This window comes from Panthera uncia, chromosome D2 (assembly GCF_023721935.1).
Source record: "Panthera uncia isolate 11264 chromosome D2, Puncia_PCG_1.0, whole genome shotgun sequence".
In the NCBI taxonomy this organism is placed as follows: domain Eukaryota; kingdom Metazoa; phylum Chordata; class Mammalia; order Carnivora; family Felidae; genus Panthera; species Panthera uncia.
The window spans coordinates 2,292,587-2,364,675 of record NC_064818.1 but is presented as its reverse complement, the minus strand read 5'-3'; positions in this window follow the sequence as shown (position 1 = coordinate 2,364,675).

Below are 72,089 nucleotides of genomic sequence, written 5' to 3'. Positions count from 1 at the left end.
ATAAACAAATGGAAAGACATTCCATATTTATTCACTGGAAAAATAAATACTGTTAAAATGTCACACTACTCAACATAATCTACAGATTTAATGTAATCTCTATTAAACAAAGCAAAGCTGGAGGCACCATGATTCGGGACTTCAAGTTATATTAGAAATCTGTAATCGAAACAATATGGTAGTGGCACAAAGTAGACACACAGATTAATGGAGCAGAATAGAAAACCCAGAAATGGACCCACAACTGTATGGTCGATTAATCTTCAACAAATATGAGAGAACATCCGAAAGTTAAAAGACGGTCTCTTCAACAAATAGTGCTGGGAAAACTAGACAGCAACATGCAAGAGAAAGAAACTGGACCACTTTCTTGCACCCTACACAAAAATAAATTGAAAATGGGTTAAACACCTGAAAATAAGACCTGAAACCATAGAAATCCTAGAATAGAACACATGCAGTAACTTTTTTGATATCAACCATAGCAACTTTTTCTGGATATATCTCCTGAGGCAAGGAAAGCAAAAGCCAAAACAAACCCAAAAACCAAGAAACAAAACATAAAATCAAACAACAAAAATTAACTATTGGGAATCCATCAAAATAGAAAGGTTATGCACAGTGAAGGAAACAATCAACGAAAAGTAACCTACAGAAAGGAAGAAGATATTGCAAACAACTATCAAATAATGGGATACTATCCAAAATATATAAAGAACTTATAAAACTCAATACCCAAAAACCAAACAAACCAATTAAAAATGGGAAGATATGACCAGACATTTCTCCAAAGACATACACATGGACAATAGACACATGAAAAGATGCTCAACATCACTCTCCATCAGGGAAATGCAAATCAAAATCACAGAATATCACCTCACACCTGTCAGAATGGCTAAAATTAACAGGATGCCACAGGTGTTGGTGAGGATAAGAAGAAAAGGGAAATCTGTACTGTTGGTGGAAATTCAAATTGGTACAGCCACTCTGGAAAACAGTATGGAGATTCCTCAAAAAGTTAAAAATAGAACTACCCTACAATCCAATAATTGCACCACTGCGTATTTACCCCAAAATACAAAAACACTAATTCCACGTGATACACGCACCCCTACGTTTATAGCAGCATTATTTACAACAGCCAAATTATGGAAAGAGCCCAGATGCCCATCGACTGATGAATGGATAAAGATGTGGTATACAGATACAATGGATTACTACTCCACCATCAAAAATAATGAAATCTTGCCATTTATAGTAACATGGACAGAGCTGGAGAGTATAATGCCAACCAAATAAGTCAGAGGAAGACTTAGTTCACTCGTATGTGGAATTTGGGAAATAAAACAAGGGGGAAAAAAGAGATCAAGAAACAGACTCTTAATTACAGAGAACAAACTGATGGTCACCAGAGGGGAGGTGAGTGGGGGGATGGGTGATGGGGATGAAGGAGGGCACTGGTTGTGATGAGCACCGTGTGATGCGTGGAAGTGTTGAATCACTCTATTGTACACCTGAAACTAATATTACACTGTATGTTAACTGGAACTAAAATCTGAAAATCCATCCATCCATCCCTCACTTTCCTGTGATAACTTTTGAACACTAGGGAAGTTTAAAGCTTTATTAGGTAGTACATTTTCTAGATAGGCTTTTAATGATGAAACCGGTTGGACAATGCAATGTTTAGGTTACATGTCCTCATAAATTTTGCTTTCTAATTAACTTATTTGCAAAGAACACAAAAAGTTCTACAATTTGAGACTTTGAGTTATTCCTTTTTAACAATGTGCAAACTGTTTTGGAGGGGTTAAATGGTTTGGCCAAGATCACTCATCCTGTTAGGATAACCAGTAAGTTGCCATTGTTTTTGTTCAGTGCTATGATGCTCTCAACTCCCAACAGATCTTTCTAAAATTTGACAGTGAATAATTCTCTATATTCATAAATATGCCTCCCTACATATCACATATCACATCACATATAAATACTCACTATTAGACCATCCTAAGGGGAGCCAAATTGGGTAAGGAGACAAATCATGCCTTAATTACTTTCTGCAAAATGCTTATTTCAAAGAATAAAAGTAGGAAGACTTTTGAAGACTAAATGCACTATGTGTATATTTAAGGAATACTGTCAATATCCTGGAACTTTCACAGCAATGGAACATAATGAAAATTTATATAGAGTATTTAATATCCCAATGATATTCAAGATATACGATGTTAAATTGGAATTCTGAACTGTCTTCTTAATTGAAACAAAAATGCTTAATAATTTAGCTTTATGATACCATTTTGAATATTTAAGAGATCATAAAAATTCAAGTCTTTCCATGATTTAAAATGAAATATGAAACCCTCAGTATGTCAAACTTATAAATTACATAAAAAATGATCAACTTGATTTGTCCTAAGATTTAACTTATAAATGTTACAAGTCATGATGCATTGACATTTCCTGAAGGACCATATCCAACACTGAGAAAATTAAATGCTAATTTGTTAAGAAAATGAAGTAATTTTTTCTGAAATAATAGGTATAGTTTAACGTTGAAATTACTGACCTTGAAATCAGCACATGATACACTTTAACAAGAACTTGAAAGTCTCATTTATTAACTGAAGATTACATTTCTAGATAACTGTGAATAAGAAAGATTTACTGTTATTTCTCTTTTAACTTCCTGACTCTGTTCATTCAGTCATCATCACCAATCTGTACTTAGTACATGAAACGGTGGGAAATTTATACACTCATGACTGACTCCAAATATTCTAGGAATCTCATCACTTATTTTTATGTACTCAACTACTGTGCACCCTTCATACCCACCAACCAAGTCCTTTTCCTTTAAAAGAAACCGACTTAAATTAAATCATATATGCATGTTAGAAGATAAATTCCAATTATTATTTTTAAATTTTTATTTAGAGTCTTATAACTTCTAGATATTGTGAAATGCCTAAAAGTGAACATTTTAGATACTACTGATCCTTTTTCCAAGCTTAAATAAAGCCAAGTGACATATCAATGAATAGAATAGACCTAAAATAATTTTGAAAGATGTATAGTGCATATTATACTGTTCTGCAAAATATTTTTTACAATGCTTTTTATTTATTTTTTTGTATTATTTTTTTTTTTTTTAGAGAGAGAGACAGAGCATGAGCAGGGGAGGAGCAGAGAGAGAGGGAGACACAGAATCCGAAGCAGGCTCCAGGCTCCGAGCTGTCAGCACAGAGCCCGACGCGGGGCTCGAACTCACGGACCGTGAGATCATGACCTGAGCCGAAGTCGGACGCTCAACCGACTGAGCCACCCAGGCGCCCCCCAATGCTTTTTACACATCTCTGATGAAAGTGCTACACTCTCTTGCATTTTTTTAACATTTCCCTCAAATTTTTAATTACTATTTTTTAACTTTTATTTTTAAGAGCGAGAGAGAGACAGGGACAGAGCACAGGCAGAGGATGGGCAGAGAGATAGGGAGACATAGAATCCGAAGCAGGCTCCAGGCTCTGAGCTGTCAGCACAGAGCCCAACGCGGCGCTTGAACCCACGAACCCTGAGATCATGGGCTAGCCAAAGACAGAAGCTTAACTGACTGAGCTACTCAGGTGCCCCATTTTCTTACTATTTTTTTACTTTTTAAATTTTCTAACGATTATAGGCTCACAAAAAGTTGTAAACAATACTACAGACTGCTCCATGTTATCCACTACGGAGCCTCCCCCAACAGTTATACCTTCAAAACTACAGTGCAGTGTGGAGGTTCCTCAGAAAATTAAAAACAGACCTACCCTATGACCCAGCAATGGCACTGCTAGGAATTTACCCAAGGGATACAGGAGTACTGATGCATAGGGGCACTTGCACCCCAATGTTTATAGCAGCACTCTCAACAATAGCCAAATTATGGAAAGAGCCTAAATGTCCATCAACTGATGAGTGGCTAAAGAAATTGTGGTTTATATACACAATGGAGTACTACGTGGCAATGAGAAAGAATGAAATATGGCCCTTTGTAGCAACGTGGATGGAACTAGAGAGTGTGATGCTAAGTGAAATAAGCCATACAGAGAAAGACAGATCCCATATGGTTTCACTCTTATGTGGATCCTGAGAAACTTAACAGAAACCCATGGAGGAGGGGAAGGGAAAAAAAAAAAAAGAGGTTAGAGTGGGAGAGAGCCAAAGCATAAGAGACTCTTAAAAACTGAGAACAAACTGAGGGTTGATGGGGGGTGGGAGGGAGGGGAGGGTGGGTGATGGGTATTGAGGAGGGCACCTTTTGGGATGAGCACTGGGTGTTGTATGGAAACCAATTTGACAATAAATTTCATATATTAAAAAAAAAAACTACAGTGCATTCTGAAAACCTAGAAATCGACACAGTACAAACAGAATTTTCATCTAAAAGCTCTGATATATGGCTCATCAAAAACTATCACTGTTTTAAACATTTCTTATCCTTGTACGTTTATGTATTTTTCTTATTAACCCACAAATACTGATTTCATTATAATTAAAGTATTTTAAACTACTTTTTAAGTTGCTATCCTTTTAAATGTGTGGTGTTAAATTTCTGATCTTCCCCTTCCTGTTATTTCGTCCATCATTGCCACCTTCTGTTTTATTCCCCTTGTCCCAAGCTCAATTTCATTCTCGCCTTATGCAGTTTTCTATTCTGTACATCATCAGCAAGAAACTAGTCCTTATAAGAAACCCTGCAAGTTTGCTAAGTTAGAACAAAACTCAAATATATTTAGGCCTTCTAAAATGTGATCAGTGTTTGCTGTATGTACAAGAACGCAGTTGTAAGAGACAACGTGGTCTATATTCCCCACTGGTTTAATGTGTAATAATAACATATAAACCACATGTGCAAGTGAACAGTGATGTGGCAGAGAGGTCGTATGAAGTTCTGGTCAACCTGATTACTAGAGTGTTATTTCTCATTGTCCTACAATAGGCATGATTTCACTTTCATGTGTCAGTTTACGTGGGCTGTCCCCAAGCAGAGCTGACGTCAAAATGATCTTCCTACCTGCTACTGTGTAAGGTCAAAGCTTTTTGGCAACGATGGACCCTATCCATCAGTTTGTATGTATATAAATACCTAACGTGACTATAAGGTTCTACGGCTCTGTTTTTGAACTTACAGAACTCTGAACGTATTACATAAGAATTTTGATTTCTAAATAAGAAAACACCATTTTCCAACATTATTTTGGTCGTAAGGATAGAATATGTGTCTGCTTTCCCTCTTGCTTAAGCCACTTGAGAACTGCTCATCTTACTAGGTACGTACACAGCAAGTATTATATGTTAGGATGAATTAAGTTTCAAAATTCTTAGTTAAGACAGAATAGAACTTTTTAAAGACTGCTTTAAAATTCTATTCCATCTCCCATTCGTACTAGACTTTTTAAAAGGCAGATTATTGTCAATGCCTAGAATACAGTATCAGTTTCGATTATTTCACTGGTTTAATTCGTTGTTTGACAAACCTCTGTTAATCTCTCAGTTCCACCCGGCATGGAGACTTGTGTAATCATGACAGAGAACCAGAGTCCCCTGATGTGTAAAAGTTAAGTACCAAGAAGCTATGCAAAATGAGACGTCGTCAGTGCAGAAATCCCCCCATGGCAAGTAAACACCTGGAGTCATTGTTCAGGATGGAGAGAACCAGACATCTATGAAAGATGTTCAGCTCCTGCTGGGCGTGGGGGAGAAAGGACTTCTCTGATCAGTAGATACTGTGGACTGAATGTGTGTCTCCTCCCAAAATGGAGATCTTGAAATCCCAGCCCCCAATGTAATGGTATTAAGAGGTATGTCCTTTGGAAGTAGTAAGTCACTTAGTTTGGAGCCTTGGTGGAGGAGATCAACGCCCTTGTACCAGAGGCATGTGATCTTGTTCTCTCCCCACTCCCCCTCCATCACGCTAGAATATAATGAGAAGACAGTCACCTATGCACGAGGAGAAGGACCTTCACCAGGCACCTGACCATGCTGCCACCCTGGTCTTAGATATTCAGGCTCCAGAACTGTGAGAAGTGTTTGTTGTTTAAGCCACTCGGTCTGTGGTTATTTGTTATAGCCTGAACTAAGACAGTGAGTCACGCTGGACTCCACTGACACTTCTCCAAGTTGTCCTATGGCTCTCTCCTATAGAATTTCAATTGTAACACTGAACATCCTACTGCTTAGCCCAAGAAAGTTCCAAATTACCTTGAATCCCCTTTGTCCGTTTTAGGTCATCCGGACATACCCAAGAAGTCACAGTTGCCAGAAAAAGAGGTCTAGCTATAGACAAATATCCTCACTCTCTAGGTATAAAAACCCAGACCTCAAGTAAGTATTTGGTATATATGACTAAGAACAGTCCTAGACCACATAGGACATGTTTGCTCTTACTCTTGAATAAATCCCCAATAGTTAAATAGACGCCTGTGATAGTGAAAACTATACTCCCAACACTTAGATATTTATGGAAGCGATTTACACCTACTATTCCTGGTTAGAAATTCAGCACTAAATTCTCTTGAGTTTTCCCCCCACCCCCAGGAATTCCTCCTCCTACTCAACCCTGAAATATGTGGCAAATTCTTCTTTCTCAGACGTTCAACGTAGTTAACTCCACTCTCAATGGAACAAACCAAAATGCATAGATCTGTTATTCCATTTTGGCTTATTTCCATTGAAATGATCTCTATATAACCACCAAAAAGATGGCTCTGAAAGCACAAATCTATAAGAGACTCAGTAGAGTATGAAAGATACACTTACAGGATTACACCATCTCTGTTTAGAGAGATTTAGAGATAAATTATAGAGATGAATCAAAAGCATCCACCTGACACTGATAAAACATAGGTCCCTTTGTCCTTTATGTGATTCCTAATTAAATATATCACTTCAACACATCATTTGCCTCATAAACACTCAGGCCACCTCAAGAGCAGAGGTCTCATTCAGACAGTTTGCTGAGCAAGTGGCCAGCCTCAACCTCTCAGTGAAAGATCATGTACACACAGCGCATCAGAATCAGTGATTCTTAAGTGAGAAAAGGGGGTTCGGAGTCTGTTCATGAGAAGTCTAATTATCTATGCAGAAAGACAGACACAAAGAGATAAACTAATAAAACAGATGAAAAGATAACACTAAAATGTTTTTTAATGATGCCATCTGTTTATCTCTCTTAAATGCGTTTTGAGTTTCTCAGAATATTTTTCTCTGAAATTAAAAAAAAATACATATGAGATGCCATGGTTTTATCTAGTTTGCTTATGAACAGTGGAAAGCTCAAATGCCAAATCTAAAAGTAGGAAGGGTGTTTTGTACATTCAAATGGTCAATTAAATCCATTTTCATATACACTATTCAAGGTAAAAGACAAATATAAAGTACTTTTACACCGTACACACCCTATATAAAATACACAGTAAAAACTAAATAAAAATAAAAAATAATCCACCACCATCCAGGAGTAACACAATGAGCAAAGAGACAGAAGATGCTTTTCCTTATCCTCAGGGGCGTAGATTTTCTCATGGAAGGACAGGAGAGTTTCCCCAATGTCACCTGTTAGTTCTGGGACTGCTCACAATTTACTGGGGCAACTGACAGTGAGGACTGTGTCGGGCACTGTGCTATGTATTGTACACAAATGCCAAATCTGATCCTATTAGCTAGGCGGTGTGTGTGTGTGTGTGTGTGTGTGAGTGAGTGAGTGAGTGAGAGAGAGAGAGAGAGAGAGAGAGAGAGAGAGAGAGAGATTAGCCAACCCCAGAGAAGGTAAACCCCATGCCCAGGTCATGGAGCTAAGAAAGGCTGAGCTGAGGTTGGGATACAGGAATTTCTCACTTCTAGATCCAATCTCCTAAACTCTCAGCAGTGTTGTCTCATGAAGCTTCGACAATTTTTAGATTTTGCTTTAAAAAAAATTAATGTTTTTATTTATTTTTGAGAGAGAGACAGAGCATGAGCGAGGGAGAGGGGAAGGAGAGGGAGGAGAGGAGACACAGAATCTGAAGCAGGCTCCAGGCTCTGAGCTGTCAGCACAGAGCCTGATGCAGGGTGCTCAAACCCATGAACTGTGAGATAATGACCTGAGCTGAAGTCAGATGCTTCATCTACTAAGCCACCCAAGCTCCCCTAGATTTTGCTTTTATAAATGAAAAGTTAGAGAAGATTCTAGAAGGGAGGAAATCTTGCACATAGAGAATTAAAGAATTTTATGGAGAAGGGGGAATCTAGACTTCATGTAGAATAGCCCCAGACATTGAAAAGAGCCTTAGAAAGCAAAGCATTAGGCAAATCTCCTCATCAGTCTTTTAGGAAGAAAGACGACCGGAGTCAATGTCACACATAAAGTAAGAAAAGACCCACATTCAGAGCGTTTAAGGCCAGGTAGGACATCATAAAGGAGATAACATTATACATGGTGAGCATCAGGTAATGGCGAGTTCACAACTTAGAACCTGTTGCAGGAGAGAAGAGCTAGGAAGAGGACATAGGGAAGATCATCTAGAACTGGGGGCAGGGTATATGCGCAACTTGGGCAGATAACTTTTGGGGGGAGTCAGAATGGAGAGGTTAGAAATAAAGTTTGCTTATAGATCTGTTTTGAAACCACTTCCATTCGTGGCAGAAAATAAACCAACTGAGCTGGTCCAAGAAAACAGGGCAACATTGCCTTAAAGGGAAGTTTATTTCCCTGGATGGTCGATCACTTAACAGCTATGTTCATAATGAGTATAATACAGTGTATTTTCATATTCAATTGAACTCTGCACAGCTTCCCCCAAACACACAACAAACGAACAAGAGCAGAACCCCAGGATTTTATTTAATTCAATATTGCATAAATATTAAATGCAGTCAGGGAATTGTAAATGGCAAAAGGAGACTCTGCTGAATGTAAATTGTGATGAAAATACCATGGGGAAATTGTGGTCCCAATTTGCAACTTAGGAAGATAATTTATGCAAATAACAATACCAGACTCTTCGAAAACCTCCATTTAATGGTTATCTACAAGATTTTGTTGCTACAGAGGTTTTGCCGTTCAATTTCTTTACTTAGGACGGTTCACGTAGATGTAGCTCCTGACCTGAGCCCTCATCCCATCTAAAGGAAAAGTACACATCCATGCAGTAGGACCAGGTGCTTTTAAAGCCATACGCTGTCCTGTGACCAACACAAGGCTGGTACTCAGTGAATGTTAAAAGGGATAATTAACTGACAATAATCATCAACATTCGGGCTTTAAGAGGCTCCCTCCAACAGGGGCTGGGTGAGTTCTGAATGTCTCATTCATTTCCAAATTCAAAACAGCTTTCACTCAAATCACTGAACATTGGGTTTGAAGCACCCTCTAGAATGGATTCCTTTGTTCAAAAGAAATCATCCATACCTTACTATCTCTCCCAATGCTGAATGTTAATATTTCTTCTCACTTAGCCTGTCCTTTCATTCTACAAAATGATTTACATTCAGGTTAAAAGTGCTGCTTAAAATCCTGTGTAGTCTTGGATATATGCATGGGCTTGAAATATATTCAATTATATTAATGTCAATTAAAGGTCTACAAAATAGGAATATTCTGATACCTTGTCCTTGACTCTCCTTAGAGACATTTCAGCCAAATTGCTATGGACCAAAATGCAATATTCTGCAGAAAGTCAGAGAGCCAGACCTACATGAAGTAATGCTACCTCTTACCCCCCGGTCAGAGGCCTTCTGAACAGTCCACTGCATGCCATTATAATTTCTCTCTTTATTCCCTGCCACTGAACCTCTTTCACTCAAGCTTATCCTTTGACACGTTTCTGGGAGAGTGAATGAGATGCCATCCTTTTCAGCACTAAGAAAATTAAGTTTGGGGCACTGGCTGTCTTGGTTGAGCGTCTGACTTGATTTTGGCTCACGTCATGATCTCACGGTTGGGGAGACAGAGCCCCATGATGGCTGACATCATGGCACTGACATCACAGAGCCCACTTGGGATTCCCTCTCCCTCCGCCCCTCCCCTGCTTGCAATTTCTCTTTCTCTCAGAAATAAACCTTAAAAAATGTTTAATAAAAAGAAAGTTAAGCTTGTATATTAACACACATGGGCCTGTAAAAATAGAAACAGGAGAAAACAATTCCCATTCCTCAGTGGACAAAGTTTCTCAAATTGTGTTCTCCATACTATTGGGACAGTGATTAAACATGCAGGTTCCTAAATCCCACCTCAGACCTATGGAATCTGCACTGCTGGGAGAGAAGACAAGAAAATTGCAAGTTTCTAAGTTTTCTGGGTTCTTCTTTGGGCAACAAGTGGGGAAAAAAAAAAGGTCTGCCACCGTCCACCTGTGTGTTCTGTCCTCTCACATCCTGATAGTCTTGTTAACAATGAGATCAGCGTGTTAAATATCTTGATCTTCCAGTGGAATTCACGGTCCTGAGAAGCATAATGTCAGGGTAAGGAAATTCATTAATTTCTAATGGGAACATGATTTTATAAAATCTGGAATGTGCAGACACATGGGTGTTTACATAAGCCAGGCCACCACCTCAGTGGGAGAGTCTAACAGAAATACGATCATTTTGGAAGGTATGGTAAATCAGATCTCTGCTCTGGACCAAAGTCCATCTTCATGGAGACTTTACTTTTGTCCTATTGTTGTTTTCTTAAATAAATGATACAAACTTGCTTTGTGTCTGCCACTCCGCGGGTTCCCCTTGCTCTGAAGTGTTCCACGCTTTGAAAATGGACCGGTTTGGGCAGGTTGATCATGCAAGAGATGAAAATCGAAATAGTTTTGCATGAGTTAAAGCATCAAGCTGGCTGCCAAAAAATCAATCCGTCTTTAGAGTGTAGCATAATGTGTAAAACATAAAGGTAGAAATTATTGCTTTAGTTCTCCTTTCTAGAAGAAAATGAGAGTTTAGAGATAAACTCTACTTACGAGTCCCCTCTAGAAGCATACACCATAATGTTTTCCAACTTAAGATCCGCAAAATAATGCAACAGGGAACCACGAATACAGATTTGGATGTTATGAAAATATAAAAGCAAAATAAATTAAAAACAACTGAAATGCAGCTAAAAACCCAAAGCATCTTTATTACTGTGTTACTTTATTAATTGCAGTTGAACTACTCAAATCACATTTGAAGGTTCTGTGCATATTTCCAGATTCTGATTCTCATCTCAAACTACAGAAGTTCAGTCTTCCTCAAACTGATTAAAATTCAAAACAGCATGGCACCTGGGGGGCTCAGTTGGTTAAGCCCCTGACTCTTGGTTTCAGCTCAGGTCATGATCTCATGATTCGTGAGGTCAGCCCTGCATAGGGGTTCTATGCTGACAGGGCGGAGCCTGCCTGGGATTCTCTCTCTCTCTTTGGCCCTCCCCTGTGTGCTCTTTCAAAATAAATAATTAAAAAAAAAAAAAAAAAAAACAGACTCTCATCCTCTGCTTCTGCCCCTCCCCTGCAAGCATATGCTGGCACAATCATGCACTCTAAAATTAATAATAATAAAAATCCAGTACCAAGAGTTCCAGTCCTTTTCAGCTGCTGTAACAAAATACCATAGATCAGTAGTTTAACAACGGACATTTATTTCTCACGGTTCTAAAGGCTAAGAAGTTCATGATCAAGGTATCCACAAATAGTGGGTCCCAGTAGAGCCTGCTTCCCTGGTTTGCCAAGGACCATTTTCTCATTGTACCCTCACAAGGCAGAGACCAAGCCCAAAGTCTCTTCCCTTAAAGACAGAATCCCATTCACAGAGGCTCCGCCCTCATGACCCAGTCACCGCCTATCACCTCCCACAGGCCTCACTTCCTAACACCATCACCTCAGGAGTTAGCATATCAACATACAGATTTTGTAGGACACAAACATTTTAGTCCCCAATACTAGGTGATTCCTAGATCAGAATTCCTCTTATTTGTGTATAACAAATTATTTTGTTTTAAAACTCTTTCAATGCTGGCAATGTTGCTCAAAGAGACAGGCAGGCTCTGGTAATAACTTCGTGAATCTGAGTGTTCAAAAACTTTGTCCAGCATCTCAGGACAAATTTCATAAGGGACGGCACCCCAGCAGTATGACAGGATCCGATGCCTATTCTGGCTATAATCCTTTTCTCTGGTGCTCCATGATGGATAGCACTGAGGAATTTGGGAAAATCAGTTTCCACATCTCAAAAATAGATATACATTTTTTCATCAGAGCAGATTTCTACTGAGTCTTCAAAAAAAATTAAACCGGAAAATATTCTATGCTGGCAGCCATGCTCAGAAGGCCGACCTTGGGCAGATGTGAGTTGGCAATCCGTGCTCTGAAATATCAGCTCCTGGCACCATGATAATGCCAATGTCCTACACAGATCAGCATCTGGAAAATCAATAAGGAAATCCAAAGTGTGCATCGATGGCCAGGAAGTAAGGGTTCTACCGACATCTCACCGTTCCAGCAGAAAGTGATCCCCAATGCTTTTCTCAATTAACTGATAAGAGTCAGGACCAGGGAACATTTTAGAAGTCGCACAGCAGATATCTGCCCGTGGATAAATATCACAGTAGGTGAAACGTTATTTGCAGGTTGCTTCCTTTACACGTCTGAATTCTAGACATGCTCCCACGGTGCTCCTAATGATATCTAATCAGACATACAAGGATATATTAAGTATCCCTACTCTGGGAATAAAGACAACATGAAAATAAGTAAGAGTTATCTGCATTGAGCAACATGTATGAGAGGGAGTCTGAATTATTATAATTTTCTCTGCTAATTTTCCAGTGCCCAAGTGAAGAAGACAGGCTCCAATTACAGAAGAATAATGGGTAACAAGAAAGCACTCAAATTCAAATTAAAAGGCTCTCAGTTATAAGAATTCTTGGATTTATTACCTAAATAGAAATACGGTCCAGTTTAGGAAACTTTTGTTTCTCATCTGCTTTCAGTACAAAAAGCAAATATTATTGCATCCAAGCAGGGGAGGTGGGGAGCCACTGAATCTAGTCAGAGGTACGTGCTCCTGGATATCAGAAATTACGATGGTTACACAGCGTTTTGCAATAATCATTTCTCACAGATGACCTTGCTGAGAGTCCAATAAATCATCAGGGTTGTGAAGACTTAGCAATTCTTGTTCGTTTGGTTTTTAGACTAATGTTATATTTTCCTTGTAAAATATTAACCACAAATAGGAATGTAATGAAAAACAAACCACATTCCCTTTGTCAACACTTTCGACCCTATTTTTCTCCCCAGAGTAAATCACATTGTTTGTTTGACATGCAAGTCTCTGGTCCTCTTTCTATTTGCTGATTAACACGCACGAGGGAAAGTCCAGCTGTAAATATACACACACTTCCATCTTCAAAAGATTGCCATGTGCCACACACACAGGTATGTGTTTTACACACACGAAGTCCTGTTTTCAAGCTATTATTCGTTCTATCATTTATCAGCTGATACTCTCTCCTTAACTGACATGAACAAACTCAAAGATGCATTATCTCATTCTTTGCAATCTCCTGATGCAATCTTTAGCGCAGATTTGCAGTACTTTATTTATACACCCATATTTGGGGGCGCCTGGGTGGCTCAGACTCTTGGTTTCAGCTCAGGTCACGATCTCACAATTTGCAAGATGGAGCCCCACATCAGGCTCTGCATGGACAGCCCAGAACCTGCATGGGATTCTCTCTCTCTCTCTCTCAGAACAAACATTTCAAAAAAAAATCAAATACTCATATTTGTCAGCCTATTGGTAGTGCCTATTTTCATTACAGTGAAATAACACTGGTGTAGAAATCCTGCGTATGTATGTTTAAGAAAAACTAAAACTTTTAATTTTTTTCTTAATGTTTATTTTTGAGAGAGAGAGAGAGACAGACAGACAGACAGACAGACATAGCATGAGCAAGGGAGGGGAAGAGAGAGAATGGGACACAGAAACAGAAGCAGGCTCCAGGCTCCAAGCTGTCAGCACAGAGCCCAACATGGGATTCGAACCCAAGCACAGCAGACCATGAGATCATGACCTGAGCTGAAGTCAGACGCTCAACAGACTGAGCCACCCAGGTACGCCAAAGGAAAACGAATTCTTCAAAGTGAATTCACAGAAGAACATGGCCTGGGGAAAGAGGGTATGTTCATTTTCAATTTGAAAGACAGCCAAATTTATGTCCCAAAACCTCTGCCAGTTCAGGGGCACTTGGGTGGCTCAGTCGGTTAAGCATCTGACCTCAGCTCAGGTCATCATCTCAAACTCCCTGAGTTGGAGCCCCACATCGGTCTCCATGCTGACAGCTCAGAGTTTGGAGCCTGCTTTGGATTCTGTGTCTCCCTCTCTCTCCCTCCCTGTCTCAGAAATAAATAAACATTAAAAAAAAAAAAAACTTCCAGTTTATACTCTTCAAAGAGTATACAAGAGAGTGCAAGCCAGAATATTATGTAAGGATTGGTTTTTCACTTTTGTCAAACTGATGAGAAAGTAAGAACAGTGTGCTTCTTTATATGTTTATGGCCATTATAATTCTACTTATTTTTAAGTTTTATTCTTTTCTTATTAAAATGGAATCTTTTTTTCTTATTAGTTTTTCCTTACACTCAGCAATGATGCACATTTATATTTATATAAAAATATACGTATATTCATATTTTCTTGCATTGTATCTCTATGTGCATATATCCCTACATACGCAATGGTTTAATTTGTCACTTGCATTTAAATGTATTCTTATCACAGAGATTTATTTTTTTAATGTTTTAATCAAATTTGTCTATTTTTTTAAAGGTTTTTTTTTTTTAATGTTTATTTATTTTTGAGACAGAGAGAGACAGAGCATGAACAGGGGAGGGGCAGAGAGAGAGGGAGACACAGAACCGGAAGCAGGCTCCAGGCTCTGAGCCATCAGCCCAGAGCCCGACACGGGGCTCGAACTCACCGACCGTGAGATCATGACCTGAGCCGAAGTCGGACGCTTAACCGACTGAGCCACCCAGGCGCCCCTCAAATTTGTCTATTTTTTAAAAAGCATTTGGGTTTTGTTTCTATCTCATAAATATACCCTCAATCAAGTATTATAAACATACTTGTTTATGTTTTCTGCTGAAACTTGTGTTACGTTTATCTATTTAATCAATTTGTAATGTGTTTTTGAAGCATGGCGTGAAATAAAAGCTAACATACATGAGATTATAAATGGAAAGGTAACTAATGGACATGGATAGAGAGACTTAGTATAAAATGTCAGTTCTTTCCAAAATAATCTGTATATGTAATGTAGTTCCATTCAAAATGCCAACAGTACTATGCAAAAGAATAAAGCTGGACCACTTTCTTACACCAAACACAGAAATAAATTCAAAATGGATTAAAGATCTAAATGTGAGACCCGAAACCATAAAAATCCTCGAAGAGAACACAGGCAGTAATTTCTTTGACACTGGCTGTAGCAACATTTTTTCTCAATGTCTCCTGAAGCAAGGGAAACCAAAGCAAAAATAAACTATTGAGACGTCATCAAAATAAAAAGCTTCTGCACAGCAAAGGAAACAATCAACAAAACTAAAAGGCAACCCTACTGAACAGGAGAATATATTTGCAAATGATATCTTGAAAACGGGTAATCATTGGAAATATATAAGGAATTTCTAAAACCCAACACCCAGAAAATAATCTGATTAAAAATGGGCAGAGAACCCCAATAAGGCTTTTTCAAAAGAAGACATCCAGATGGCCAGCAGACCCATGAAAAGATGGTCAACATCACTCATCATCAGGGGAAATACCAATCAAAAACACAAGACGATACCACCTCATGTCTGTCAGAAGGGCTAAGATCAATGGCACAAGAAACAACAAGTGTCGGAGAGGACGCAGAGGATAAAGAACTCTCCTGCACAGTAGGTGGGAATGCAAACCGGTGCAGCCAGTGTGGAAAAGAGTATGGAGCTTAGGCAAGAAATTAAAAATCAAATTACCATATGAACCAGTAATTCCACTATACATCTGAGGAAGTGAAATCTTAAGGAAAGACAATATAAACGAGAATAACTATCAGGAATGCATAAGCCAACAAGTAATGAATGTAAAATTCAAATCACTAAGGAGGAGACTTAACCCAAGGTCGATAGAGTATCATTACCACAATTTTCACGGACACTTGAATGGTAACAATACAAAGAAGTGCATACAATGCACAGGAAAATGGAAAAGTAAATGAGGTACATGTTTGTAATTTCGTTATATACGGTAGTGAAAGTGGATATACTACTACTGTTATACGTGGTACTGTTACATGTGATTTTAAAATATTTTCCTGACAAGATGAAAATACCAGGAAGGCAACATATAGGACAATACACATTTTATCAAGTTCAGAGTCGGCAAAAGTAAGCAAGATTTTGTTTCTTCAAACATATACATGTGAGGTTTTTTGTTTGTTTGTTTGCTTTTGTTTTTTGTTTTTAGGAGAGCAGTTACCTTCAGGAGGGGTAGGAGAAAAATACAGGGTAAAAATACCCAGGGAACTGTAAATTATTGGTAATGGTCCAGTTTTTTGGGCTGGGCTGTGATTTCATGGGGTTCACTATATTATTTTAAATCACTGAATAGAAATGAAATAAAATAGTGGCGGCCCATGTATGATCAATGATAACAGTGCTTCATAAGTCACATATTATGACTGATCTTATTTTGTTCCCCTGAAGTCCTAAAAAATAATCTATTTATGTGGCTACTTTTCTAAAAGAAAAACAAAACACAACCTCAATATCTACTGAATATTCCATCTATAATAATTTCCATATAAATGCAGAATTCTGATTGCTGCATTATTGATGTGCTGCTCACAAATTTTTGACATAGTGGTAATACTATGGCTAATATTCCCATGTTAAATTTAAATAGAACACATATTGTCTTTGACAATACTCACGGAGATATATATGTATTATATACATAAATGCAAGCCAATTAAAGACACAGAAATCATGGTCTTAACATATCACATTTTTTCTTATTTGATCATAATTTAAAAGAAGCACTGATTTTAGACAGAAATTCTGGTTTATATTTGCTTTTTCTATTTAATGCTTGAAACAAAAGATTCTGGGCATGATCTTAACAAATCTTCTTCCTACTTGCATCAATTAACCTCAAGAATCCACAGGTGCAAAGAAATGCAAATAGTTTGTTATGATATCTCTAGAGTGTAAAAAATGAATATGGATTTTAAAGAAGTTATTTTTCTTATTCTCCTTAGATCAAGCATAATAATCTTTTAAAAAGAGAAATCAGACACTCATAAAGAAATAAATGTAATATCAGAAGGACCTGAGAAAGTTAAGTAAATTCTTACAGGCAATATTCTACCCCATGACCTGTTTGTTGTTACGCATATCAGAAATATCATCAAATTATCAGTGTTACAAATATATACTACTCACTAGGCAATATTTATTTTTCATAGGTTTGAAATTACTTTTCTTTTATTGAGATAAATGTTATCGAGATAACAATATTCACATGCATTTTTAAGAAATAATATAGAGACGTCCTGTGTAGTTTTCTCCAATGACAGAAACTGGCAAAAATTATAGTCCTCTATCATAATCAGGATAGTAAAATGGCCACACTCCACAGATCATATTCAGACTTCCCAGTTTTATTTGAAAAATTAATGTAATTAATTACAGGTGAAGCTAAGGTTAATCTTTCAACACGTTTTTGCCAAAGCACAGGAAAGACCACTACCAGTTCTTAAAACTTTTACCCAGCAATGATCCGATACATTTCTGCTCATATACACTGAGTAAATCAACAAAAAAGGGGAACAGGAAGTTCTTAAAACAGTAATTTTGAAAACAAGTATCATTCGCAAGCAATTAGACTTTTAAAACAAATATTCAGGCTTATTGGTCCTATGTTTTCACTGTTTTTGAAATCATCCAAATGATATTTGTTCCACAAAGAAAGTACAAATACTTGGTAGCATTTCCTCTCCTTGTATCGGTAAGACCGTTACAGAGTGTTTCAGTGAGATATCCTACGCAGTCAGACATGGTCGAAGGTGTAATTCGCATGGCCAGCGTGTTACACCCCACACAAAAAGGAGTGTGGACATTAGCACATCTGGACATGCTTTGGATCAATAAATCAACAACCGCTCTCTCTCTTTGGCCTAGATTTCATTCTACCTTTGAAGAAATAGAGGTTGGTAAAAAAGGAATATTCACCTACTTCTTTCTTTCTCAAACTACTTAATTCTTATTTACATTGATTTTGCAAAGTTACAAAATATTGGAATAGAACTTATATACTTCCACAACTTTTCTACTTTCATTAAAAAGCCAATCAAAAATATTTTTGTAGCTAAAACCAATTTAAAAATATGATAATTCAGAAAAGTTGACATTAATTAGCTATTAAAAGCAACATGGAGGAGTCTAAAACATCACCGGTGTGATAGTAAAACCAAGGACCAAGGGAGATAAAGCTCTAAGAATCTATGGCAAGTTAGCCTTAAATTTTGAAGGAAAAACCTTCAACTATATCTTCAGAAACAGTAAAAGCCATGAAGAAAGAATAAGAATAATTTAAAGTCAAAGGAATACATATACACACACACATTCAGATACACACTATATAAATAGACTACTGAAATTCAGACACTAAAAAATCTCGAAAGTATCGTTAAAACTAGTTAAAATGAATCTATTGAGAAATCACAATTTTCTATACACTGAAGTCAGGAAACCTAATAATAATTTATAATGATTTTCAACAAGTTATTGATAATTTTCAATGATTTCCATAGTTTTCAATCAGTAAATAATTACAACTAACATTCAGTGAAATAGGGAAGAAATTTATTGGAACACAAATTAATGTTTGCCAATTCATGCTTAGAACAGAAAGTGTAAGAGAGGGTATGATGGCATTTTATTTAACAAGGCAAAAACATTTCAGTATAAATATTGGGGACCATGATAGCTGTTTGATTTTTAACTATTAAAGTTTCAATTACTTGTAGACTCACAGGCTGCCTCTAAATGGCTTATAAACAATTCAATGGAAAGAGAAACAGAGACAGAGTTGGGGGGAGGAGACGGAGGGAGGGAGAGAGTGTCATTAAAATTCACCCAAATCAATTATTTGGTAAAAATGTACTTTTTTTTTTCAAACAGCTGAACTGGATAACACCTATCCCATCTTGTCATTTTCTTAGCTTTGTATTTTGACCCTCATGTCTCCTAAAATTTCACTACCTAAGTCTTGCAATTCATTTTTGTCTATAATTTCATTTGCATCAAATTACTAATTGTTACAGAAATTGAGTTTCATCGAGAATGAAGCTTTACCAGTAAAGTCTGAGATAATAAGGTGTTGTGCATTGCCCGTGAACCAGAACAAGGTATTTCTCTTGGGTAGGAGAGTTTGCAGCTAAATTCAGAAACATGTAAAGCTTTTCTTATAAAGTATATGCCTCACTCAGCAATGCACATTAAACTGAACCACTAAAGTATGCTGATTGATCAATAAAGTTTGTGGCTCCATTTGTAAAATGTGCAAAAATTAAGCCATTTCACTATTTGGTTCGCTGAGTTAAGTACATAAGATGGTTCAAACAGTATATTATGCATTTGAAGTCAAGCAAATTGCACATCGCAATATAGTCAGCCATGAAAACGTGCTATTTTCAGTGATTAGCTAAGAATATTACGTTTGAAATAAAATTTGTAATTTGGACAGAAAATTACACCAAATACTAATTTCTCTGAATTTCTTTTATCTGTCTTCATTAAAAAAAAAAGAAACTTAATATTGAACCATTGATTTACTACATGACTCTCCTTTGAGAGCAGCATGCTTGTTACTGAGTGCATGCATGAAAATGTAGCTCTTACATTTTTACAATTTATATGATAGAAATGCATGAACTTAAAAGAAATAGGGATGTTTTGCTGACTGAAATTAACCTTTTCCAATCTACTTATACATGGTCCAGGACTAGCAGTTATTTCCATACCAAAAAATGTGCACTCCAGACTGTGTTCTTCCAGGAAGGATCAACTCTTTCCACTGATTTTATATGTGGTAATGGTTACAAAATGAATGTTGCCTTTAAGTGAGGGTTTTGGAAGATGCTATTTTCAAGGGACTGTGGTGCAGAGAGTTCTGGGCTCCAATTCTAGCAGCATCTGGAAGGCTGGGTCCCTAGCTGCATTTGGAAACGTTTGTAATAAGGGCAAGGTGTCTTGTCCAGTAGCAAGCTGTTTGTGAATGCAATGGGGAGTTACGGATTTCAGGCAAAGAGGATTCAGGTCAATTAAACAGAGGTTTATAATCCTCTGCTACTTGGTCAACTACTACCATAGGAGCAAAGTATAGAAGAATAACTCTTTTCTCAAAGGGTTTTTTGGAAAAACTCACTACATGCAGGAAAAAAATAAAATATGAGGAAATAATTATATGTCATAACATAGGACAAAGACAACCACTTCTGTGATTTTTCGTAAATGGAGAAAGCTCTGATGTTTATGGGATTTGAACTATTGATAGGCTTGTGCAGAAGATCTTAACCTTGCTATGTCAACAATACTGAATAATTAAAATTTCAAATTCAAATTGTTTTAGAAACCGTGTGGTCCATCCCACATCTCATGCCATGGGGACGGACCACAGAAATGTAGCTGGACAGCTCAAAGCATCCCAATTCATAGCATTGCCTGCAATATGCTGGCGAAAATCAGCGGTCGTGCTTGGAGAGGTAAAATATAACTGGATTTTGAGATAACTTTGGGGATAGAATGGTTTGGATTTAATCAGTTTGTAGTCAGTGGGAACTGGCTGTTAGTAGGAAGAATGGCGATATGATAATTGCCGTATTTTAGAAAATTGGATTTGTTTGTCAACAGAGTCTGAGGAAGAAAGAGATCACCAGTTGCAGTTGACGAACTTATGGAAAACCGGAACTAGATTAGTGTTAGAAGGGAGAAGATGGCTGAGTTTAAATGCAAACAGACCAGGGACAGGACCAGATGGCAAATCAGGGGCAGAAGACAGAGATACTAACAGGAGTCTCAGCAGACAATTCTGAAAGTTTCCATGTTTGAGACGTGTACAGGCAGTAAAGAAATGTTTTGAGAAATGCAGGATTGGGTTATTAGGAAACAGAAGGAGGTGGTACCTTAGCGGTATCTGCGAAGAGCGCATAAGGCTTTGTCGGTACGTGGGAGAGCCAGGGGTAGAAGACAGAATTTGCCACTAGGGCTGGCCAGTTCGAGAATGAGCACAGGAAGGAAACAGGAACAGAAATAAAACCGAAAGACGTCCGGCACAGAGGAGAAGCAGAGCCGGAATGATGAGATAGCATGAGCACCAAGAAAAATTATTTTTGAAATAATTTGGAACTTTACCAAAATTTCAAACCCAGAGTAGAAGATTTGGAAAAATTACGACATAGGACTTGGTGGGAAAAGTCACTGTCACTGTATCACTTCATGTCAATGGAATTTAAGCATTTTACAGTCCCTACCCTTATATAAAATTTACTGCATATAAATGTATGCGTGTGTGTAAGAGAGTCAGGAGGGACGTAAGATAAGGAAAAGAAGATGCCAAATAGGTAACTCGATCAGTAACATTTGCCATAAAAAGAATGCGAGTGTCAGACTAAGTCAGTAAGGCCAAACAGAGAATTCTGCTTAATGACTGGAAACCCTGAGCGTATTCTAAAAGGAGGGGAATGAGCCATTAATAAAATTATGTGACACACAGGGACTGAATGCCCGTTCTGTGCCCTGAGTGCTCATGGTAGGAGGACTGTGTTGGTGAGCAGGACAGGCATGGCCACCACCCTCGTGGGGCTTACGTTGCAGGGAGAATAGCAGTAAATATTAGGCAAATAAATCCTATAAGTCCATGCAGAAATCATGTTAGGTAGACGCTACACACAGGAATGCCTGCAGCTGGGTCCCCAGTGCTTGAAGAGGAAGGATAGATACGATGCGGAAGGACTATGATAAGTAGCTTACACATGGGACACTGGGGCACAACACTCGACCCCCAGCCTCCCACACCTTGGGTGACTCATCCAGAGCCACAATGCAGTACATCTTCCCACAGGGGATCCAAGGAACCAGACCCGCGCTCACACAACGCACTGTCCCCCACCAGTTACGGTAAGAACGTGGAGAAGACCTATTAACGGAGGGAATGGTATTTCTGATTATATAATCATAAAGAGTATCTTGGAGGAAATGGCATTTGAACAGAAATTTGAGTGAGAAGGATTCATTATGTTTCCAGTGGAGCAAATAGCAAATAAAAGTGCTTCATCAGAAACTACAATTATTTTAGCAAACCTGGGATATGGTGTAGAGGGCAAAAGTGTTATGAAATGAGGTCCAAGTGTGTAGGTACAGTCTGTATGACATGGGGTCATGTGAAATTTTCTAAGAAATGTTAGTAGAAAAGTGGGAGCAGCCATTGTTTGGTTTTATGCATAGTAATGATAGAATCTGTTTCTTTTGTTTGCTTTATTTTGTTTGGAAAAGCTCACCTTTGATACTTTACAGACAATTGTTTATACGAGTAGGAATAGGGAAGTAGGGAAAACTATCGGAGTACTCTGTGTGAAAGATGCTGGTGGCGGGCAACTAAAAGAGCTGTGTACAACATGAACAATGGTACACAATGGCTCTGATTAAACTTTTATGGTTTTTAAGAGGAAAAAAGAAGAACAATGGCTAGATTCAGGATAAGTTTGGGAAACAGATTCAATACGGGACTGCTAAACAGGATGTGGGAACTAAAATATACAGAAGAATTAAAGGCAATCTCTAAGTCCTTGTTTGTGAGATAAACAACTGGGTGAAAAACGCAACCATTAACTTAGGTTGGAAAGACTTGGTGAGGTGAGGCTTTGTTTGGGCAGGAAGGTGAAATCCAGCATAATGGCACAAGTTTGGTAGAACTGTTGAATATTCAAGAGGATATATCAACCAAGAAGTTCAACATAGGATGGGAACCTCAGGAGACCAGTCTGTATTTGAAATGTGAACACAGAGGTAATAAACATACAGAAGCTATCTGTTGCTTATCTAATTAGATAATGATTATCTAAGGACAACAATATATATCCTAACCAGTAAGGCTGAATAGAAAAGAAAGGTCAAGGTCTGAATCCGGGGGGAAAAAGAAAAGGAAAGAAGGGGATAAGGAAACGAGAGTGCAAAAGTGTATCTGAAGCTAAGAGAGCATTGCAAGGGACAGGTCATGGTCGACTATGCTTGATTACAGCTGGGCAGTTGTATAAGATGATGACTGAGAAACCCTCATTGCGTTTGTCAAATCAGGCATTCAGACAACCTTAATTCTGCCAGGTGGGAGAAGATTTGCTGGAGCAAATCAGGGCCAGAAGGTCACCTGAGGATATGGAATCAGCATGTCCACACATCATCATCATCATCATCATCATTATTATTATTAAATTCTACTTAGAAGAAAGGAGAAACATAAGAGCTGAAGAGAGATGTAATCAGTTTTAAAGGATGGTTAATAGAAATTTTCTTTTTTTAGGCCAATGCAAATAATCCAATAGAAGGGGGAAAATGGATAATGCTGGAAAGCTAAGGAATCTTGGCAGGTGAAAGAACCTGAGCAGAGCACGGGGAAAGCCCATGTACAAATGCAGTGATGTCCGCCCTGAACGACAGGGGCAAGGTCTGTTCCTCCCCTACATCTGGAGAAAGGCCAGAGGAAACTAACAGTGCAGAGATCAGGGGGGGTCCTTTTTCCCACGGTGCTAACATACAGTGGCCACACTCTGATTATTTCCATTTGCTCACTGTGTTTGCGCAGGTGATAGAGAAGGGAAGGAGCGTGTGGGAGGGCAGGGGCTGGAAAGGGGGGAGGGGGGTGCTCATAAGCAAAGAAGAGATTGCCTGGTGAACAAGACACGGTTTCTACATTCCTTTGGGGGAAGAAGTAAAGTTGAAAAAAAAAATATTGGCTAGCATGTTTGACTAAAAGAAACAACTTTAAGGCATTAATGGATTGGCCAGACAGAATTTTCTTTTTTTTTAAATCAATGTTTCCATAAAGTTTAATGCATTAAGCCAATTTCTATAGTCTCTTAAGATTAGTTTTTCCTTGTAGCTGACTTCATTAAAATATTCTCCATCCCCATTTGGAAGGCAAACCTCTAGGTAATATTGCAGGATGTTAAAGTCATTTAAATACAAATGACATATGCCATATTTGCATTTAACAAGTTAACTCAGATCCATCCTACCTGTAAGGCTTTTAAAATGTTACAGGAAGGACAGATAAGCAAAATCTTTTTAAATACTGCGCTTCAAGTCGCAAAATGTGATGCGAAATATGGACAGACAAATGCGTCTGCTTTGATCTCTGCAGGAATTTTGGGCTGAAATCCACAATGCAACCAATCTGTGAACTGTCTCTTGTCTAATGAACAGATTCATGGTAAAATCCTTTGGGCTTGTTAACTTTTCTCCTGTTGAACAGGGAGGTCTCTGGGGTCACTTGATGGTCCACAAACACCATCACTAAAGATGAAATCTTTAGGTGGTTAAGAAACAAGAAAAAGAACAGTCTACCTGGCGAGGCTATTCCTTGCATGCAACCAACCACAGTTCCTCAGGCTTTAATTAAGCAGCATGAGGCAGCCCAATTAATTCAACATATGCCCCAATAAGGCCTTGCCAAATTCAGGCTTATGACACAAGAGATGCAACTCGTGTGGATCTTGTCTTCCTTCAACCTTTCAGAATAAGCCTACTGTTGGAAGGCCAACCTTTCTTCACAATGGCAGCCCACTCAAGGGGGAACTGTGGGCATGGAGTGGAACGGGCATAAGAAGTCTGTGTGGGCACAGCCTGCAATGGGTGACCAACCTTATCCTGTTGCTTGTGGGTGTTCAAGAGCCTGTTTCTGGGAAAACATCTGACACCCCCCTTGGACGGCTGCTCCAGATATCCTCAGAATCACCATGTTACACCTATGGTTTTGTACGCATTTGTTCCTCGCACCTGCAGGACTACAGTATCGAAACGTTAGTGTGTTCATCAGCCCGCTAAAGCATAAATATACCCACCGATACTTCACTAAGTTTGGAGGAGATGGACAGTAAGGATCATGATCCTAAGAGATAATTATTCTGGAAGTTTCCTGAAATGGCAATTATTTTGTTCGTTTATTCATTTACTTACTTACCTGAGAGAGAGTGCATGAGTCTGTAAGCAGGGGACAGGCAGGGGGTGGGGGGAGAGAGACAGAATCTCAAGTACACTCCCCACCCTCAGTGCAGAGCCAGACTTGAGGCTTGATCCCAGGACTGTGGGATCATGACCTGAGCCAAAATCAAGAGTCAGATGCTCAACCGACTCAGCAACCCAGCCCCCCCCCCCCGGCCCCCTCCCAGAAATGGCTACTTACAATTTGGAAAGCTTTACCAAGCTTAGATCCCTGTGTCCTGGGGCACCAGTGAGTTTGGACCCCGCGTCGGGCTTTGCCCTGTGTATGAAACCTGCTTGGGATTCTCACTCTCCCTCTCTCTCTGCTCTTCCCCTGCTCACTCTGTCTCTTAAAATAAATAAGCATTAAAAAAAGAAACTCTGTCCTTGAAAGATCAACTCTGAGATGGATTATAAATTTTTGTAGATAATATTAAAAACTAGGTAAATTCTCAACTGGTTTCCAAAAAATATGTGTATCCTGTCTCACTACTTATGAGATAGGGAGACGTAAAAAACTCCATAAAAATCTGTTTCTTGCTCCTTTTCACATTTCTAATCTTGCTAGGACCTGCACCCCCTTTACACACACTTCATAGTACATATGCTGTTATGTCCTCCTTGTAAGGGACAAGGAGTTCATGATTTCTTTGGAGTCTCCAGTACAACGAAAACATCTAAGGAGTCGCCAGACGAAGCTGTCAGGTGCGGATCCCAGACGCCAATCTCTAGACACCTTGGCACCAAGGTCCCCTGGCTCTAATGAGTAAGTGACTTACAAGGACTCCTGGATCTTCGTCCTTGTTTTAACCGGTTCCTGGATGTCTGAGAGGACACATACTCCAGACCACAGCCCTCAACAGCCACCAGACCATAAGCAAAAACGTGACTCTGTCCCCTTTCCCAAGTATCCCAGACACTCTGTATCTGCACTCTGTCTATACCTTCAGTAAACTCTGCTCTTCCTCCCTCCTGGCTTGTGGTTGATTTCTATCCCGCACACAGCCAGGCACCCACTTGGCTGGTCCTCCAGGACCCCCTCTGGATCCTGAGACCCAGCGTGCCCACACCACTGGCTTGAAGTCACTGATTAAAGGTCATTCTTCATTGCATTAGCAACAAAAGAAAATTTGATCTACACAAAGTCAAAACCAAATACAGAGCTCCTCTGGTTTCTGCACAGCCTCTCCTACAAATTCAATCTTACTGTTGGGAAATCTATGTATGATATATATGTGTATATACATATATAAATATATATAAAATATACAAATATATATGTAAATATATAAGTAAACATAATATATATACAAAAATATATATGTATATATATATTAAACCCTGAACATAAACACTTAGATGTGTCATTAAAATAATTTAAACTGGTCTGAGAGATATGACAAACAAGGTTTATGTAAAAATTCAAATTTTAAAAGAAAATAATTCCTGAGGATTACCAATACAGAAAGAAGAAAGCTTCAGGATTTCACTCTAATACTAGGAAAAAGTTTAATTTCTGCCCTGAACAACCGCAATATGAATCACTTTATGCTAACTCTAGCTATACAGGTTACTCCTTAAATATTTTATCTCATCCAGGCCCAATACATCAAAACCCAACTATATAAAGGAGAAAACATGACAACTAAATAACATTCCCCTGTAAATTCCATAAGCACACATCTAGGTCTATTTTGTTCATATTTCTAACAATTAAGACAGTAATTATCACTTACCATGTTAGCTATATAATAGTTCTTGAATGAATCTTTCATAATATATTGAATCCTCATAATAATTTTTCAAGAACAGAATGACAATTTTATATCTATGTCACTATAAACACATAGGTTCAGAGAAGCTGATGGCCATGACAAAGTCCTGCAATTAATAATTGATGGACACTCAATTCGGAGTCCAAATCCTGCGTTCTCTGAATTATGCCGTAGCTGCCATGACTCCTGGGTGACATTAACTGAGACTTCAAGGACTTTCAATGTGCCCATTCATGTGTATTATTAAAATCGATCTATTGACAATATTATTACACCATTTTACAGATGGTAAGGCTGAATCATAGAGAAAATAAGTTACTTAAAAAAAAAAAAAGTAGTTTTTCCAGAATTCAAGCCTAGCAATATGGCAGGTCACTGCCTTTTTAAGCACCACCTTATTTATCTAGATGTCTAATTCATATGCTGATCCATTAAATAACCATTGGTTCAGACAAGGTAACAGAAATGAAACACATTGTATCTACCCAAAAATCTGGCAGAGAAGCTCTTTTCGGTTTGGCCAGCCAGGTAGATGGTCGATAAAGCATTTAAAGGGTATTTTCTCTTTATCTAGAAAGTTATTTTCATTAGAGGCAGGATTTTAGCTTTGTACATTGCCCCAACACTAGCAACTAGATGGGTACCTGGTTTGGTGTGGGCAAAGTTTTATTAATGAATTAATCGATTACTCCTAATCTTCCATCCAATTTCAGAAGGAATTTGCCAGACTACTAAGTGGGAACAGGTTCATAGGAAGAAAAAGGAGACTGGCTATACTTTGGAATCAGAGACCTAAATTAAAACAAAGTCTCTAGGGGCGCCTGGGTGGCGCAGTCGGTTAAGCGTCCGACTTCAGCCAGGTCACGATCTCGCGGTCCGTGAGTTCGAGCCCCGCGTCAGGCTTTGGGCTGATGGCTCGGAGCCTGGAGCCTGTTTCCGATTCTGTGTCTCCTTCTCTCTCTGCCCCTCCCCCGTTCATGCTCTGTCTCTCTCTGTCCCAAGAATAAATAAAAAAAACGTTAAAAAAAAAAAAAAAAAAAAAAACAAAGTCTCTCTCTCCTTAGTCCCATGGACTTGGGAAACTTGGGTTTCCTCTCCACGAATTAGGGCACATTTATAAGACAACATAAAATAAGAATTAAATGACATAATGCAAGTAAATCTCAAACCAATGTCTCACATCCAATTATTTGGCTCATAACTGAATGAATGGAATAAGGATGGAAAAATATGTCCTAGAATGTTTTTTTTTTTCCATAGATCTTTTTTATGAGTATTACGTACCAGACAAAATAACTAAATTCATTGGTATAGCCACTATGGGAAACAGTATAGAGGTTCCTCAGAAATTAAAAACAGAAACATATATCTAATTATTCCACTTCTAAGTATTTACCCAAAGAAAAGGAAAACACTAATTCAAAAAGATATACATACCACTGTGTCTGTTGCACCATTATTTAAAATCGCCAAGATATGGAAGCGACCTGAATGTCCAGTGATGAATGGATAAGGAAGAAGTGGTATATACACATAATGGAATACTCAGCCATAAACAAGAATGAAATCTTGTCATTTGCTACAACATGGAGGGAGCTAGGGAGCATTATGCTAAGTGACCTAAGTCAGAGAAACACAGATGCCATATGACTTCAATTAGGGGTGGAATTAAAAAAAAATAATGAATAAACAGAACAAAACAGAAATGGACTCAAAGATACAGAGGTCCAACTGGTGGTTGCCAGATGGGATGGATGCTTAGGGGGATGGACGAAACGGGTGAAGGGGATTAAGACGTATACGCTTCCAGTTATAAGATAGATAAGATGTGGAGAAGCATAACATAAGAAATATAATCAATAATATTAAAACAGTTTTATATGGTGACAGATGGGAAGTACACTTAAGGTAGCGACCGTTTTATAATGTATACAAATATCAAATCACTATGTTGTACACCTGAAATGAATGCAATACCACATGCCAATTATTCTTCAATTTAAAAAAAAGACGAATCAACACTGTAAAAGCGTGTTAGAATAATTTTGCCATTTTCCTGTCAGGTACTTTCACATTTAATTAGAAGGAAGACTAAGGATGCACACAATTTGCACTTTATAGCTCTAGGCACATTCTAGCAAATCTGGGGACAACCGGGAAGAAAACGGGTTAACTGTCAGGATCAGGCTGAAGCAGTCATTGCTCACCCCTGTTCTCAGAGGCATGAGGTTACTCCCCCGCACACTACAGACATGCATCTCCGTATTTCTCCCTCGCCCTCGAATCCCCAAGCGTTCATCTAATGCTCACACCTTCTTGCCTCCATGCAGCTTCCTGAGGACCATCTTTCTGCATCCCACAACACCTCTCTTCCACAAGACATGCAGCTTTTTATTCAGTAAACTTGCAAATATGAACTACATCTTTTAGATTTTTAAAAGCTCCAAGAGAAAACACCAATAAATGCCCATGATTTCCAAGAGCGGTTTTGACAGGAGTGATGCGTAGAACTGATTCCACTTTATGTAACTCATGAAATCTCACAGGCAGGCAGTACGACCATCAGGATTGCATCTAGCCCTGTGCCAGGGTAATGATATCTACTCTCTGAAAATGGAGAATAGGGGTGAGCTGTGACTCTGACGCAATGAACACGGCTATGGGCTGCTTCTGTATCATTCCTTCTGCAAAAGTAGCATCGAAGAGAAATGAACAATTATCTAGAGGTCATGCCAGTCAGAGACCAACGAAATGTTTTGTTTTTTTAAGCTTTCAATCTGTTGGTGAAGAAAAGAACAACAAAGGGTGAAAACGAAACCACTCAGGGATAATTGTCTATGAAGGTAGTTAAGTTGAAATAGACATCTTAAACATCCTTCTGCCGCCTTTCCTGTTTTTTCAAACGAGAACTGACCCTCCCCGCCCCCCGTCTTTCAAGCAGGATGAAGCTGGGCAGGCAGGGGAATTACCAGAAAAAGCAAGATTCCCCCTCCCCGTGCCCCTCTTCTTGGATGGACTGTCCTTGTCACTGCAGTCCAGCTAACACATTAGACTTCACAAGATTTAGTCCCATTATTTCCCCAACTCTAAAAATACTCGAAACGTATCTTATCACCGTACTTAACAAAACTCTACTAAAATGGTCTGTTGTATGCCTGTCTCCCCTGCTAGACCATGAAGCTGTGAACACTGAAGACAGAAATCTTGTTGTTCACGTTTAAAGCCATAAGCACAATATTGCACACTGCCTGGTGACACTATTTTCGATGTTGAATGAAAAGCTGTAAAATAAAGTTCCAGATATTTTGTACATAGCACATTATGGAAGTTCACTTCAATCTAGAGTTCAGTAATTTTTATCATATTCATTTTCCACTTAGGAAAATTACACTAAAATTAATAAGTTTATTTTTGTTTACATAGTTCATAAGTGGTTGATCACAGATTCAAATCCATGGCTGTTATCATTCCAAAAAAAGTGCCATTTCTATTACAGCACTACGTTGCTCTGCTAGGGAGGAAAAATGAATAAGGAACAAGCCCCTGAAATAGACTGTGTTCAGGCAATGGTCATTTATTATTAATACTGGTTCCATCTGGTCTGACAAGTATCTTCACATAGGAGGGAACTGGGAGGTAATTAGGATACTATTGTCAATCCATCTATAAAGGTGTGAGCCTAAGTGACTGTAGATTCATGATGAAATCGACAAAGAAGAAGGTGTGGGTGCAACAAAACAAATTATTTTAAACCCATTCAGTTATCATCGCTGCTTGGCAAATGTAAATGCACCTAAATGTAGGTTCCCAGTTAAAAACTTCTTTGTATTGCAGTCACCCAATTGCCATTTATGGAGAGAGGTAGAGCAGTTCACTTCCTATTCTGAAGAGAAGTGTCTATTCCCATGAATGGAGAAAAATAAAGAAAAGGTTATTAATAAGCACGGAATCTATTATATTCTTAGAAAACTCACATACGCTTTGAAGCAGGGATTTGCAAAGGGTAGGAATCTAGGCTCAATAACGAATTAGTTCGCTGCAAAAGTTAACAGTCACACACATATATACACACGATACACAACGTGTGCGTGTGCAGACACTCCGAGTGACATAGAATTCTCCAGGAACTTCCTTCTTTGCGAGAAAACTTCCAAGAACATGTACTGAGCCCTAAGTTGCATGTGTGACCAACCATGACAGGTGCTGGAGTCCCCACCTGCCTCACACATCTGAAAGACGTCCCTTCCCCAGTAATGCTGATTTAAAGGACACCTATAGGATTCAAGATTATACGCTGCAGATGTCTGTGATGCACGAAACTGGCAGAAGACCTGAAAGTAGTGTCCCAAGAGGGGGTGGTTACTAAAACTAAGTAGGAAGAAGACCCGCTCTGTATGCTTTTCCCATGCACTTAGTTCAAGAGGAGATGACAGATTTCCTCACGCGCACACTGGCCCCCAATATGTCTAAATGTGCTCAGCGGGAACAGAGCTCAGTAGGAACTGTGGGCAGTCCCATGTTCCTAGATTCCCCTTTAGGATCTTGTGATTCCAAGATCTTACTCAGGCGATAACCAGCAGGAAGTCATTGACTTCTCTCTCGCCTCTGTCCAGAGATCCCCCCTCACCAGTGAGGCCAAGAACGTGCCAAGTGCCTCTCTCTAACCTGGTTTTCAATAACTTAAGAAATAAGCAGTATTTTCCTTCCCCCCCCCCCCGCCCTTTTAAGTGTATTTATTCATTTTACACTTAAAATGAGAGAGAGAAGAGAGAGAGAGAATATAACAAGCAGGCTCCGCGCTGTCTGTGCAGAGACCAACACGGGGCTCCATTTCATGACTGTTGAGATCATGACTTGAGCCAAAATCAAGGGTTGGACTCTGAACCAACTGAGCCATCAGGTACCCCTTCTCTTTTTTAAAGAATATTTCTGTTGAATTATTGTGTTAAGTTAATCCTTAGCCATTCTATTACATTCTGGTTCTTACCATGAGGTCCCTGATAATGTATTTTTGTCCAATTTTTCTATTTGGTTGGCTGCATTTTTCAAACTGATTATTGCATAACATTTATACCTATATATGTATATACACACATACACACACGGATATTACTTTCAAGTACCTTCTCTCTGCTTATAACTTATGTTTTCATTATCATTTTAGTGTCTTGACAATTAGAACTTCTCAAAGATAATGCTAAGAAATTGATCAATGATATCATGTATGATATGTGCTACCTTAAGACAACTTTCCCAATATCTGTGTTATAAATATTATAAATATGTTAGTATATTCTTCTACAGTATCTTCTAGATGAGCTATAGGTTTTTTTTTTAAGTTTATTATTTTAACTAATCTCTACACCCAATGTGGGGCTTAAACTCATGACCCCAAGATCAAGAGTCACATGCTCCACTGACTGAGCCAGTCAGGTGCTCCTAGATGTATCATAGTTTTGTCTCTTCCATTAATATCTCTAGTCCACATAAAACTGATTTTTTTTTCAGCCCAGCACTATTCTTCGCCTCTGATCTATATTTAAATTCTATTTATCAAATCTATAAAAGTTTGTTTTCTGCACATTGCAGTATTTTCACTGAAATTATTTATACAATTTCACTTAGATATAATTTCTTTATAATAAAACTTTATAATTTCTAATATAATATATAATTTATAGTTAATTATTTCTGTCCAAAAAACAGGTGTATGATTGTAAGCACTTCTCTCTGTAGTCCTTCTAGGAAGTTGTGTAATTTTTCATACATGATATCTAAGTATCACTTCTAAAGGTAGCTAGTAACTTTTTTTTAATAAATTGATTTTGCTTCCAGTAACTTAACAAAGCACATTAATTCTGAACCCCTGCCTATGGATGCTTCTGGGCTTTCCGCATAACACACAAATAATGAAAGTATAGTTTCTTGTTTTACAAAATTTACATTTTTTTTTTACAAACTCATAAAATTCTCAATTATAGTATAAAATAGAAATAGTGAGAGGAGGCATCATTGATTTGTTCTGGATTGTGAAAGAATGTTTTCAACATGTCACCATTAAATATGGTGCTATTGAAAGGATTTTGTGTTTGGGAATACAGGACCTTTATGACTTTAAGGAATTTTTATAGTATTTTTAGTTTACCGATATGTTATAAATCATTAATGGGCATTTAAACTAATCAAAACATTTAAAAGTTCACTGAGTTTACCAGGTTTTCCTCCCCCTCTTTTAATACACTGTATTACTTCAATCTATTTTCTAATACTATGCCAACCTTACATTCTGGGAATAAATACAATACGCATTTTTATTTATAACTTTTGCATTCAATGTGTTTATATTCTCATTAGGAATTTTGCACCTAGGCCTGCCGTTTTAGTATCCTGCACTGTACTTACTTGATAATTTATCAGGTTTATATTTGCCTCACAAAGTAGATCAGGGAAAATCCACTATTTTATTATTCTCAGGATTATTTGCTGTATCAGTGGACTAGTTCCACATATATATTTATGTATATTTATATATATTTTATAATATAAAAATATATGTAATGTTTTTATAATATAAAAAAATATATCATATATGAATATGTATTTATTTATATATTATATATTTACATAGTATATATTTATTTATACTTAAAAAAAATATATATATATATATGTAAAAATAAATTTGTCTGCAAAGGTTTCTAGTCCTGACATTGCCTTGTAGGAAGACTTAACCACTGTTCTTAGTTGTCATAGAAGAATCACTATATTTTGTACCTGAAGCTAATATACCGCTGTATGTTAACTATAGTGGAATCAAAATTAAAACCCAAGTATACATTTATCTCTTACCCAACCCCATCTTTTTGACAAGGTTGGGTGTGTAAAGGAATTGGATCTTCACTCACTGGGTTAATAATTTTGTTTTTGTGAAAAAAAAAAAAAAAACAACCAGGTTTTAGTTAGGCAAATTGTATTTTTCTAGGAATCCGTATTTTCCTATATTTTGATACAATATTGCTAATAGTAGTGACTCATGTGTTTATTTCATTTTATTTAAGGATCGTTGGCTCTATTCTCATTTTCAGTTCTACTGTAATTTATCTATGCCTTCTCTCTTTGGTACAATTCATATTTTAGATTTTCTCAAGTTTTCAATCACTTGGAACAACCACCTTCAACACCCTCAATCATTGTTACTATAATTTCTATTTCATTAACTTGTTTTATAGGTATCATTCACGCATTCATGTTTTGGGAGTTATTCTACCGCTCTAAGTTTTCAAAGTGGATACTTACCTTATTAGTTTTCAGATTTTGTTGCCCTCTTTTTAAATATTTTTTTAACATTTATTTTTGAGAGACACACAGAGAGGGAGACACAAAATCTGAAACAGGCTCCAGGCTCTGAGCTGTCAGCACGGAGCCCGATGTGTGGCTTGAACTCATGAACCATGAGATCGTGACCTGAGCTGAAGTCAGATGCTTAACCGCCTGGGCCACCCAGGTTCCCCTGTTGTCCTTTCTGATCAAAGCTTTTAGGAGTAGAAAATACCCATTGGTTCTACCTCAGTATTACAACATTTTATATTGGATATTTTGTTACTTTTTGGTTCTACACATACTGTTTTGCCTTATGATTTTTGATCATACATTGCTTAGAGGTATCTTCTTAAATAAGAAAAATTTTAATATATGTATTTTTAATTTTTTAAATGAACTCAATGTTGTCAGGGTGGGAATTCAGTGTGATAGTCATCTGTGGGTATCAGTTGAATCTACCCTAAACACAGTCCTGAGGTAATTTCCTAAAGGTCGCGCAATCAGTGAGCAACTTCTGAACAAGGGATAAGTGATAAAAATCACCCACAAATTCTTCTTATGCTTTTGGAAATTCTTGCTTCATATTTTTGAGGTTAATAATTATATTCAGAAAAATTCAACACTGTTATATAAATTTTATAAATCTGCATGATTTGTCGGGCAGATCTAAATATGTATCTTTCAACTTTTCAACTATTCAGAGAAAACTATTCAATATTTTTTATATTGCCTCTTCCCCATTTTGTTTCTTAAATACAAAAACAAAGCAAAACAAACACTCTTTGAACGTGACTTCTTGATATCTCTTCTAATTGCTGACATTTGATAGTCTCCATAAATGATAAAGCAGATTTAAAAAAAAAACACACATTCTTACCAGTTTCTGGCTCTATTTGCTGTTCTTTATACCGAATTTCCTATTTAACATGCCCTCTGAATTTTTTATTATTTTTGTACTTTTAAGATGTGTTTTTTAATTTGCTTTATCACTATATGGTCTTGTTCTCTACTAATATTAGCTGACTTCTCATTCATATTTATGTTATGGTTACTTTATGTTTTATTATGTGTTTTGTATCTGCATTTTCTAATGTATTAACTTGTAGGTCTTTTTTGTCATATTATCTATTTCACTCATGGTGCTTTATTTTGTTAATTTTGTGGGGTTTCACTAAAAATTGTTCCGTGTCAACTGCAGTTTTTCTACCGAAATTTTAATGTTGAGTTAAAGGTGAATTCATTCAGAGATAATTTTAATGTGCCTTTCTATCAGACAAGTGTGGACATCATCAACCAGCACATGTGAAATTATATGCATGATTTTTTTTTCTCCAGAATACAGAGTATCAGGACTAGGAATCTGTGGGCTGCCTTGTGATTCTGAATTTTCTGGGTAAAATTACATTCCCTCCATCAAGTCCCATCAAAACCTACATTTCACTGTGTGTGTCTGTAGAGAGGAAAGCATTTCTTTTTCACTCTTCCACATCTAAAGCTCTCTGTGGTTCCCTAATTCTATTCATATGCCCCTCACTGACTACACAGCCTGGATAGACCCTAGAAACCCTAGGAAAGCCCTTAACATCCCTAGGACTCTCCAAGCCAGGGTTTAAGATCAGAAGGGTTGGAAGAACCATGCACTAAGAGGTTTGGCTTTAAAGCACCCTCACTTGAGTGTTCCAGATTCTACTTTGATTGGAGGGATTGGTAGATTCCTTCATTTCATTTATTAGTCCATAGATATTTTTAAAATATTTTATCCAGATTGTGTTCCTTCTGTTTAGAGGATCAGAGTGTATACGCTACCCTACACTCCCGTATCTACATTTTTTCTCGATATTTGTGATATTTTCCAGTTTGACACTGTCTTGATTTTATTTTGGCCATCAATGAGAAAATTCCAATATAAGTTCTTTTGCAACCCACGTGGTCTTTATTTAGGTAACTTCTAATCTGTCAGTATAAGATACTAGCTGCATTATAAAAAGTCCTTTTAAAAACAGTCCTATGGGGGGTCCTTGGGTGACTCGGTTGGTTGGGTGTCCAACTTCAACTCAGGTCATGACCTCTTAGTTCATGAGTTTGAGTCCCTTGTTGGGCTCTGTGCTGACAGCTCAGATCCTGGAGCCTGCTTCAGATTCTGTGTCTCCCTCTCTCTCTGCCCCTCTCCTGCTCATGCTCTCTTTCTCTCAAAAATAATATTACAATTAAAAAAAAAAACAGCTGTATGATGTATTAATTTTTGAAAAAAGAGAAAAAAAAATCCCAAATATGGATTTCTTACCTACCCACATTTTTCAGTTTGTACAAATTAGGCATTTTATATACTAGACACACCTATATTCTAGTGAATATCATTTATTTCTGCACACCCATTCATTCTGAAAGATCTCACAGAGGGGATTATGAGTACTTGTAGAGTACTGAGATAATTTGACCTGCTTTGGTGGATATTTCCAAGCGAGTGTGATGGCAGTCTGCTAAAAACATCTAATGAGTCTAGTTTATTTTTCAAGACATGCAGAAATGTGGAGCTTGTCACAATCTTTCTGAGACTATTTTTTTTTTTCACTCAAGAACCAGAGTAATTATCGCCTGACTTTGCTTGTGCCTATAAGCACCATCGCCATTATGCTGCCACCATTAACAGAGTAATTAGGAAGGCTATCATGGTCTCAAAGTCGGCTAAGTGATGAGACTCCACCTCATAAAATGTTCATTAGAGGACAAATTACCCTTTTTTTAAATAGAGAAAGCATCTTAAAATATGTCTCTTCTGATCTTCTTTGCCAACATCTTGGATTTGTTTACTACTGATCTTCATTATTACAGCCATTAGGACTAGGTACATTTGGAAGGAATCGTGTTCTGAATATAACTTTTAGAGCATTATCTCAATTTTAAAAATACCTTTATGGTATTCAAATAGTAAAGAAAAGTATCATAAATAAACATCAATGCATTCGCAATAGATGTGAGTAGATAGTTACTACATTTTTGAGACTGAACTTAACAAGCATTGTTACTGATCTCTGTATAGCTTTCCTACTTTACTAGAATGGCACAGAATATGTTATTGTCTTATCGTTGTTGTTTTGGTGGACAGATGTGTATTTTTTCATGAAAATTAAAAAACATATAAACCAAAAGAGTTAAACATAACAGAAGTTAAGTTGTGGCTAGAAAGTTTATATATATTAAAACTATAGGTTTTTGCTGTGTTAATCATTACCCTAGTTATGATTTTATTGTCTTTCTGATCTCACTGTTATTTGCACATTTTGAACAAGCCTCATGTCTTAAGACAATGAGCATTTCCACTCATATCAACAACAGGGTTGCTTTTGACAAATAAGGAGCTGCCTATCAGGTAAGATGATTAGTTCAGCAGAATCAAAGAGAATTTCTAATTTGAATGTTTCCATTTGAATGGATATGTTTGTAAACTTTTAAAGGATGTTTGCTAATAAACTGATGAGACAAATTAGAAATAGTTTTGAATCCGAGGGCTAGGATGTTTTGAGAATTTTGAATTATTACCTTCTCTTTCACTTTAAAATTTCTCAGACAGGACCCTGCAATTCCTGTCAACCTGGGAGGAATCCGGAGTCTGAGCTTTCCTGATAGTTGCACAGAGCCCGAGGCAAGCCCACACCCCAGAACAGACTGCTTCAATTTTATACTCCATTTAACACTTCATTTTTATGCTCAAACTTCATTTCAGTCTGCAGTGTTAAACTCCCAGCATCTACCTGATTTGGGCCATGGATTTCGATAAAATGGTCATGAAAGACAGTTTGGGCAAATCGAGGTTTCAAAGCCCAAAAGCCTAAGAGTCCTTCTGTTTATAACTGTGAAAATCTTACTTGATTTTTAAAAAAAAAAAAAAGCTACAGGATAATTCTGAAGATAGAGTTTTATTATCAGATGGTCCATAGATCATCTAATTGATATGCCAAGGAGAGCCACGGGGGGAAAATGTATGTAGTAGGTGTGCATGGAAATGATATAGATACTTAAATTCAGAAACGTATGGCAAGGATAAGAATGGTCAACTTCTTTTGGAGAGGACTACAGGTCCTAAGAGATATATGGAAGTTTTGTATTCGATTTCCTATGGAATAGATTTTAGATCTTGGCTTAGATTTCTGACAATCATCAGATGTCTCATGATGGGGCTGGCTTCACTTGCAATCTGTACAGCAGCCCAAGATCCACACTTGGAAGGGTTTCACTCTTGCTTTAATCCTCTGCTGTTGCTGCCTTGAAATTCTTCAGAATTTCTGAGCAAGAGGTCTCAAACGGTCATTTTATGCTAGGTCCCAGAAATTATATAACAAGTCTTGCTTCTTCCAGAATACAAAATGGGGTTAAATTAAAAAAAAAAAAAAACTGCAAAACATCAATTGGATGAGGTCTCATTTCTCCTCAACTGTAGACTGGGAGCCATGGGAAGGCAATCAGGACAGAGCCCAGGAATAAGCATGCCCAACTCTCAAGGCCTTGCAGACTTAGGAAAACAAGATGGCATGAAGGTACGTTCTTGCTGTTTAAAACCACAGTTTCTAATTTCTACAATAAAGCCACAGTTTAGTTAGGACGAGATGGCGTTATTTGTTAGGTGCCTCTGAAGTTCTGTTTTCTAAAAATCAAGCACAATAGATATATGACTGCCCGCCTGTTACGGCTCCATGTAAAATAAGCAAGGTAGTTTATTGGCAGACATTTATTTTTCTCAGGACAAAGACCAGAAACAGAGTGTATGTGCTATAAAAGATGAGCAAAGGGAATAGAACTAACAGAACTAACCCATTTGATCATGTTGTAATTTCATGATACGGATAAAACCAATCAACCTCTCCTGGAAAGAAATGGGGACTCAAGACTACGTCAGCACCTGTGAGTTATTCACAAAGATAGAGGCTGGAGTGGGTGCAAAAAAAGACAGGATATTTCTGATTCTCCATAAGCCACATTTGTTGAACATTAAACGGGGAGATGTTGATTATGTCTCCATCATAGTGATAAAGATGTTCTACTTTTAATTGAATATGCTTTATAAGTAGATAGAGTCTAGTAAAGCACATTCGCCCAGAAGAACTAAAACTAAGATTTATTTTATCATTCCCTGCTTAAATTCACATTTATAAATTGTCCTTTTCATGACCACCTCAGGGTTCTGCTTCAATTCAATATTAAAACATGTACCATCAAATATTAATGAGAAGAGTCAGATCCATTTATATTTTATGCTGAAATGTAGCCAATTCTTTCATAGTGATAATACAATTACGGAACTAATTTTGAAGTGCATAATGGATTTTTGCAAGTTAACTTATCCATAATAGGCTGCAGCCAGATGTTAAAGAAGATACCGAGGAGGGGGAAGGCCCTAATACTGTAGCATATTAATAATCTAGCACAGGAATACCCGAGTTGTTCTAATGCTATCCGACTATTAAATACATACTAAATATTATTTTATCCAACATTTTTGTTTTCCCCATTTCCAACAGTCTCCTGTTTTATCCAAAGTAATTCATAAACGCGAAGGCCATGTGTAGTGAGGGCCACAGAAGAGTGGGATAAAAACAGCGTCAGAAGGGAATAACACTACATGCCACGTACCTCTCCCTGCTTGGCTTCCACTTGCTCTGTGTAATCCCCCAATAATTCCATCGAAGTTATGCCTCCTGAGCTCTTGGTGACATCCACACTACCGCAGGGAATAGTCTTTTGGCATTTCCACATCTTAGCACTCCTGAGCACAGCTTTTCTGCCAACACACTTTCTTCTTGAACCTCTTACCTTCTCAGACACTACATTATTTTCCTTTCCTGTGTATCCGGCCCTACTATTCATTTTCCTTGGCAAGTTCATCCTATTATTTTATTAAATGAAATTTTATTCCTGCCCCTTCAGCTTTTTCACAGGAAATCTCATCCGTAAGCCATCAATGATGTGACACTGTCTCTCATGAGTTTCTTCACACCGCTTCGGATCTCTGCGGATCAAATCCATACATTTGAAACTTGGAACTTAGATTTTTCAAAGTCTGTAGAAACATACGTGAAATAAAACTCATAACCATGGCTCTATTCCCTATTCCACCAAACAATGACGAAACAGACCAGGATCCTGTTCCAGAATGTTCTTTCAATCATTGCCATATATTCATTCACACAGATTGAAATCTCATACTCGTTTCCAATATGTTCCTCCCCTGTACTTCCCACTTCTAACCCTCTACCAGTATGGTTTTGACTCTCAAATATTCATAAAAATTATTCATTTTTCCCCATCTTAATAACAAGTATCCTCCTCCATGCAGCCATCATTTCTTACTTGAACTGATGAAATAGCTTTATAAAGATCGTCCACGTTGACTAGTACGGATCCTGTTCTCCAGTCTTCAAGAAGAACAATAAATTAAAAAATTCAAACCCAATAGTTTAATTCTCCTATTTGAACTCCCAATAGCTACCCCTTATTCTTATGGCCAAGACCAAGATTGGTCTTACCACGACTACCTGTGAGGCCCCTCATTTCACGATCTTCAGCCATGCTGCTGGAATTTTGTGTCTCTTACCCACCAGACTCTGTCTACACTCTGAGCCGTCGCACGTGTGGTCTCTCCTTCCTACGGGGAACTCCCTGCCTCCCCATCTCTACTTGCCACCTAATTCTCTCGTTGCCTCCAGATCTCGGCTCAAGTATAACTTCTTCATAAAGACTCCCCTCCTTGTTCTCTCTACTCCAGACTAGAACAAGCCTATCTATCCTTCACTGTTGTACACTGTGCCCTCACCTGTGCAGCCCTGTTTCCTGTTGGAATTCTGCACTGATTCTCCATGATATTATGATATCTGTCTATGCATCTATCTGTGCACCTTAAGAGATGAAGCTCGCTAGAGTAAATTCAGCTGTAATCTTCTTTATGAAGACTTTGTTCAAAAATTATTGAAGAAATCAAAGTTTATTGGCAAGAGTAAATTAACTGATAACTATAGAAAGCCAATTTACCCACACTGTTGAGAAACATTTCAATAAGATAAATTGAGAGCATTAGAGAGTTTCAAGAATATAACAGCTTTCCTTCTGTGCTATTTTCCTTACTCTTCTTTCTTCCATTCCTGCTTTCACTCACACCTGAAGACTTAGCACAGAATTTTGTGTATCTTAGATGCTCGATAAAGTATGCTAAATGAATTACTGAATCAGAGTATTCAATTCTGTTTTTAAAACTGTCTAGCTATATAATTTGACAAGGAAATTTATTCTCTAGAATTCTCAGCTAGTGCCTTGTCAAATAGAGTAAGAAAATAATCTATTAAAAGTTGTTTTAAAAACTGGAAAGAAAAACACAACTCCTAGAAATACTTTGTAAACTTAAAGGCTGACACAAACATATTTATCATTATCATTATTTTAGAAGGTCTATCACTGTAATTTGTTTTGTAAAATGGACAAATCAACACAAAGCCCTATATGGGCTATGCATTGCAATCCCTACCAAAATACCAATAGCATCTTTCACAGAACAGATAACACTAAAATTCACACGGAACCACAAAAGACCCTGAATAGCCAAAGCAATCTTGAGAAAGAACAAAGCTGGAGGCATCACCATCTCAGGTTTCAAGATACACTACAAAGTTGAAGCAATCAAAATAGTATGGTCTTGGCACTAAAACAGGCTCATAAATCAATGGAACAGAATAGAGAGCCTAGAAAGAAACCTACACTTACACAATTAACCTTCAACAAAGAAGGTCAGAACATACTATGGGGAAAAAAAAGTTTTTCCTACAAATAGTTCTGGGAAAACTGGACAGCTACATGCAAAATAGTGAAATTGGACCACTTTCTTACACCATAAACAACAATGAATTCAACATTGACTTAAAAACCTAAATGCGAGTCCTGAAACCATAAAAATCCCATAAAGGAGCTCAGGCAGTAATTTATTTGACATTGACTATAGCAATATTTTTGTAGATATTTCTTTTCAGGGAAGACAAACAAAAACAAAAACAAACTATTGAGACTAGTCCAAAATAAAAATGTTTGTACAGCAAAGAAACCCATCAACAAAATGAAAAACAACATATTAAATGGGAGAAGTTATATGCAAACGACATATCTGATCAAGGATTAGTATTCAAAATATATAAAGAACTTCTACAACTCAACCCCAAACTCCCCCCCCCCCCCAAAAAAAAAAGTCCAGAGCTCCTGGGTGGCTCAGTCAGTCCAGCTTCTGACTTCTGGTTGCATCTCAGGTCATGATCTAATGGTCTGTGAGTTCGAGCCCCACATCAGGCTCTGTGCTAACAGTGTGGAGCCTGCTTGGGATTCTCTCTCTCTCCCCTCCCTCCCACAAATAAGTGGACTTAAAAAAAAACAAGTCCAATAAAAAAATGAGAAAACGTGAACAGACATTTCTCCCAAGAAGACATCCAGAGGGCCAACAGACACATGCAAAGATGCTTAGCATCACTCATCAGGGAAACACAAATCAAAACCAGTGTCATATCACCTCCCACCTGTCAGAATGGCTAGTATCAAAGACAAGAAACAACAAGTATGGGGAGGGTGTGGAGAAAGGGCAACCGTCTTGCACTGTTGGTGGGAATGCAAATTGGTGCAATCACCTGAAAACAGTATGGAGGTTCCTCAAAAATTTAAAAATAGAACTACCAGATGATCCAGTGATTCCACCCCTGGGTATTTACCCAAAGGAGACAGAAATGCTAATTAGAAACCATATATGCATCCCTATGTTTATCACAGCCACTATTTACAATAGCCAAGACATGGACGCAACCTATATCCATGGATAAAGATGTGGTTATGTACATCCAACGAAATATTACTCAGCCACAGAGAGAATTATATCTTGTCATTCATGACAATATGACGGAACTAAAAGAAGTCAGAAAGACAAACGCTACTTGATTTCACTCATGTGTAGAATCTAGAGTAAGACTGAACAAAACAGAAAGACCAATACTTACCAAGAATAAACTAATTTGTGGGGGGGGCGGGCAAAAAGATGTGAAGGGAAGAGGGAGATACAGACTTCCAGTTATGAAATTAGGAAGTCACAAGGATAAAAGTTGCAGCAAAGAGAACAGAGCCAATGCTACCGCAATAGTGTTGTGTGGTGACAAACACTTGTGAGCACAGCATCGGAGAGATGTGGAATCACTGTGTCGTACGCTTGAATCTAATGTCACATTCTGTGTCAGCTACACTTCAATAAAAAAAAAGGAAAATAAAATTTAAGAAATGACTTTGAATACCATAACATTAGTTCTATCTTTAAACCGAATCCTAACTTTCACGTTCCTTCCAAGAGTTCAGATCTGAAACCGAGATGTCAAGCGAATGTTCCAGTCACCAGAGAAGCCCGCACGAGCCTCGCGTGATTCAGAATGACATCTACAGCTTTCTCATGGAAACATCTGTTCTCTCGGGAGTCCTGGGAACCTCAGCGAGATGCTCAGAGCCACGTTCCTGAGGTGAAAGGTCCGGAGACCTTGCTCTCGACCCCTTCTCGGGGGCAGGTGCCCAGTAAACGAGGGCAAGCAGGAGGCGGACAGTGAGTCCCCTTGCCCTCGACCACAGCCAGGGTAAATTCTCAGTGGGAAGTAAAGATGAATTTCATGATGAGAAGCTGCCATTCCCTGGTGGTCTTAAAGGGAATCAAAACACGGAGTATCAGTCAGAATCTGTGCCGTTTCTCTCCAAAGGGTGAGTTACGGCCACAAAGGTGGAGTTTATGCAGACACTGTAACATAAAAGGATTCTAGAACCCTGTCCCTGAACTTCCTCCTGCTTTGCTTCTTCCTCACTGGTATATAGCAGCAACCTGTCACCCAACCTGCTTGTAGCAGAGCAAACGTTTTAAGGTCTCTCTCTTGTACTATCCCAGCGTGTCTTTCCTTGCTGGGCCTCACTATTTCTATTTTACTTTTCATGTCCCTGTTTTCTTTCCTGCTATTTGGCCAGGAAAGCAAGACACCCAACTGTACTGGGAAACCGGTTACAAGCACATCAAAATGAATGCCAGAAGTCTCCGTGCATTTCTTGACGGACATCCTAGGTTTTGTATAATGCTAATGTTTGGCTTTTTCAAAATATCCACTGAAATCGGAGTTCAGCTAAAGAGAGGAAACAGCAGGTGGTATACGTAACAGAATTCTAAACTTGGGAGAAATAAGGAAACCATTATCCCTTCAAATTCTAACACAGAATAAATTAAACATTGACTAGAGATCAATAGTTTTCTCAGTTGTTCCAAATTTATTGAGCTTCCAATGTGTATTTCTACAATTCTCTTGTATACTGAGTACAGATTTCCAGGAAGTTCTAGGGAACTGAATTCTCTCATAACACCACCAGCCAGAGATTAAAGGAAACGAAAAAACGTCAATTCTTCTTTGGTATATATTTAAACAGCGTATTTAAGAAGACATCACGAGCATATTTCATATTCATGAGTATTTATTTCACAACATCATTTTCAAGGCATAGTGACATTTCACTTAAAATGTATCCTTTAAGGTTAACTCTCCTTTATTCAAAGTACAAGATGTTCAGGTTCTCCCCCCACCCCTGTAGCCTCCTTGGATTACATTAATTCTATTTAATATTGTTTCTTTTGGATAAATGCCCACAGCTATCACCACTGGGTAAAGAAAGGGAGGTGGACGAAACCTGTCTGTAAATGTCCGTAAACACTGAACGGATAATCATAAACAAACGGCTGCTTCTGAGACCTGCCCTTCCCTGAGAACATCCCACCCCACTCTCTCTAAAGGGTTAAGGTAATTTGCGGCAGGCAGCAGGCGTGCCGGGCCCAGGACTGCCGGCAGCACACGGCAGGTGCACACGGCAGGCTCTCCCGTTTTCTATCTGGAGCCTGAATCGCTTCCATGTGGCAGGGAGTTCCTTTTATTAAAACTGCTTTAGTGAAGTACACACGACGATTTAACTCAAAGTTAAGTGCAGATACACTTGGGAGGAAAGACGTTCTTTCCTTTTTTATGCATCATTCAAAGATTTAAACAAAAGCAGCTGTGAAGATAAATTCTGAAATGTTATAAAAATGAAATGTTATAGGTTGAAGATTCTCACGGCAATAACCTACTAATAAATTCTCATATAACCTCTACCGATGCTCTTTTTCTCTTCCATTAAAAATATGCATCCTGGAAAGGAAAATCTGCCTTTCGAAACTTCACCGGCAGCCTACCGTCCTGCAGTGGTGACTTTGTGTGTTAAGGCAACACTCAGCGAGAATTGCTTTCCAGAACAGCACTCTCTCCAGCTTCTTGCAGCTAACTGCTGTCATACAACTGTTATTGTCAGCTCTCTCACTAAATATTTCAACAGGAGACCTTTGAAACTCATGTTATTTACGTATGTAACGGTTTCTTTGTAATACAGAATATAACATTAAAAAAGAAAACAATCAGATTTGGTTATGTCTACAGCTGTAGTCTGAGTTTGACTATCTAATGTTTTAATTATTTCATTTACCAAATATTAACTGAATACCCCCCGTGTGGGCCCTGCTCCATGCACTAGGAATTCAACAATGAGTAAGGCAGATTAAACGGTAGACTTATTACAAATTCTATTGTTTTTATTCTTTCTTTCCTTCTTTCTTTCGAGAGAGCACTCATGTGCGAGCAGCAGGGGAGGGGCAGAGAGGAGGAGAGAGAGAATCCTATGTAGGCTGAGCACTATTAACACAGTGCCAGACGTGGGGCTCAATCCCACAAACTGGGAGATCATGACCTGAGCTGTAATCGAGAGTCGGACACTTAAATGTCAGCCGCCCAGGCGCCCCACAAAATTCTATTTTAAACCTGTCTCTAGACCGACTTGAATGAGCCTATTTATCCCACTGAGCTCTCTACCCATCCACAGTTGGCCTATTATTTTGCATAATCTTTTTTTTTTTTTTTTTATTGAGAAGTGACACTTCTTCTATTTCCAATGTTCATGATGAAGGACATTTCTCTGTACATCCTTAGACTTTTACTTGTATTACATATTTCTTTCCATGCAGTCATATGAACTCGGTACTGATTTTAAGGACCTGCTATTTTAGGATCCATTTGTTAAACCTTCAATTTTCTTTGAAAGTCTCAAATCAGTTCTGTGATTTAAAAGTAGCCGATTATTACTCATTTTTTTTTACTACAATAGTGCCTTATTTAGGAATCCAAAGTGTTCTTCGTTAATACAGATGCACAGAACTAGTACATACAAGCTATGGGTTAGAGTTATGTTAACATTCACAGTAAGAGAGAAGATCAGTAATTTGGAGTTGTCACAGCATGAAAGAAAAGAGACTCTTGTATTGAGAGGAAGGTTCTCAAAAGTCTACTGCAAGTTTAAAATTTGATGAGGCTGCGACTGTTTTGCTTCAAAGTCCAATTAAAATGCACATGCAAATTTTATAATGGACTGAAATCCATTGTTCCTCTTGTATATGTTATACATAGCTCTGGCTCCAATTATTGTGCCTAACATCGAACATCACATCTTGACTAGTAAATGAAGTGATAACTGAAACATGCCCAGAGTGATGGGAAATGAGCTGCCACTATCAAGTAACGACTCAGCTACTTGAAAACTTTTCTAGAAAAACGACTTCAGTAAAGCTACACTTCTCTATGTAATTATTATTAAAAAAAATGATTATTTGAAGGAGGTAATTTGGCAAGGAGGTGGCTTGGGGACTCCCTCAGTGAGCTTGAGAACAAGTGTGGACACCACAGCAAACGGGACCAAGTCAGAAGGCAAGTCTGGTCTGACTGCACGAACCCAGTTCGGTGATGGTATGCATGTGCGTCAGTGTGTGTGTGCTGTATTCTTTTTTCTTTTTTTAATGTTTAATTTTGAAAGAGAGAGACACACTGTGAGCGGGGGAGGGGCAGAGAGAGAGGAGACGACACAGAATCTGAAGCAGGCTCCAGGCTCTGAGCCGTCAGCATAGACCCTGACATGGGGCTCAAACCCACAAGCTGCGAGATCGTGGCCTCAGCCAAAGTGAGATACTCAACCAACTGAGCCACCCAGGCGCCCCTGCTTTCTCTTTTTTTTGGCCAGAGAGGCATAGGTGATCAGAGGAAACAAATACACATTAGAAGGGAACGTGCATTATAAAAAGTGATTAATTCTCAGGCCATGCAAGAGTTGTACCCAAGTGTGAACTTTCCAGAGACGACACACATCGTGCTTTCCAGTCCTACTTCAGCCACATCACCTCACCACACATCTTTAAACAGTCTCATTAAAGACAGTCGGGTATCGTGTTTCACGGCATAGAAGCTAGACCACCACGGGGTTTCCCTCAGCTACGGGATGGGCTACTGGAGGTCCTGAGTAAAAAGCTTAGTGCCCAATATCCCCATCTGTAAAGTGGGAATGATGATGGTATGGGCCTCACAGGGCTGTACTGAACTTAACACACTTGTATCCTTCAGGCTCTCAGACCAGTACCCGGCACGTAATAAGTACCATATATATGCACTTAAAGTTACAGCTGGATAGGCGAATAAATACACGTATGAATAACAGATCTTCCTAGGGTTAACAACATTCTTCTTCTGTTTCTCACACTGTGAAGTGTTACCATCTTTTTTTATGCTTTTATGTCTCAATGTGCACAGTATCTGGCACATGTAGGTTGACTGAAAAGAAAAAACAACAGAGTTGGGGCAAAAAAAAATGCTTTAAGGCATCAATGTGCCCCAAATCAAGAGGACATGTTCATGTTCAAGCCAGATAGTGTCATAGAAAGTAAGCCATTTTGTTTTTATGGCACAACAATGTCAACTAAGGGAAGTAACTTAGAAAACCCACATCCAGGTCCATGAGAATAAAAACAAACCTGAAAAGATATAAAGGCAACAAAAGGGAGGAGACAGGTGACCTACAGAGGCAACTATTATTCCTGGGCTTCTCACCCTGGCATCTTCTGGGTCTCTAATAATATGTGCATATATGGGTCCATAAATTCCTTCAAATGCTATGTAAACTACATCGATTAATCAATATGTCCAGCTAAGTGTCTATCAATGTATTAAAGTATTATATACATGAGTTTTATACAAGCTACAGATTCTTATACATACACACAAGTGTATACAGGGATACAGAAAATGTGGTGTGTGTATACATAGACACATACAATGAAATATTCTGCCATAAAAAAGGAAATGTGGTCATTTTCAACAACACAGGTGAAGCAGAGGACACTGCTAGGTGAATGGTCTTGCTCGCATGTGAACTCTGAAAAAGCCTAAGGCACCAAAGCAGAACGATGGTTGCCAGGGCTGGAGGATGGGCCAAACAGGGAGGTGTTAGAGAAGGGCACAAAGTTCAGGGATGGGTGAGGGAGCTCCAGGGAGCTAATGCACAGCATGGTGACCACAGTTGACAATGCTGTTGTATCCCTGAAATGCGCTAAAGAGGGTAGATCGCAAGTGTTCACACCAACAACATACGGAACGACGGTAACCATGTAAGGTAATGGATGCGTTAATTACCTCGAGTGTGGTAATAACTTCAAAATGTATACGTATATTAAATCATGTGGTACATCTTAAATATGTACAAGTTTTAGTTGTCATTTTTCCCTAAGAAAGCTGGAGCTAGGAAAGCTAGTGAGCATCGTCAGTGAGAAGCCTGGATGAATCATGGGAAATAATTCAACACTATGGAAAACAGGTTTTGTTCCACGAATCAGTAATATTCTCCTTCTATGACTGTGATGCTTTATCACTGCCTGTTGTGTTCACTAAGCCTCGTTTACAGCCGTCTGTTACCAAATCTCTGTGAGTCTGCTTTGCATTGAGAACTTCACCGATTTGTAGTTTACAGTAACCCTATGAAAATACTTGTCAGTTATACTGAGTCAGGAACAGCTAACACGGAACTAATAACGAATACTGACCTCAGGAGTAGCTGACCTTGAGATGTGATGAATCTATACTAGTTAAGGCTGTGTTTGAAAGTTTTCCAAAATGCAAATAGCGTACAGCTTGAGGTAGAAGACAGAAAACATCAAGATCGCTTTCTCTTCTGTATTGCAGAGAATGTCCTCCTGATCTTGTTTAAAAAACGTGAAATCATATTGTTCCTGAACAAATTTTGATAAAATGTCAGCATACGGAGTTTCACCTTTTTAAAAATAATGCATCCTCTAAAGAATGATTTTTACATCAACTACTGTTTCAAAGGCTGAAGATTTTTTTGGACCAATTTCTCTGGTAGAATTTATTACATCAACATGGGAAGGACTTTGCATCAACGTCTATTTAAAGGAAAACACGTCTAATTTAAAATATGCAAGTCCTTTATATAGTCTCAATTACACTTCTTTGATTTCTACTTCCTGCTTCCATTCAACCTCTAAAATGATTTCAAGAGTAAAAATACATCACAAGCCATGATGGTCAGAAACTATAGTTTCAGTATGAGCCTTCACATAGCAAAGGCTCCTCCCTCTTGACATTTTCAGCATGTCTCACGTCCACAAGCCCATGCGTGGGAAGTCAGACGCATGTAAGAGCTTCTCTCCATTTTCTCAGAGAAACCAGCAATTTTATAACAATTATTTATAAGGTATTTCAAGCAAGATCTCAGAAATACCGTGTGGCACACCTCCAATGTCCACACCTCCTTCACAGAGGAGGGAGGCAGGGTCAGGTTAATCTAAACATGGTCTTAGATGTACACATTGTCTCTCACATCCTGGGACTATGGGTAACACATGTGTTTTGCCTTTCTAAATATATTTCCAAAGAATATTATTTGAGGTATTTACTCATTGATTTGTAGACCAGTTTTTTGGGGGTGTGACTATGGACCTCATTTTTAGTTTCTTTTTCAAAGATTTACAGACAGGGCACCTGGGTGGCTCAGTCGGTTAAGCATCCACTTCAGCTGAGGTCATGATCTCACAGGTCAAGAGTTCGAACCCTGTGTCAGGCTCTGTGCTGACAGCTTAGAGCCTGGAGCCTGCTTCAGATTCTGAAGAATTCTGAAGAATCTGAAGCAGGCTTCAGGCTGTGTCGTCTCCCTCTCTCTGCCCTACCTCCTGCTTGCGTGCTCTCTCAAAAATAAATTAATATTTTTTTTTAAATTAAAAATTTACAGACCATAAAATTCACTGGGTGTTCTTGCATACGGTTCTATGACTTTTGAAAAACACATAGCCACAAAATGGTCATCTCAATCAAGATTTGGAATAATTTCATCAACTCTCCCCCCAAAATCACCTTATGCTGTTCTTTATAACTCTCTGAACTATAAAATCAAATGTTTTTTCAGGCCAATTTCATTGTTTCTATTTTATAATTGTTTTGTGTGATAAATTTTACTTTGTAAAAAGATTTCTAGAACAATCCGTTGATTTTTTCAACAAAGATTAGTAACTGCTACATACCAAAACTACATCAGGCATGTGATACATGATGAAACAGAAAATATCTCTGTCCTGTGGTTTATACATATTTTAGGGGGGTTGGGTGGGAGACTGAATGGTAAACCATAACCACAATAAATAAGAACATGATGTATTACGTGAGAAAACATTTCCTATAGACTTTGGAATCGTAGAGTTGCAGAAAGATGACTGAAAATGTAGATAAGATGACCACTGTGCAACTCATTCCGTAGTTACAAAGATTTTTAATTCTAAACCCCTACGTGACATAGAATCTGAAATTGTCACCTGTTTTCAGTGATGTACATAAGATATGTTAAGCGTGATGCCCTAATTGAGTTTATAGAATCCTGTCTTTGATTCTACTTTTCTCTATGTTGTGCTGTTTTTATTTCTAATTAAGTTCATCTTCTCAATATATGTGAAAAATGCATGGACAGGCAATGTCTTAATATAAATTTGTATAGCTGAAGTTTTTTTTAAATTGAGAAATGTGTTGAATAGCGATTAAAACATGCACAATAACCCTATCCTCACAACACCCAATTACCACTTTAAGTGATTTAGAAAGTTATTAACCTGTACATATAAGGCAGATGCCCAAATAAAACCCAAACCGCCAGCCTGAGCTCTGAGACCCTAGATGCAGAATCACAAGTTCCCAGAAGATAGACAAGGTTAACTGAAACAGGAAATCAGAAAATCATAGGGGCGTCTGGTGGCTCAGTCAGTTGAGCGTTGGACTTTAGGTCATGATCTCGCGGTTCTTGGGTTCTAGCCCTATGTCGGGCTCTGTGCTAACAGCTCAGAGCCTGGAGCCTGCTTCAGATTCTGTGTCTCCCTCTCTCTCTGCCCCTCCCCCACTCACTCTCTGTCTGTCTGAAAAGTAAATAAAAACATTTAAAAAAATTAAAAATTAAAAAAAAAAGAGAGCAAACCTATCCCCGACTTTAGGAACCACTGAATGTTGGTATTCTGGAAGTCGACTCTAGCACAGTTAGGCTCGCAGGAGAGAATCCTGGCCATGTCCCGCTTGGAGATTAGGTGCCCCCAGTGGCCAGGGGTGAGGAGTCCGGAGTGGAAGTTAGAGAATCTCATACTTTCCTTCATCCAGCTTTGTGGTTTGCACATTTCCATTTCTTCTTCTTAGGTGTGCCCTGTTCACTTACCCAAGTCCATTCTTGTCTACACCTAGTGCTCTGATTGCCACATCTCTGTAAATTTTCCACATTACAAAAGGCTGACAGAAGTGTGCACGTGGGTGTCTGTGTGTGTGTTGTATTCTATGATTTTTTTAAAGTTATTTAGAGAGAGAAGGTGAGCATGAGGGAGGAAGGGCAGAGAGAGCATGAGAGAGAATCCCAAGCAAGCTCTGTGCTGACAGCACAGAACTCAATGTGGGGCTCAAACTCATGAACCGTGAGATCACAACTTGAGATGAAATCAGGAGTTGGACACTTAACCAACTGAGCCACCCAGGTGCCCCTAAAATACCACATTTGTATCACACATTTTATATAATTTAAATTGGAACAAAAATGTACTTTGAGAAAAATGCACATGTTTGCTTAATAAGAAGGAACAGATAATAATGAAGGTTCACACAAGCTGGATACAGTTCTATATTATTTACATAAATTAAATGAAATAATCATCAGATCAAATAACTTTCATGCTGAGATAGAAAAAGGTTAAGTGACTTATCCACCCACAGAGAACAGGAAATTACAGAGCCAGGATTTAAACCCAGTATTTCTAACAAAGCACAAAAATCTTCAGGAACAAAGTAATAAAACATATTCTGAGTATCCTATGGGGTCATTTTCAAAGATTATAAATTCAGTCAGTTAATTACATGGCGCCTGGGATCTTCAGGTACCAAAGTACTCTTTAACCAACAAGAGGCAAACTCAAAGTCTTCCTTAGGTGGATCCTCAACTGTCCCAGATCCCAGGCACATACCTGAACAGAAGGAGTTAAAGACCACTGAACTGTGAAAATGTGAAAAGTAAACCTTCCGGTTTGAGGTACAATTAACGGGAGAGGAGGACACAGCATTCAAATACTTTACTGCAGGCTACTAACTAGACAGTGTTGGTTTTTATTAGAAACCTAGGTCCAATGTACTGAATAGCTTGTGGAATCTTCTCAGAAGTATTAAACGCCATGTATCTAGAAGCTCCCCCCCCCCCCCAATTTCTTTGTGACAATGAGATGGCCATTTAAGACCGTACAGTAATAGCTGGTTTTTATGGCATTATTATTCCACTATCCATCTGCTCTAAAATTCTACAAAAGACAGATCCTCCTTCTTGGTGCCCAAACCTATGGTCACCTCCTCTGAGGGAGCCGTGCAAACAGGACGGACACCATAAGTCCACTGGGTGATCATTCAAGTGGCAACTATATACCCGACCAAATTCAAGGTCTTAATTAAGGGTGTTACGTATTGGCCGACAGACATGAAATGCTAGGACGTTACCTGCTTGCGTAAGAGGCACCAGGTCCTACCCGTGAAACCTATGTGAAGGAAACCTCATCTACAATGGAGTCAGGAAGCCCTGCCCAGGGTCTCACCTGGGGGCACTGGTCGCAGTCTGCATCACCAGCAGAAAGAAGGATGGTCTGAACGAGGAAGAACACTTTTCACAAGAGAGTTTCATCTCCTGCCATGAAGAAGAGTCTCTCCCCGCCCAGTGAAGGTGCACTGCTTCAGCCAACAAGAAATGCCATGACCTTGAACTCTTGTTCTCCTCCAGGGAACTTCCACTTAAAACAACTTTCCTGGGGCGCCTGGGTGGTTCGGTCAGCTAAATGTCTGACATCAGCTCAGGTCATGATCTCATGGTTCATGGGTTCCAGCTCAGAGCCTGGAGCCTGCCTCAGATGCCTTGTCTCCCTCTCTCTCTCTCTACCCCTCCCCTGCTCAAGCTTTGTCTGGCTCAAAAATAGACATTAAAAAACTTTTTCTTTTAATAGAAAAAATAAATAAAACTGTCCTGAAACCTAACAAAAGCTGCCTTACCTTGGTCTCTGGAGACTTGCCCTTGGGTGGACCACAGTTAGCTTCACCCAAATGGCAAGTCCTCTGCTATTCCCAGTTCCCAAATTAACCCATCTCGCTAGTAAAATAAGTCTTGAAAGCGATACACCTTATGACCCTATTTACAAACCTTCTGAGCATATTTCTGTGAGTTGGACGTATCACAAAATGACGTCCTTCTTAATGGACAGCCACATGTTGAGCTCCTGCCTGGCGGTGAACTCACACTTACTCAAGGAAGGATCTGAAATCAGAGGAATCTTGTTGCCAAACTCAGGCAAAATTTTTATCTGGTTTTGAATGACTGGTCTGGAGGTAGTAAATTCACACATTTTACAGCTGAATGTCTTTGATGTTTTTACCATTCTCAGTACAAGCCTTTCTAGCCAGGAGGATGGACCTTCATTCAAATGTTGATATTCACAATGGGACTTAATTCAATCACAAGGGCAAAGTCAAGAGCCTAGTTTACTTGATGCTGGTGCAAGTCTGCAGTTAAGGGTTGAACCAGAAGGCACCTGCTGATGATGGTTTAGCAATCTTGTGAAGGCAGAACTCTCCAAGAAACCCATTGGTGCCATTGTTTATCTATAAAGGAAGCTGGGTTTACAGTGAATTATTAAAGAAGTGATGCATGCAGCATGTGCCTTGAAGAATACAGAATTACCTAAGATTTTTTTAATGGAAGAAATGTCTAAATGTTTCTCTGCTGTCAATTTCACAATAAATACAGTAGTATATGCTGCCAGCAAATTTTATTAGACAGCTGTGCAAGTCTTACACTACTTAAAAAAAAAAAAAAAAAAAACAAAAAACCTCTTCTTAGAGTCTCTTTCTAGAGAGACCTGAGATGGTATTTTTGCCACTTCCGCTGGGAAGCCAGGGTTTAATCTCCATTAACCTCTGAAGCATCTTGTGTCGTCCACTGAAATTGCAACCCCAATTTAACCCACATCCATCACTGGCATGTTCTTTGAGACACTGCTTTAGAAGCGCCTTCTTTTCAGCAGATATAAGCACCATGTCAACTGCCTGCTAGCTGATTCCAGCCTTCGCCGGAGGGTGACGTGTTGACGAGCAAGCTGAGCAAAGACGCATCACGCAGGACTCACTCACCAAAAAGACAGTCTGTAAGCACCATGCGATCCGAGACACAGGAGTAGAGAGATTCTGAAAATCCCGTGTCACGTCTCCTGTCAGGCAATATACCTTCCGCGTATCACACTGACAGTGTGACTTACTGAAAGCTCATTCCCTTAAACAGTCTCAAAAGAGATTTTTTTTTCAACAATGGAAATGTGCTCAATATTTAAATTAGGACATGCAGGTTTTTACCTAAATGGGGATTTCCCTAGGCATTTTTTCAAAAACTTAAGCTTGGTATTGCATTTAACTTTATTCACTTCAGAAAAATAGTGTTTACAAAAAGAGTTTTCATATCACATGTTAGAACCAACACTAGTGATTTGAGCCAACTCGATTTTGGGTGAGACTGTATTTTTAATTAAAATTTTGTTTGGAGATCATCGTAGCTCTAGTTGTTTAAAAAAAAAAAAAGTGGGGCACCTGGGTGGCTCAGTCGGTTAAGCGTCCGACTTTGGCTCAGGTCACGATCTAGTGGTCTGTGAGTTCGAGCCCCGCGTTGGGCTCTGTGCTGACAGCTCAGAGCCTGGAGCCTTCCTCGGATTCTGTGTCTCCCCCTCTCTCTGACCCTCCCCCGTTCATGCTCTCTGTCTCAAAAATAAAATAAACATTAAAAAAATAATAATAAAAAAAAAAAAAAGAAAAAAAATCAAGAAGGAGCCCACTTGCCTCTTCCCCAGTCATCACCAATGATGGCATCTTGGAAAATGACCTAACGCCATCCCAACCAGAATATTGACATTAACGCAGTGAAGATTAAACTTATTTTCACCACCACAAAAATCCCTCTCCTTGACCTTTTCTAGCTATGCCCACTCGCCTCCTGTCCCTCCCCCTCCCTTGCTTCTACTGGAAAGGCCGATTTTAGGCCAACAGGCTGAAGCGATAGACCGTAGGAAGGGTCACAGCGACCCGGCTGAACGCAGAAGGGCCCATCAGGGACCCACCCCAGGACATGCATAGGTACTAACTGACCAAGGACCTACTTACAACAAGGCACAGTTACTAAAAAGGGATGATTCCCTATGGTGGCCACACCTCATCTCCCCCCTAAGACAGCCCCCGCCCACTGCCTCCTTGCGGACACTCTCCTCTGCTCTTCTGCCCGCTGCTCCCTAACAGTGCATTCAGTCCTCTTCTAGCTCCCTCCTTCTGCCTCATGGAAATTCTTACGCCTCCCACGCCACCAGCTTCCACCGGATCGTCACTCCACACTTGGGACCCCGTGCAACCAGGAGAGACACCGCATTTGGACACCACTCCTGTTTTCCGTGTTTCTAGTTTTGCCTTTTCAAGAGTGTTATCAGCGGAACCACACAGCCTGTCACTGTTGGGGTCGGCTTCTTCACAACCAGTACACTGGGGGGATGGGTCCAGTTCATTCCTTCTTGCCCAGTGCTATTCTACAACCTGAATGCACCCTCCCTTGTTTAACTCTTGGCTCACCGAAGGACATCTGGATGGTTTACTGTGTGGGGCGATTATCCCTAAGGCTAACATGAAGATTGGACAACAGGTTTTTGTGTGTACTTTTCCTCTTCTCTAGGACAAAGCCCGGGAGTGCGTGTCATACTGTAGTTGCTCATTTGGTTTTGTAAGAAATTGTCTACATGGTTTCCAGAGTAGTTGCAAAATTTTATATCCCTACTGGCAATGCGTGGTCATCCACGGTCTCTACTTCTTCACCAGGATTTTAGCCATTCTGACAGGTGAAGTGATACAAGATTACAGTTTTATTATTTATCTTTTAATGCTTATTTTTGGAAGAGACAGAGCAGGGGAGGGGTAGAGAGGGAGGGAGACACAGAATCAGAAGCAGGGTCCAGGCTCTGACCTGTCGACACAGAGCCTGACGCAGGGCTTTAACTCACAGACCACAGAATCATGACCTGAGTCGAAGTCGACCCTTAACCGACTGAGCCACCCAGGTGCCCCGATTATGGTTTTAACTTGCCTTTCCTTAATAACTAATGATGTTAAAATCTCTTTTCATGGGGCTTGCCTATATTTTTTGTAAAATAGCTCTTCCTGCCTTTTGCCCATTTTCTACCTGATTTGTTTTTATTGTTGTACATTGAGAGTTCTTATTAGAGTCTAGGTGCTAGTCTTTATTAGATTTGCAGTTTTCAAATATTTTCTCCCAATCTGAGGCTTCCAACAGGATCTTGTGTAGTTTTCATCTGGATGAACCCCACCTTCCATCTCTCTTTAATGGATCAGACTTTCTGAGGTCAAGTCTAAAACCTCTTTGCTTCACTCTAGATCCTAAAGACTTTTCCTAAGTTCTTACCTTAACAGTTTTTTAATTTTACTTTTGTGGTTTAGCCCATGATCCAGTAAATTCTTGTGCAGGTGCGAGTGTCTCGTCGAGATGCGTCCTTTTGTATGTTGGATGCCCAGTTGCTGCAGCCCAGACTGTTGGAAAGCCCATCTTTCCTACACTTGCCCTCAAACAAGCACCTCAGATTGTCATGATTCTTGTCACCGGGGCTGACCCAAACCTTCCTTCCCAAAGGGTCTGGGCCATTAGTAGTGCTGCCTCAATTAGGTGGTCTAGCTCTCCGTCAGCTTTAATCACAGCGCCTGGGACCACCAAGATATCCGCTACATGCAGACGTGCTCACCCTTGTATCCTCCCCAGAGACACAGCCACCTACTTATCCCTGGTCCTCAGCACCAGTGACCCCGCCTGCTGAGTCTGAGGTTTGGGTGCCAAGTGGCCGGCAGCAGACTGAACTCCCACGGCAACACTTGCAAATGATCTGTGTCCTGTCCGGTCGAATCTGGTGTTCCCTGGCTTTGTGAGAAATCGGTGCTTCCCATCTAAGTTGACTAAGGTACGACCAGAGAACTGTTTGTAGCATTCCCTTATCCTTTGGAAATCTCCAGTCTGATCCTATCTCCCTGAAGTCTACCCCTGTCAGCCTGCCCAGAGGCTTGCCAATTTTACTCATCTTTTAAAAGGAAACACTTTTGCTTCACTCATTTTCCTATGGCTTATGGATTCCATTTTGTTCTCAATTTCACTGATTTCTGATCCTACCTTTATTATTCCCTCCCTTCTAGCTCTGCATTTATTGTGCTCTTCATTTTCTACATTCTTCAAGAGGGAGCTTACATGACTGTTTTCCTCCTTTCTAATGCGTGTGTTCAACCTATAAATTTCCCCGTGACCACAGTGCTTTATGTGTGTGTCACCGATGCTGACACGTTGAGGTACGTTGTTACAATGTGGCAAGGGGGCTCTCCCTCTGGCCTTTGCTGCTCTGGGTGGGACCCCAGTTTTTTTCAGTGGTGTTTGCTAGTTTTCCATCTAGACTGCTAGACTGCCTCTGCCTTGGTATTCTGGATAGAAAGAACAGAATTTCAGAGCAGATTTTTTGGGAGGGATGTCTGAACCCACTAGATGTTTCCAGGCTGTCATCTTTTCTAGCATACATTTTGAGGTCTACGGCCCAGAAAACCCAGGGGAATCATAATAGCATCATTCTTTTCAGGTTCCAAAGCCCCTCATTTTTTTCTCTTTCAGAGACTTTTGGTCATTTATCTATCACATATAAGGAACAAGAGGAAAATACTATACATACAAGAATAAAATACACAGGAAGGAAAAATATGTCTACATCATCTTCTTTCCAACCTGTTTTTGATGGACTCCAAACTGCTTTCACAAATCTCCCAGGGCAGGGTTGGGCGGGGGGGGTGGTATTGCTTTCAACTCTACGTAACACCGTAATGGCACAGAAATTCTGAAATAATGGGTACAACCGTGAAGTGCTCATCTGCCCTCAGCCACTCAGTTGTTTGGTCCAGCTTCCACCATTTCGTGGATCCCTGCTTCCGTGTTCATTTATAAAACAGAGTTAACTACAGGTCACCTGCTGTAGCGCAGAGTACCCACCCGCCCGGCCTATCTAAAACTTCTCTATACTTGTATGTTGTAAGGCTCCCTTAGATCTTAATTGACGATTACGGAATACGGATATCAAATTCTAACATGCAATGCAATAGTTTAATGGATTGAACCGTTTCTCTCAAATAGACAGTGTTTTCATGGCATCTCAAATATAGATGGTTTTGAACACTCATAAAACGTGAACGCTTGAGCCCACGATTCTCCAGAAAAAAGCCAAGCTGTCTGTGAAAAAGGTAGCTGTAACAGGCTACTGCTTCAATATTCCACCCAGAACAAAAAAGTAAGTGTCAAAGGGGCCTATTTCTCAAACGGCCAGTGTGACATGAAAAGGCATTGTGTCAGGCACTGCCGGGAACATAATACACCCATGCCTGTGCCTTGAGGTCTCGCTCATGACCCATCAGTAGAATCAGTGCCTGCTTCGTAATTTAATTTTAATTGCAACCTTGGCCTTGAACAAAGCGTAGGGGTTGAGGAGCCATCACCCAGAGGCAGCGCTGAAATGTTTTGGAGTCTCTCCCCTCCAACTAACAGATCCCTGCCAGGAAAGGACAGCTGTTGCCGCAGAGGCTGGGAGGGGCAGCATGGCCTCACCGACGCCAGCTGGGCCTCCTGGCATGTGTTCCCTCATGGCACAGAGCCGCTCTGCCAACAGGGGAGAAGGAGACACGAGGAAGGGAGAATCGAAGGAGCACATGTGACCATCTCTGCATTCTCACGTCCCACACAAGCAGGAACCGCAAACCTTTCAACAAGTACGAACTCATCTGAACTCAGATCCCTTCTCTGACTGCCCAACGCTGGAGAAGGCACGGACACCGGTAGAAACATCAATTTTCTTCTCTGTGGAACAGGAATGGAAACCATACATCATGAAATCATCACAAATATACTCTGTGAACTCGGAAGTGCTGTGACCACGTAAGGGGGGATCGGATGCGTCAACTACATCCACATTCTCCTAGGACACACCAGATAGGAACACTAGGGGCAAAAATATCATATCCATTGTTCTATTAATACACGATTTAACTTCTCATAATCCTACGCAAGGTATCGTAAAGTAATATATTTTTTAATGTTTATTGACCTTTGAGAGAGAGAGAGACAGAGCACAAGCAAGGGACGGGTAGAGAGAGGGAGACACAGAATTCGAAGAAGGTTCCAGGCTCCGAGCTGTCAGCACAGAGCCCGACATGGGGCTCGAACTCACGAACTGAGAGATCATGACCTGAGCCGAAGTCAGATGCTTAACCGACTGAGCCACCCAGGTGCCCCGAGTAAAGTAATATTTTTAAATTTAGAAAACATTTTAGCTTGTAATTGATGTTTTATATCACTGAATTTGCCAAAAAAAATTGAAAAATTGCAAACCTATAGAACCTAACAGGGTGATTTGTAGACCCACCTAATTGAACACTAAAAATCATGAAAATAGTGATTATCTATTTTGGTAGATATAATTGACAGACTATCTACCAAATGAGGTAGGAGTCTTCCATGAGTCAAGCAAGTGAAACTGTATCAAAAGTATCACCCCTGAGCCTGCCCAGTGCTTCGAGTTTGTTTCTCCAACTGCCTACAACGGAAACAAAAACATTAGTTTTTTGTTTTTGTTTTTAAATGTTTATTTATCTTTGAGACAGAGAGAGACAGCACAAACGGGATTGGGTCAGAGACAGAGGGAGACACAGAATCTGAAGCAGGTTCCAGGCTCTGAGCTGTCAGCACAGAGCCCGACACGGGGCTCGAACCCACGGACTGCGAGATCATGACCTGAGCCGAAGTCGTACACCCAACTGACTGAGCCACCCAGGCGCCCCAAAAACATTAGTTTTGAATCAACCAAAATATTTTATCGCCTTAGAGGTTCTAAGTTCAAATATTTCCCCCACCTAGTCCCTACGAATGCTGCAATTTCTGTATTTATTCTGAATCTAGAACTTCTAGGAAACAGGAGGTGTGTTTGGTAAAAGCACAAATCATGGCCTATTCCCTCTTCGAAAGTGCAATCCGCAGGGAATAGGTTTTGCAAATGGAGCAGTGGCAGCAAAAACAGACACTAGAGCATCCTGAGGATGGTGGAGTTTGGTGAATTCCATAAATTGAAAGTGTCAAGAGAGGCTGGAAGGAATGGTAAGAGAAGCTGCCATTTAGTTTAATAGAGACATCAGAGACTTAATAAAATCTCAGCTACTAAATATTGGAACTCATATAGAAGATCACATTGATTGCCACAGTGCCCAAGTCACATCTCACACCATGCATGCTGGTAATCTCAGAATAGAAGGTTCAGGTATGTTCTAATGTGAACATTTTGATGTTCACATTCAAAGATGATGGTATGGAGGAAAAGAAAGGTCCTAAGTCCAAGGGCACAAAACAACATGGCAAAATGAAGACAAAATGCACCTCCTTGAAGATGCCAACAACATGCACATTATTAAATACCTGCTGTAGAAACTAAGTTTTTAATTTTTTAACTTTTACCTGCTGTAGAAACTAAGTTTTTAATTTTTTAACTTTTACTTTTGAGAGCAAGACGTAAAGCATGAGTGAGGAGAAGGGCAGAGAGACAGGAGGGACAAAGAATCTGAAGCAGGCTCCAGGCTCTGAACTGTCAGCACAGAGCCCAACGCAGGGCTCGAACCATGAACCATGAGATCATAACCTGAGCCGAAGTTGGACGCTTAACTGACTGAGCCACCCAGGTGCCCCTGGAGGAACTAAATATTAACATGAGAAGATTTTTTCCAAGTATGGTTGGAAATGTGCCTATGAATTATAGTTTTAAAGCATCCTAAAGGAAAGATTATAAATAAGCCACAATTGTGTCTCAATTTAGTACAGTGAGAATATTTTATTCCCACTGGGAAAAAAATGCTGTCATTATATAACAAATACAGTTGACCCTCAAACAATACAAGGACTGGGGGCACCAAACCTCCATGCAGTAAAACATCTATGAGTAACTTCTGACTCTCTCAAAATTTAACTACTAATCATCTACTGTGGACTGGAAGCCCTACCGATAACAAAGAGTAAATTAACACATTTTGTATGTGTTTTGTATTCTGTACTCTTACTATAAATCTAGAAAAGAAAAAAAATGTTAAAATCATATGAAAGGGAAAATACATTTACAATACTGTACTGTATTCATCCAAAATTTTTCATATGTACAGGCCTTCCGAAAGAACGAAGGAAAGTCTCAAATACACAACCTAAAGTTACACCTTAAGGAGCTGGAAAAGGAACAGAAAACAAAGCCCAAAAACAGCAGAAAAGGGGAAAAAATAAAGACTAGAACAGAAAACAATGATACCAAAATAAAAAAAAAAAGAAAAAAGAAAAAAAAGATCAACAAAAGGAGGAGCTGGTTCTTTGAAAGAATTAACACAACTGACAAACCTCTAGCCAGACTTCTCAAAAAGAAAAAAAAAAAAAAAGAATAAAATTATGAATGAAAGAGAGATCACAACCAACATGGTAGAAATACAATTGTAAGAGATTACCAGCAACTGTATGCCACCAAATCGGCCAAATGGGAAGAAATGGACAAATTCCTAGAAACATAATCTACCAAAACTGACATAGGAAGAAATAGAAAATTTGAACCAACCCATAACCAGTAAAGAAATTGAATCGGTAATCAAAAATCTCCCAACAAATAAGAGTCTTGGGCCAGATGGCTTACCTGGGAATTATAGACTTCTAAAATTTTTTTTAATGTTTTTACTTATTTTTGAGACAGAGAGAGAGCATGAAGAGGGGAGGGTCAGAGAGAGAGAGGAGCCACAGAACCCAAAACAGGCTCTGAGGCTGTCAGCACAGAGCTCAACACGGGGCTCAAACTCACGGGCTGTGAGAACATGACCTGAGCCGAAGTTGGACGCTTAACTGACGAAGCCACCCAGGCGCCCCTATAGCAGACTTTTAAATACGAGTTCTCAAACTGTTCCAAAAAATAGAAATGGAAGGAAAACTTCCTAACTCTTTCTATGAAGCCAGCATTACCTTGATTCCAAAACCAGACAAAGATCCCACTAAGAAAAAAAAGAGAACAACAAATTTCCCCGATGAACATGGATGCAAAAATCCTCAATGAGAGGCTAGCAAATTGAACCCAACAACCTATAAAAAGAATCATTCACCACGATGAAGTGGGATTTATTCCTGGGCTGTAGGGCTGTTTCAATATCCATAAATCAATCCAGGTGATTGAAGGAACATACCTCAATATTACATAAGCCATATACGAAAGACTCATAGCTAATATCACCCTTAACAGGGAAAACCTGAGTGCATTTCCCCTAAGGTCAGGAACATGACAGGGATGTCCACTCTCAACCACTGTTATTCAACATAGTATTGGAAGCCCCACCCCCAGCAATCAGACAACACAAAGAAATAAAAAGCATCTAGATTGGCAAGGAAGAAGTCAAACTTTCACTCTTCGCAGACAAGACAACATGATACTCTACATGGAAAACCTAAAAGGCTCCACCAAAAAACTGATAGAACTGATACATAAATTCAGCAAATTTGCAGGATATAAAATCAATGTACAGAAGGCTGTTGTATTTCTGTACACCAATAATGAAGCAGCAGCAAGAGAAATTAAGAATCAATACATTTATGATTGCATCACAAACCAAAAGATACCTAGGAATGAACCTGAGGACTGAGATAAAAGATCTGTATGCTGAAAACTACAGAGAGCTTATGAAAGAAACCAAAGAAGACACAAATAGAAAAACATTCCATGCTCATCGACTGGAATAACAAATATGGTTAACATGTACATTTCACACATGTATACATTCAATGGAATCCCTATCGAAATAACAGCAGCATTCTTCACAGATCTAGAACAAAGAATCCTAAAATTTGTATGGAGCCACCAAAGACCCCAAATAGCCCAAGTAATGTCGAAAAAGAAAACCAAAGCTGGAGGCATCACATTTCTGCACTTCAAGCTCTAATAATCAAGACAATATGGTACTGGCACAAAAACAGACACCCAGATCAATGAAATAGAGTAGAGAATGCAGAATTAGACCCACAACTATATGGTCAACTAATCTTTGACAAAGCAGGAAAGAATATACGATGGAAAAAAGACAGTCTCTTCAGTAAACGGTGTTAGGAAAACTGGACAGCAACATGAAAAATTAAATTGGACCACTTTCTTACACCATACACAAAAATAAACTCAAAATGGATGAAAGACCTAAATGTGAGACAGAAAACCATCACAATCCTACAGGAGAAAACTGGCAACAACCTCTTTAACCTCAGCTGCAGCAACTTCTTACTTGACAGGTCTCCAGAGGCAAGGGAAGCAAAAGCAAAAATGAACTATTGGGACCTCATCAAGATAAAAAGCTTCTGCATAGTGAAGGAAACAAAGCTAAAAGTCAACCAACGGGCTGGGAGAAGATCTTTGCAAATGAAATATCAGATTAAGGGCTAGTATCCAAAATCTTTAAAGAACTTATCAAACAACACCCAGAAAACCACCCAGTGAAGAGGACATGAATAGACATTTTTCCAAAGAAGACATTCAAATGGTTAACAGACATGTGAAAAAAATGCTTAATATCACTCATCCTCAGGAAAATACAAATCAAAACCACAGTGAGATACAAACTTATACTTGTTGAATAGCTAAAATTAACAACTCGGGAAATAACACATGTTGGCAAGGATACAAATGGGAACTCTCATATTGTTGGTGTGAATGCAAACTGGTACAGCCACTCTGGAAAACAGTATGGAGGGTATCCAGAAAGTTAAAGACCACACTACTAGATATTTATCCAAAGATACAGAAGTACTGATTCATAGGGGCACATGGACCCCAATGTTTATAGCAACACTATCAGCAATAGCCAAATTATGAAAAGAGCCCAAAAGTCCTTTGATAGATGAATGGATAAAGAAGTGGTATATGTGTGTGTGTGTGTGTGTATGAAATGAAATATTACTCAGCCATCAACAAGAATAAAATTTTGCCATTTGCAATGAGAAGTCAGTCAGAGAAAGACAAATACCGTATGATTTCACTTGTGTGGAATTTAAGAAAAAAAAAAACGAACATAGGGAAGGGAAGGAAAAATAAGATAAAAACAGAGAGGGAGGCAAAACCTAAGAGACTCTTAAATGTAGAGAACAAACAAAGCTGCTGGAGGGTGGGGGAATGGGACATATGGGTGATGGATGGCATTAAGGAGGTCACTTGTGATGAATACTGAGTGTTGTATGTAAGTAATGAATCGCTAAATTTTACTCCTGAAACCAGTACTGCACTGTATGCTAACTTGAATTTAAATAAAATACTGCAAAGGAAAAAAAGAAAAAGAAAAATCTGCCTGTAAGTTGACCCATCCAATTTGTTCAAGGGTCAGGTGTATACAAAATGTATATATTAGATTTATATGTATATATAAAACATATAACACACATTTAAAAATATTTTCTGGTATGTTATACATAAGTTATATATAGTTTTTGCATTTCTGTCTTTGAAAGAGCAGGTGTTTTTAAGTTATATAAGACGTATTTTATGATATTTCAAATTCCTTGCTCTCTTTGAGAGATTTGTATTTTCATCCACAAAATCAGTTAATTTTAAGCCAATGTCATACACACACACACACACGCACAAGCAAGGTAGGGGCAGAGAGAAGGAGAGAGAGAATCCCAAGCAGGCTGTATGCTGTCAGCACAGAACCCAGCAAGGGGCTTGATTCCATGAACTGAGGTCACGACTTGAGCTGAAATCAAGAGTCAGACCCTTAACCCACTGAGCCACCCAGGTGACCTGCAAACTTATTTTTTAAATTTAATTAAGTTTAATTTTCCCGACATTATTATTTAAATTCTAGTTAACATATAGTGTAGTATTGGTTTCAGGAGAATTTAGTGACTCATCACTTACATACAACACCCAGTGCGCATCCCAACAAGTGCCCCTCAATGCCCATCCCCCGCCCACTTCCCCTTCAGGAACCCTCTGTTTGTTCTCGGTATTTAAGAGTCTCTTATGGTTTGCCTCTCTCTTCCCCTCACTTCCCCTACGTTCTTAAACCAATCACCTAAAATAGTACATTTAATCTCATTCCTTCCGTCCAATTGTTCCTCATTTTTATGTAGCTAATAGCCTTTCAGTATCCACTACCCATCTTACATTCTTTTTGATCCAACTTGCCCTCCTCAATTACAATAGTTTCCTTGTATATTTGTACTCACAGACTATAGAAACTGTATGTCTAAATAACTTTAGATGTCTATCCTTATAATCATTTTTCAGTTTATGAATATGGAGAATATAGAGAATCACAGAAGAAAAGCAACATTATAAGTGTAATGTTTAAAACTATTTTAATTGAAATCAAACTTATCTTTGTAATTGGCTCATATTAGATAAAAAGATAATTTTAATAAAAATAAAGACTTTGGATATTTTGTATTCAATAATTGCATCAACCTGAAGGGAAAAGGTTAATGAGAGTCACGCTAGCATCTTTCTTATTTGCTAAACACAATTATCATTAAAAATAACATAAGAAGATTTTAATGCATCAGGATGAACTGTATAGAAAATGTTTGATATATCATTTCATTAAATAAGACAGTTGTAAAGATTTTAATGAGACCAAATCAATCTAATTATTTAAAAAAAAAAAAAAGGCAATGGGATTCTCTCCTGGTCCCTTGGTTGTGATGTGTGTGTGTCCCTGTGATAGGTGATCAACCTTCCTCTATCAGACAGGGCTCAGGAGTGGAAGAAACAAATTAAATATGGAAAAGATGAGTTCTCGGTGTAGGCACTGAACTTCATTCTCTCCAAACGATATCCTCAGTCCATTTCCATTTCTCTGCCTTCTGGATTGCAGATCAGCATGGGAGTAATAGCTGTTGAAGAGGTCCCACCAGGAAGAGTCACTAAGCAATGTATCTACCATAAATCCCACTATTCTGAATGGGAAAATGCTTCACCTATAAACATGCTCTATCTGGGAGCATTCCACAGTACAGAAATCAGAATATTAAACTGAGAAGCAAGGAAAAGAATCTGTTAAAAATACAAAACAGAAAATTAGATACTTCAAATCTACTTACATATTAGCTGTCCCTAGAGTCCTTCATACAGATTAAGAACCACCTCTTTCTGCTGCTTCATTATTGGTGTATAGAAATGCAACAAACTTCTGTATATTGATTTGGTATCCTGTAACTTCACTGAATTCACTTTTCAGTTCTAGTTTTTTGGTGGAGTCTTTAGTGTTTTCTACATATAGTATCAGGTCATCCACTAACAGTGAAAGTTTCATTTCTCCCTTATCAATTTGGATGTCTTGTTTCTTTTTCTTGTCTGACTGCTGTGGCTAAGACCTGTAGTACTATGTTGAGTAGAACTACTGAGTGGAATTCTTGCCTTTTCCTCATCTTAGGGGCAAAGTTCTTAGTTTTTCACCACTGAGTATGATGTTAGCTGTGGGTTTTTCATAGATGGCCTTTATTATGTTTAGGTATGTTGCCTCTAAACCTACTTTGTTGAAGGTTTTTATCACGAATCGATGTTGTACTTTGTCCAATGCCTCTTCTGCATCAACTGAAATGATCATACGGCTTTAATCCTTTCTCTTGTTGACTATAGGTGGGAATGCAGACTGGGGCAGCCACTGTGGAAACCAGTATGGCGGCTGATCAAAACATTAAAAATAGAATCATATGATCTACTAATTCCAACACTGCGTGTTTTCCAACACTAATTTGAAAAGATTTATGCACCTCCACCATGTTAATTACAGCATTATTTACAATAGCCAAGATATGGAAGCAACCCAAGTATTCATCCATAGATAAGTGGATAAAGACCACGTGGGGTATATATATTCAGTCAGAAAAAGAAAAAGAAATCCTGCCATTTTCAACAACATGGATGGAGGATATTATGCTAAGTGAAATAAGTCAATCAGAGGAAGACAAATACATGATTTCACTCAGATGTAGAATTTAAGAAACAAATGAAGAAACTAAAAAGAGACAAACCAAAAAGCAGACTTTTAACCCTAGAGAACAAACCAAAGGGCAGGTGGGCAGGGACATGGGTGAAACAGGGGAAGGGGATTAAGAGTACACTTATGGTGGGCACTGTGCAATATATAGAATTGATGAATAATTACCTAAAGCTAATATAACACTGTATATTAGCTATATTGGAATAATTTACATAAATTTATTTAAAAAATCACCTCTTACCAGTCTCCTTAGTGATAATAGGGAACAACTATTCCCAGAAGATTAAGCTATACTTATATCTAGTTTTCTATTAAACAAAAATCCTCCATTTCAGAGAACATTTGCAAAGCAAACCAACATTGCTAGAGTTCTGTGGCTGTTTATATAGGATAATACAGAGGTAAGCCAAATAGGAAAACATCAGTTCTCACTCTTTTGAACTTGTAGTCATGATTTGGAAGTCATTTTACATGGAAAGCAGTATGTTTACTTTTTTTTTTTTTTACTATCAACATCTTGAATGGGAGTCACAAAGCAATACAGATGGGGCCATAAAAAATCATCTAAGACAAAAACTGCTTAGCTTGAAGAAGCTAAAAGAGCCAATATATTTTAACGTTATAGGAGCTCTTAAAATGTTGCTCTTTTAGCTTTTTCAAATCTCAATTTTAATATATGCTGATTGTGTACTATTCTCTGCCAATGACAATACACAAATTTCAAAGACACGTCATTTTGACATGGTGCTTGTACCAACCTCATATTTTTCAGGAGCCAGAAAAATCACTGAACTAGGATAAAGCCATAACTTATGACTCACAGCAGAATTATAACAGGAAAACCAGTTTCTTATTCAACTCGTAGCAGAAAATTTGTGGGGGAGAAAATTCGGACCATGGGAACCATTTCCCAAGAAAGTTCTACTCTTTCCCCTCCAGTCCACTTTCTTCACAGTAGAGTATCCTACAAAGGGGTACACTGGGCCATGTCTCCCCTTGGCTTCAAACCCTGTAACTGCTCCCCGTACCTGAGATAATCCAGACCCACTACCACGGCTGTAGAGGCTTTGGTCTTTGCATCGCCTGGGTCTTCTGCCCATTTGTGACTTTCCGGCTCCTTCTCCTTGCCCATCGGTACCTCGACTTTCCCAGTTCCTTTTCTACCTCAAGATTTTGCTCCCGTTTCTTCCATGCTTGGAATTTCACTTTCCTCCCTTTGTGGGTACATCCATTTTCCCTTTCAGGACTTAGCTTAAATACTTTCTAAGAGATTTTTAACCTCTATAAAAAGTATCTCTCATTATTTACTTTCAAATCCCTGTTTTTCTTATCACATTAACCACCTGTAATTAATCCATTTATTTATTTCTTATAAATCAGCTTCTCCCAGCAGCATATAAATACCTCAAAAGCAGGAAACACACCCATCTTGTTCACTGCTATGTCCCCAGCATATGGCTGGCACATAAGAAGTTCCTAACATTTTCCTAACTGTTCCATTCATTTAGGAGTATTTGTGAATGAAGATTATATACATATTAAAAACGGAATGAATTTCATCACTTAGAAAACTATTGTAACCTCTTATTTTCACTTACAAAATGCCATTGTTAATTTTACCCTACTTGTAATCCAACCCAGATTAGCTTTATATTTAGAGACTTTGGTTCTGAACTGGTTACATACTAATACAAAAGTTAGCTTTCAATGTCCTTCAAAGGAGGAATTAAATGCACACATGCACAGCCATAGGTATGCACACACAATTTTACTCACACCCGCTCTTCAGAGCATGTACCACAAAGTTGGATTTAACCAGTGAATCTGAAATGGGTAGAGGAAAATTACACAATTCCATGTAAATAATACCAGAGACTTGTGGTCTGTGCAACTCAAATGCAATATAATGTAAGGTACGGCATTACGGTGTGTTAGAAGACTTGCCTTCCAGAGAAGGTGGCTTTAGGAGTGCATTCACACACTGTCAACTAAAAAATCAGGTCTGTTAGCTTTCACAATACATTCCCTAGTAACAGAAAATCTGCTAATCCATGCTGAAGTCTGCTTTGTTTTCAAAATATTCTGATTGGGCCGCTTCTCTGAATTGTTTTCCACCCCAAGAATGGAAAGGCGTCAAAGTAAGTTATTAAGTTTGAATCCACAAGCTCAGTAACAATGGCTGCTCTTAAAGCAAGCCGTGTTCCGAGGGAAGTTCTGGCATGGGGCTAGCTACTAAACCTTGGGTAACCTCGGTACAATGATTGTATCTTATTTACTTATGTATCCTTCCTGTCACAGTGCTTGACGTTTAGTAGGGCTCCATAAATGTTTACTGAAGACATTTAACCAAATGCATTAGCCACAGTAATCAGCATTCTTAATTTATTAAACAGATAATCTCACTTGACTGGATGTTATGAAATAGACTTTCCTGGAGAAACTGGGAGATTAGATTTCTGAAGATTAGTTATTGGGCAGACCGCAAAATTCCAGAGTCACAAAGGAAGACGCGGTTGAAGTATGTTCTGGATTATCACCTCGGATCCTCTTTTCTCTGTAGCAAAAAAGATGCTAGGGAACACAAGTCAAAATCCAGGCTTTAGCCCCAACTATAGCTAATTCACTGTAAGCCCGTGAAATGAAAGATTGATATCTACCAATATCGGTCCAATAGCAAAAAGGTACAATTCTGAAATGTTCATTTCTGTAAGAACAGTCTGTTTTCAATATTTATGCGCTCAATCTATTAGGTGACATTTGATGATAAAGCAATGAATCTTACCACTCTACTAACAAAACTCTCCGCACAAGTGCAAAGGGCTGTTGTTTACAGCTGTGAATCAGGGAGCAGCACGCTATTAAAGGAGGCTGTAATACAGGGACTGCAGATTTCATCTGCTGTGAGTCACTATTACGGCAAACTTTTGTATTAGTTGTCTTTTCATGTTGCTGCAGGGCAAGTGGCTAAAGGGACATTATTGTAAATAACCCATTAGTATAAAAAACCCGTTTGTGCCACATCAAGTAAAAAAAGAAAAAAGAATCAAAGGACGATATTAACTTTGCTTTGCCAGCTAGCTACTTAACTCACCCATCCTAGAGTTTTTTTTCTGTTGTAGTCAAGCTAAGAAATGCCAGGTGAAGCCAGTGTTAAAGGGTATCAGTTTAAAAATAAGCAAAGCAAAGCAAAACAAAACAAAACGACAACAACCACGAAACATTTTATCAAACTAGAAAGAAATTGTACTGCTTAGGAGATTCTGCAACCTCAGGAAATGACAGCAGGCAGGTTGTCTTTAAGGACAAAGACAATACGGTCTCATGGCTCAGATGGCAAGCCTCGTGATGGTCTGCACAGTCTACCAAGTGACGCCTCCCATGGCCTCGAGTTTTTAAAAACAGGCAACATGTGAGTTTCCCATGAGGCTCTTTTGGCCGTAGCAAAGGAACGTGAGCACATAGGTTCTTTATCATGGAGTTTGAATTGTTCTAAGAAACCAGAATGCAGATGATTCAAAGTTGTATTAGGAGCCCCTTATGCTGTAAGTCATAGAGAACTGCACTCCCGCACCTAAGACCTAGGTTTCTTACATTCATGATCACTATTTTTCAGGTGAAAACAGCAGAACGGGAAGATGCAAGTATCCAAGTTCATAAAAAAAGGACAATTACAAATTATCCATACAATTAAAAAAATAGTTCAACATGTTTATTGAATACTGACCAGTAGCTGAGAGTGCATCAGAGAACAAGAGAAACAATTCCTGTCCTCGAATCTATTTTTTAATGTTTCTTTTTGAGCAAGCGAGCATGAGAGAGAACATAAGCAGGGGAGGGGCACAGAGAGAGGAAGACACAGAATCCAAAGCAGGCTCCAGGCTCTGAGCTGTCAGCACAGAGCTGGACATGGGGCTCAAACCCACGAACTGTGAGATCATGACCTGAGCTGAAGTTGGACACTTAACCACTGAGCCACCCAGACGCCAAAAACTTCCTGTCTTCACAGAACTTAACCTGAGCCCGTGGACCATCACTGATTTTGGATTTCCTGAACACAGCCCTGCACCTGCAGAGGCCCCTTCTTTACTGCAGGTAATTAACAA